Raw genomic sequence first — 72,089 nt, 5'->3', positions numbered from 1 at the left:
AAATGATAAGTAAAATGTAAAAAAATGTGTTTAAAATGATGTCCACTTACAAAAGATGAATAGATCACATACTGTGATCACATGAGCATCCAAATCGCATTTTATCTTTGTGATTAACTAATTTTTTTGTGGTTTACATAAGTAATAGCTAATAGCAAATCTCTACAATGGGATCAGTAGCTAAAAAAAGTTTATTTTGCATTGAGCTACATCCACACCACTAGGTGTCCGTATAGTTTCAGCATGGCTGCCATATCAGCCAATGCAAAAAATTGGGATCTTTATATGTATGGGATCAGTAAGATTTGTAATGTTTTTTTTTTGTTGTTGTTGTTTTTAAAGAAGTCTCTTATGATCGCCAAGGCTGCATTTATTTGATCAAAAATACAGAAAAAACACAGTGTTATTTCAAAACATTATTTCAATTTAAAATAGCCAGATTCTATTTAAAATACTACAAAATATTATTTATTCCTGTTATGCAAAGCTGAATTTTCATCAGCTATTATTCCAGTCTTTAGTGTCACATGATCCTTCAGAAATTATTCTAATATGCTGATTTGAAACAGGTGTGGTGCTTAATATTGTTTTTGGAATGCGTGATACTTTTTTCAGGATTCTTTGATGAATAAAAAGTAAAGAACTGAGTTTTGTTCCGATCAGCCCTCGTTTACCCTGTCTAACAGGTGCTCAGACTTCACTGGCTGATAGGAGCCTTGTTTTTCAAGATACATGAACGCTCTCATGGACACCCGTGGTCACCGCATGTGAACTGGACTATTGTATGCATCTTTACAGCCATTTTTTTTAACTTTTTTTATAGCACCACACAGTGGCCGAGCTCTGTGATTTCTGTCATGTGACCTCCAGAGAATTCTTCTGCACTGGTTTGGGATCGAGTGAAAGACCTAGGACTAGTTTGCAAAAGTATGTTTTTCCAAAAAGTATAAAATAGCTGAAATTTTCAACAATCGAATCCATCACTTGCGTTTTGTTCATCTTGACCCAAGGATTCCTATGATATAAGGCTACAAACGCTGTAGGAGTTATAAGTGATTTTGGATTTTTGATCACTGTAGCACCCTCGTCAGGCCGATTGGGGTAAGCATTGGTGATGTTGTCGATGGGGGTGCATACTACCATGCTTCAATGTTTCAAGTCGCTATGCCTTACGGTTTGGTCTGCCCAAAAACTTTTGTTTCAGAATGGTGATCTTTGAAAATCTTAATGATTACAATATGTTTTCAGTGCTACGAGCTTGAACCCCTGAAAACTAATTTAGAACACGTATAAACTAGTATCTCAATTATACTAAAATAGCACTAACGTTCATACACAGATGTCATACAAATTTGTGCATACAATCGGTTTATGAATAATACCCACGAGTTCACCTTTATGAATGTTAAAAAAACCTAGCATATTGTTCCCAGTTAATGTTCTTCCAACTTTTGATAGTAATTTGTTTGCAATTAACACCAGCTGAGAGTTTGGCGAATGAAATGGAGGAAACAAACAAACAAACAAACAGCAGATGACATCAAGCTCCTCATTGACCAGATTGTTTTGTTCCTGCAATGCCCATCTCAGCAGATGGAAGTCATACCTCATTGATTTTGTTTATTGTTTGTCTCTCGGCACTGGGAGGCCTTTTTTAATGCACGATGCAGGAGCGTTCCAAACTGTTCTATAAAGTGGGTCATCATTTCCTATGGTCTCCTGAAAGACAAAAGAGCTTTTGTGCATCTCTTCCTGCAAGGCAAAATCCCCATGCCCCCATTCTCCTGTTGTATGTGCATTGGAAAGTGTTTCTGGAAAACAATCTAATGTCTATGATTAATAATAGAAGATTGTTAGGGGATTTGAATACAGGGAGTGCACGTGCACCTCAGTGCTTCATGAGTCGGATGGAAATCTTGGCACGAGCCGAACGTGTCTGTATGCCACGATGAATAAAGTCACATTCTGAGTGTTTAAAATGGACATTCTTGCCCCTGGAGCTTTAGTCGGCGCCAGTGACTCAGCCCTGGAACTAATAAATGACCCAGGGTGCATGTGCTATCCAGGACACTTCTCTTTGAATATTCTCGCTTGCTTTCGAAGATACTGAAACTAGAAGATTGTTATGGCTCCTTCCAGCATGCATTAACCTGTAACAACATTCCTATTAACTAACCAGCTTTTGTGATTAGTGTTACGCTTGGGACTGGGATTACGGACTTGAACTGGATTTTTGTTTTTACCCCTAAGATTTTAGAGGTAGTTAATGTTTCTGGTTGTGGTCAGGAATGGTTCCACTAAGATGGCTTGGCTTGGCTAAGTTACAATGAGCAGTAAATGTTCATTAGCGTTCTCAGATATTTTTACACCGGAGCTTTACAAGCAAAAAGCTGTGCACAAATCACCAGGACAGTGCAGCACTAGTGCATTTTCCTTCATAATCTATTCAGGAACTACCAGAGGATTCAGTGCTATTGGTTTTCAATCTTTTTGTACAGAGCCCAGCACATGACATGCAGGAATTTTTTTTTGGCTAAATCGTGTGCACGATTTACTAATTCGTTCCCTCACTGTACTAAAATGTGCAAATCGTGCGCACAATTTATAAATCGAGGGAACAAAATAGTAAATCGAGGGAACATAATAGTAATCATGTGCACGTTTTAGTACAGTGACGGAACAAATTAGTAAATCATGCGCACAATTTATAATTTTTTTTGTGCGGGGCTCCATATTTTTGAATTTGTTCCACATATTAAATATATTTCCTTTGGTATTTTTTCTGTATAAGGTATAGCAAAAATAAGTGAGCACAGTTCATTTTATGATTCAAAATTTTGATTTAGTATCAATAAAAAAATAGTTATTGAGGGGGAAGCCACTTGATTGGAAAATGGATCAAAAGTACTGATGGTGTATTAGCAGATGAAAGACTCAAATCATGCTTTCCCCAGGTTGTGTTGGTGTCTGAAAGGGGCAGATATGAAAAATGCTGTCTTCATTTACTCACTGTAATGTCTTTCCAAACCCATAAGACTTTTGTTCACCTTTGAAATGCAATTGAAAACCTCTCAGGATTCGTTGACAAAATATGTAACTAAAACTTTGATGTTTTGATAGTTCAGAAAGAAAAGATCAAATTACTCTAAATGAAACAATCAGTTTAATCCGGTTTGCTGAAGAGATAAATTGCTATATATGTGAACAAATATCATTTTGGCTCTTATTCTCTTATAAACATTGATCAGTGCCCATGCATAGAGCACAGCAAATATGGCAAACGGAAGCTCAAAAGTGCTTGCTTGATGTTTGAGAACCAGTGAGGTTTGTTCTTGTGTGTCACCGAAGCATATTTGAGCTTCTGCAAGAAATTATAAGGTTTGTTCTTGTGTTTTATCGAAAGCATAATGGCTTCAGAATGACATGAGAGTGAGTAAAGATTACAGAATTGTCATTTCTGTGTGAACTATCCCTTTAAGGCTCTTGGCTTTTTAAAGGTCCTGTTTTTCGCGCTTTTTTGAAGCTTTGATTGTGTTACAGTGTGCAATATAACATGTGTTCATGTTTCGCGTGTAAAAAAAACACAGTATTTTTCACACAATTCACCTATCTGTATACCGCTGTTTTCACTGTCATAAAAACGGGCTGATGACTTCCTTGTTCTATGAAGTCCCTCCTTCAGAAACACATAACGAGTTCTGATTGGGCCAGCGGTTCCTGTGTTGTGATTCGACAGCAGCTGAGCGCAGGCTGCCCTCCTGGAAATGCGATTGGACTAGTTTTGAGAACCAAGTGGGCAGGAGCATGTGCTGGAGATGTACTTATAATCACAGGAGCGTTTTTACTGACGAGATGCGCATGAAATCGCATTCGTTTTTTTGCACAGCCCTAACATCTAGTTAACAAAGCTATACAGCGTTGCCCTTTGTGTAATAAGTTACAGAAACTGTTAAATGCACCAACTTAAATAATAAAATACACTTACTGGTTGTGGTCCATAAACAACATCTTCTCCAGACAAAGAGGGAACTGCTCCATCTTTCAAGAATAATCTTTGTGCGAATCCGTCATTAAACTGATTGAGATTGAGGAAGCTCACTGTCCTCAGCAAAATGTGCTGCAAATAGTTTTACATGGGGATTATAATTTTCGGGAACCGAAACAAAGATGATTGGACTCCGAGATGAAAATAACAGCGTTTCAATGACATGGCGACAAACACAAACGCAGCTCTTCCTTCTTCTCCGTCGGAGCGCAACAAGACCACGCCCCCTTTTTGCGGATTCATGTGGGCGGACGTTATGGTGTGTTCAAGTCCTCCTGGGAAGTTCGTACGCACGAGGTGGAAAGTCGTGCTTACGATGGCATGTGCGTTCAAGTCACTTTCTCTCAATTAATAACACAAAATACAGCAATTTTCTTAAACTCTTGTTCTAGAAAATGAAGAACAAAGAAATGTGCATTAGGTATATTTCGTTGTTTAATGTTTTAAATTAAATTATGAAGCCACTGCCAACTTTATTGTTTTAAGTTGCATTGTTATATTATATTATGTGTCGTTGATTAACTTACTGCACTGAAAATAGAAAAGCCTGACAATACCACAGCTAAATACCTTTAAGTATTGTATATTCCGCCATATTAATCACTGACACGCCTCCAACTCGTACAGGGGTGCGTTTCCCATACAACGACGTAACTCGCTGATTAACCACCATAGTACGAAGCATCGTTATGGAAACGAACTAACTATTCACGACTGTTTCCCGAAACCATAGTACCTGTGTCGCAGACATAGACAGTAAAATAAATGGACACAGCGACCCCATTGGAACTCAATTGAGACAAGTGAAGCCCATTTTTAGCGATTTTTAGCATTTCCGTTTCTGACGCGCAGACTCAAACTAAGCTTGATGACATCAGCAACCTGTCTGACAGATGTAAATCTTCTAGTAGCTGTGCGTGCAAACTCCCATCGTTCATCTTGCCGAGACGGCGAGCTTGAGCGGGGAGTTTTTTGGCGTGAGTGAGCAGGAGTAAGTATTCTGATTAATTATTTTGTATAGTATTTTAAAATGTAACGCCAGGGCTTGTATCTACGGGCTTCTCTCTTGACGTCTCCCCGATTGCCTGCGAGCTTCTCCTCCTGTCTGTACGGTAATTTCTCTACTGTGCGACAGAGAGTTGAGTGGTTATGACGCAACCGTTTTTATGTTTTTACAAAACTGTTTCTACGGGTCCATAATGTAACATAGAAGGTAATGGAGCCCTTTATACATTGTCGTGTATCTTTAGAAATAAATAATGGACAAATGGAGTCTTTAAACGCCTCAGATGTAAAGTTATTCGCTGTCAAAGTGACGCCAAAATGAATGGGAGTCAATGGAATGCTAACGCAAGTGAAGTTCTGCTACATATGGCGGCACGCGGCCGACTTCAACTTCCGGTCGACTTCCTTCCCGCCTGGTCGCAGATCCATGGTTCAAACATGGGTTCAAACTACGTTGGTTTGAACCGTCGTTCTTCTTCTTCTTTGATCTAATGGCTGACTGGAGCCATGAGCACATACCGCCACCTACAGTAATTTAGTTCTATTTTCTCTTTTCTTCGACTCGAATTACGCTTTTGAAATGATGTTACGTAGGAGTCGAGTAATAACGAATCATAAATTTGTTCTGCAATACATTATATACACACACGGAGTTAAAAATGTGCTCTTTTCTGATCCCAATGTCAATAATTCCACAATTTCATATAAATACTATTTCTTATTTAATATGGGTAGGCTACTCAACCACAATTTAAAAAGTGACAAAAATAAAATCTGTGAAGAAATCACAAAAAAAATAAATGATGCTGGCTATGTATATGAACAAAGCCCAGAAAAAAATCAGGAATAAGTGGAGGGACTTTGCAATTGTGACGAAATGGAGGGATGCGGCACGTATACAAGACTGATGGGGTATCAATTCAGTTCCTCCTCTCCCTACAGAGGAAGAGAAAGTTTGGCCATCCTGGAGCCTATTGTAATGGAAGGATCCTTGGAGGTATACATGTGTATCAACCAGGCCTTTGCCTTCAAACTTCAGGCCTCCAACATCAGGCCCTCTCCATTCTGGCCCTTCAACATCAGGCCATCTCCTGCCTGGTCCTCTTACATCAGGCTTCATATCTTCAGAAGGCAATAAGAAGAAACAACGCTTTAAATTCAGTTGTTAGCTACACTGCATTATTATGCTGTTGGAAATTTCTGGAGGTGGTGGGTGATGGCCTGATGGGTGGGTGATGGAAGCACACATGACTCTTTTGTGTGGGCCACTTCTGCAGTTTGCAGGTGGCTGAAGAGGGTGCATGGCTTTGGTGATAGCTGGCTGCTGGGAGACAGAGGATGTCTTCTTCACCCACCTCCTGACACCTGGGCAGCATCCAGCCACCACTGCAGTTTAAACCATTTATTTAATCTGACATAACATCTGTTAAATATTTGGTTTATTTGCTGATATGCATTAAATGAACACTAAAAAACAATTTTGCAAACAGTGTATATACTGTGTGTGTGTCTGTCTGTCTCTCTCTCTCTGTATATGTATATATATATATACATATACATTTATATACATTTACATGTATATACATATATATACATTTTCGACTATTCTGATGTTTTGCTGGACATTCTTGTCGGCGGAGCGGCTGCCCTGATCACACGCTTCAAGAGGACGCGCAGGCGGGGAAAGCGAGCGGGAGCGCTCGTGAGACTCAGAAAACGCGGATTTCGAACGCCGTTGCCTAGCATACATCTGGCAAATCTCCGCTCTCTACCCAACAAAACGGACGAACTGCTTCTGCTCTCTCGGACAAATAAAGATTTCTCTCACTCTGCTGCTCTGTGTTTCACGGAAACTTGGCTGAATGACACCATACCGGACAGCGCGCTCCATCTGCCGGACTTTCAGCTGTTTAGAGCGGATCGCGACGCAGAATCAACGGGGAAATCGCGCGGCGGCGGGACATGCTTTTACATCAATGAACGGTGGTGTACAGATGTAACTGTGTTAAAGAAGACGTGCTGCTCAAATCTCGAAACGCTCTTCATTAACTGCAAGCCGTTCTATTCGCCGCGGGAGTTTCATTCGTTCATTCTGGTTAGTGTTTACATCCCTCCTCAAGCGCACGTGAGCTCAGCTTTACAGAAACTCGCTGAGCAGATCACAGAGACAGAACAACAACACCCAGACTCTGTTTTAATCATTCTTGGGGACTTTAATAAAGCCAATCTCTCCCGTGAACTGCCAAAATACAGACAGCATGTTACTTGTCCCACAAGAGACAGAAATATATTGGATCACTGTTACACAACAATAAAGGATGCATTTCACTCTGTTCCACGAGCAGCTTTGGGACGTTCTGATCACCTTCTGGTTCATCTTATACCGACCTACAGGCAGAAACTAAAATCAGCTAAACCTGTATTAAGGACTGTAAAAAGATGGACTAATGAAGCAGAGCAGGATTTACAATCTTGTTTTGACCTCACTGATTGGAGTGTTTTTGAAGCTGCTGCCACCGATCTGGATGAACTCACAGAGACCGTAACATCATATATCAGTTTCTGTGAGGATATGTGTATTCCTACCAAGACTCAACTAAATTACAACAATGACAAACCGTGGTTCACTGCAAAACTCAGACAGCTCCGTCAGGCCAAAGAAGATGCTTACGTGAAGGGGGACAATGTCTTGTATAAACAGGCTAAATACACACTGGAAAAGGAGATCAAAGTGGCAAAGAGGAATTATTCTGAAAAAATAAGGACTCAGTTCACTTTGAACGACTCCGCATCAGTGTGGAAAAGCCTAAAGAAGATCACCAATTACAAGACACCACCCCCCAGCACTGTGGAAAATCAACGACTGGCAGACGATCTGAACGAGTTTTACTGCAGGTTTGAAAGAACACCCATCACCTGCCCTGAACACCTCTCCACACAACCGTTCACACCAATAACAACTCCTGCAACCAACCCTGAATGCCTCTCCAAACAAACGTTCACACCATTCACAGCTCCTGCAACCAACCCTGAATGCCTCTCCACACAACCATTCACACCATTAACAGCTCCTGCAACCCATCCTGATCACCTCTCCAATCAACCGCTCTCACCATTCACAACTCCTGCAACCAACCCTGAATGCCTCTCCAAACAACTGTTCACACCACTCACAACTCCTGCAACCCACCCTGAACACCTCTCCAATCAAGCGCTCTCACCATTCACACCTCCTGCATCCCCCCTCTCCCCCACACCTGCAATACAGATCAGCGAGGATGCGGTGCGCCAGGTCTTCAGGAAGCAGAAAAGGAAAAAAGCACCAGGCCCAGATTGTGTTACACCAGCCTGTCTGAAATCCTGTGCTGACCAGCTGGCCCCCATCTTCACAAAGATCTTCAACAGATCGCTGGAGCTGTGCGAAGTCCCTTCATGCTTCAAACGCTCCACCATCATCCCCATCCCAAAGAAATCCAAAATTACAGGACTAAATGACTACAGGCCTGTGGCTCTAACGTCTGTAGTCATGAAGTCATTTGAAAAACTGGTGCTGGCCCACCTGAAGGACATCACTGGACCCTTGCTGGATCCTCTTCAGTTTGCCTACAGAGCAAACAGGTCTGTGGACGATGCAGTAAACATCGGACTGCATTATGTTCTGCAACACCTAGACAGACCGGGGACCTATGTGAGGATCCTGTTTGTGGACTTCAGCTCTGCCTTCAACACGATCATCCCAAACCTCCTCCTGCCCAAACTAACTCAGCTCTCCGTGCCCACCTCCGTCTGTCAGTGGATCAACAGCTTCCTGACAGACAGGCAGCAGCTAGTGAGACTAGGAAAATACACATCCAGCACCCGTACAATCAGCACCGGAGCTCCCCAGGGCTGTGTTCTCTCCCCACTGCTCTTCTCCCTGTACACTAATGACTGCACATCTAAGGACCCCTCTGTCAAGCTCCTGAAGTTTGCAGATGACACCACACTCATCGGCCTCATTCAGGACGGTGACGAGTCTGCTTACAGACAGGAGGTTAAAGAGCTGGCTGTCTGGTGCAGTCTCAACAACCTGGAGCTTAACACGCTCAAAACAGTGGAGATGATCGTGGACTTCAGGAGAAACCCCCCTGCACTCCCCCCACTCACCATCATGAACAGCACTGTGACTGCAGTGGAGTCATTCAGGTTCCTGGGCACCACTATCTCTCAGGACCTGAAGTGGGACATTCACATTGACTCCATTGTGAAAAAGGCCCAGCAGAGGTTGTACTTCCTTCGCCAGCTGAGGAAGTTTAACCTGCCACAGGATCTGCTGAAACAGTTCTACTCCACCATCATCGAATCCATCCTCTGCACTTCAGTAACTGTCTGGTTCAGCTCAGCTTCTAAATCGGACCTCAGAAGACTACAGAGGGTAGTCCGGACTGCTGAGCGAATTATCGGTACAACCCTCCCATCTATTCAAGAACTGTACTTATCCAGAGTGAGCAAAAGGGCTGTAAAAATCACTCTGGACCCCTCACATCCAGCACACTCCCTCTTTGAACTGTTGCCATCTGGTCGACGCTACAGAGCACTGAGCGCCAGAACGACCAGACACAGGAACAGTTTCTTCCCTCAGGCAATCCATCTTATGAACAGCTGATAATAACTGTGGGACACACTACACTATTTATATTTATATACACTACACTTTTTATCCAACACACATACTTAGCGTACACGTAAATCTTTTGCACATAATATACATGTACATACATGGAACACACTATACTACTTATATTTATATTTATATACACATACACTTATTTATCCAAACACACATACTTAGCGTACAGTTACAATTTTTCCACATAATATACATGTACATACATAAATGCTCTTTTTAATATACCTGCCATACATTGTCAATTTGTATATTGTCAATCCTTACCCACCTATTTGTATTTTTTTGTATTTTTTATTCCTTATTGTGTTTTTTGTTCTGTCGCTGTTATGTTGCACTGCGGAGCTCTGTCACGAAAACAAATTCCTCGTATGTGTGAACATACCTGGCAATAAAGCTCATTCTGATTCTGATTCTGATTCTGATATACACGTACAACCCGAATTCCGGAAAAGTTGGGACGTTTTTTAAATTTTAATAAAATGAATTATTTACTTTTCATTTTCATTTTCAATGAAGACTTTCAAATCACATGAGCCAATATTTTATTCACAATAGAACATAGATAACATAGCAAATGTTTAAACTGAGAAAGTTTACAATTTTATGCACAAAATGAGCTCTTTCCATTTTGATTTCTGCTACAGGTCTCAAAATAGTTGGGACGGGGCATGTTTACCATGGTGTAGCATCTCCTTTTCTTTTCAAAACAGTTTGAAGACGTCTGGGCATTGAGGCTATGAGTTGCTGGAGTTTTGCTGTTGGAATTTGGTCCCATTCTTGCCTTATATAGATTTCCAGCTGCTGAAGAGTTCGTGGTTGTCTTTGACGTATTTTGCGTTTAATGATGCGCCAAATGTTCTCTATAGGTGAAAGATCTGGACTGCAGGCAGGCCAGGTTAGCACCCGGACTCTTCTACGACGAAGCCATGCTGTTGTTATAGCTGCAGTATGTGGTTTTGCATTGTCCTGCTGAAATAAACAAGTCCTTCCCTGAAATAGACGTTGTTTGGAGGGAAGCATATGTTGCTCTAAAACCTTTATATACCTTTCAGCATTCACAGAGCCTTCCAAAACATGCAAGCTGCCCATACCGTATGCACTTATGCACCCCCATACCATCAGAGATGCTGGCTTTTGAACTGAACGCTGATAACATGCTGGAAGGTCTCCCTCCTCTTTAGCCCGGAGGACACGGCGTCCGTGATTTCCAACAAGAATGTCAAATTTGGACTCGTCTGACCATAAAACACTATTCCACTTAGAAATAGTCCATTTTAAATGAGCCTTGGCCCACAGGACACGACGGCGCTTCTGGACCATGTTCACATATGGCTTCCTTTTTGCATGATAGAGCTTTAGTTGGCATCTGCAGATGGCACGGCGGATTGTGTTTACCGACAGTGGTTTCTGAAAGTATTCCTGGGCCCATTTAGTAATGTCATTGACACAATCATGCCGATGAGTTATGCAGTGTCGTCTGAGAGCCCGAAGACCACGGGCATCCAATAAAGGTCTCCGGCCTTGTCCCTTACGCACAGAGATTTCTCCAGTTTCTCTGAATCTTTTGAAGATATAATGCACTGTAGATGATGAGATTTGCAAAGCCTTTGCAATTTGACGTTGAGGAACATTGTTTTTAAAGTTTTCCACAATTTTTTTACGCAGTCTTTCACAGATTGGAGAGCCTCTGCCCATCTTTACTTCTGAGAGACTCTGCTTCTCTAAGACAAAGCTTTTATAGGTAATCATGTTACAGACCTGATATCAATTAACTTAATTAATCACTAGATGTTCTCCCAGCTGAATCTTTTCAAAACTGCTTGCTTTTTTAGCCATTTGTTGCCCCCGTGCCAACTTTTTTGAGACCTGTAGCAGGCATTAAATTTTAAATGAGCTAATTAAGTGGATAAAAGTGAAAAATTTCTCAGTTTAAACATTTGCTACATTATCTATGTTCTATTGTGAATAAAATATTGGCTCATGTGATTTGAAATTCCTTTAATTTTCAATTTATTAAAATTTAAAAAACGTCCCAACTTTTCCGGAATTCGGGTTGTACATTCACACACAAACACATTTGTAGAGAGTATTCTATTTTATAATTCTGTAAAAACAACACAATCACTCACTTATTTATACATTTTTGTTACTTTATTTTGGTACATTAATTTACTATAAAAATACTGTGATTTGAGTGTTAACATTTAATGTAAGTGAAAACCTCTAACACACTGTTTTACCAATATTGTTATATGACAAATATGTCTTTTGGAATGTTTTTACAAAGATAACTCACTCGATAAACTCACCGTTTCTTCGCACAAACGAAACGATGGCTGCGTTCCAATCGGCAAGATTAATGCTTTCAGAGGGCACTTCGGAGGGAGAATAATTGCGAGGGCCCCGCTGCTATATAGTTTCAAACTGCATTTGTAATAAAAAATAAAGAAGGCGAATTAGGTAATAAACTTAAACCACAACTTTAACTCTTTTAATTCACTCAGAGTGGAGTGAATTAAAAGTCATTGCGGCGTAATCAATGACGTCAACACAGCAAACTAACGATGAACTATGCCTCTAACCACAGGTGGAGAGCTGTAGTTCCAACGACACAAGTTTACGATGCAGTTTGCGAATGTTCGTTTGAACTATTGTTTCGGGAAACACAGATTCGTTGAACTACGTTGGTAACGACGGAACTTGCGACCATAGTTGGCTAGCGATGCTTTTGGGAAACGCACCCCAGATCGGGGCTTAAAGAAAATCCCGAGCTCCCCACTGGTATTTACGATATTGTGGTGGCGTTCATGTGCATTCAACTCGTAAATATGATCTATACGAGATGACTGGAATGCACCATTAGTCAAAAAACTGTTTGAGTGATGTCATTAATGCAGGAACTAGAGGGATGTAGTCCAAACGGGTCGTTTTTTGTAGGCGAATTCTGTTAAATAAAATATCTCGTTTGGCATTGAACTTTGAGCTTTAGAATTTTACAGATATTATTTATACTCTTAGAACAACATTATACACTCTAATAAAGGTTTTAAAACATGGGATCATGAAGAACGGGACCTTTAAGACCTTCATATGTCCTACAGTTCATGAAACCATTTCATGGGTCTTTAAATCAAACCCACAGTTCATTGCAATGCTCTGTGTGGCTATATGACATAGTATTTCTCCAATGTGTGTGTTAAGGATCAACTAATAATAATGCAAACCTCTGTAATAATCTGAGAGATTTGAAAGAACAAATGTATATGTCACCCTGGCCATGTAAAGCTTTTGTTATGCCTTAGTCTTCCCACATGAACTCCATGAAGTCATAAAATTTATTTGTATATTGCTTTTCACAATAAACATTGTTTCAAAACAGCTTTACAGAAAATCACAATGTTAATATTTAGAATATTTTAATATCTTCATGCCAAGCAGATTAGAGCTTGGCAATAATAATAATAAGAAAAAAAAGAAAAAACTCCTGACACAACTGTGTGGGTTGTGCTATTATATGAGGAACTGTACAATGGATTTCTTTCTATACAGCACTTATAATCGTAGAGATACACTTTAGAAAAATCTCAAATACCCAGCTGTCAGTTTCCCGTAAGGACCGGTCACTCTCTGCTAGATAACCTGATTACTTCTGTGTCCTGTGTGTTTTCAGTTGGTTTAAGCTGAGTGCACAGGCGCTCGACAGCACGCGGTGAAGAGGAGGAGCCGGGCCGGCCAGCGGGCGTGTGAGCTATGACTACAGTTAAGTCAGTGATGTGTGGTATGTGGGCATTGACACGCTGGTTCCTCCCCTCCATCTGATTAATGGCTGTGTGAGAAAGCAGCCACCCTTTCAGACCCCTCAGACTTTCCAAAATAAACAGCTCCTGCTCTCTGGATTATTATCGATTCGAGCCACCGCTGAAGACGAGAGTGCAAGGCCGAGATCTCTTTTCTTCCTTGTTCGCTTTTCCTGTAACCTGTCCTTCTCACATTTTATCTCCAATCTTTCAGTCCATCACTCAGACAATCATCTTGTCTTTCACCCTGCATTTGTGGCTCACCTGGAGTTGATGCCTTGTTTCTCTTTTTTTTTTTTTTTTTTTTTTTTGATGTAACCCTTTTGTTTATATGACGAACTACTGTAAAAGCATTTAAAACCCACTAAAAAGAAGTATGAGTGCCAGTGGAGGGATAATGTTATTAATGTCAGAGATCTACAATGGTCTTGGCATCATCTCAGCAGATTGATATGTCGTCTTCTGCTGAAGCCTGTTATTATAGTCTCCTGAGAAACAAGGAAATGTGGTGCACAGAGAGGCCTTCATGCACAGTGTAAATTTGTTTATTTTATTTTTTTTAAATACCCATTGCTTGCATATTCTCTCCCAGCCAGTGTCTGATTGGTCAGACGACCGCCATCATTTAGCTGTTTTTGACACTCTGCATAAGGTCTGGTCCACTTGTTCTGGCCAAGAACTGCTCACTTGAGAAGAAAATGAGAAATGACTGTCTATATAGCAAACCAATAATAGCTTGTTTTGGTTTTATGTTGTTTTGGGGCGTGTTAGGTTGAAGTGCACTAATAATAGTTGGTAATGGAAAAATTCAAATAATTGCACAACAGTTTAGAGAAAATAAACAAAAAAAAAAGAACATGAGAAAAAAATTATTTTTGTAACCAGGATTTTCTTTCTGTCCAAAAGCAATACTAATTATCATAGACATACAATTTCTGGACAAAACGATGCAGAATATACCAGTATACTTATTCTCTTGGATATGTATACTACCATTAAAAAAAATTGGGGTTGGTTAGATTTTCTCATGTTCATCAGGGTTGCATTTATTTGATCATAATAGACAGTTTATATATATATATATATATATATAATATTGTACAATTGTAATCATTATTTCAGTATCATTACTCCAGTCTTCAGCATCACATGATCCTTAAGAAATCATTCTAATATGGTGATTAAAGAAAAAAAGAAATGTATGTATGCGTGTGTGTGTATAATATATATACACACATAAATACATACACATACAAATATATATACCTCAGATAAGTAAAAAAAAAAAAAAGAAAAAGAAAAAATGATGCCCTTGATCTGAAAAAAGAAAGAAAACCTGGAACATAGTATATTATTTCTGAGCAAAAAGAGCATGACACAGCCAGTCAGATTACAGCTGGTGGCTTTCATCATATTTTCAGCTTTTATGATTTCAGCTCAAATTGCAGTGTTTGAGTTGTATTATTTGGTCAGGGCTGCACGATTATGAGATTATGACAAACCATAATTGCTGATTAATTCCCTTTATAATGCAATCACAATATTTTCAGTAATTAAAATAACGTTTAAAGTACATGAACACTGCATACCATATATTTTTTTTGTAGGCTGCACATCCAAAGCAACGCAAGAATCTAAGTGTTGCTGAACGACTCCATTACTGTGTTATAGATCAGTAAATCAAGACCTTTAGCCACTGAGAACAAAAGTCAAACAAAGCACATTTAAATGCATGTATAAATGACACAATAGCAGTATACAGTAAAGAATGTTTTTTATCTTAATATAGCCGTAAATAAATCAGTTTTTTGGATTATCCTATGTTATAACAGAAAATACCACTTCAGTTCACATATTTCCAAATTTCATGTTTAATTCAATGCATTACATTTCTTTGTGAAACATAATTGTGAAATTCACTAGCAGTTTCTGAGGGCAAAGTTTTTCTACACTATTTTATTTAAACGAAATCCTGCAGTTGACACCTTTATTTATTTTTTTATAACAGTTAACTGCAGCAGGCATAATCATAAATCTGACTGTTTCTTTGATTTATCACCCTGTAATTAATACTTTAACACATTCTCCACGTCTACATTAAATGTCTTCAAATCGCCCGGATCCCGACATGTTATCGGTAATGATACCTGCAGCCTCTGTTGAGCAGGGCTTCCCCCTGAGCCACAGACAATGGCATCTTTTTGTGTGCACACGATGAGCACTAGGACCCAGAGAGCGCTGCATTTTCTTCCAGGGGTTGCCTAAGCCTGAGCGCACACCCCTGCTCGGGCAAACTGAGAGAGGAAAAGCGAGAGGGTGAGTCTAGAGGAACGCGCCTCTGTTGTTGTGGTCACTCCGAGAACCCTGCGCGGCGCAGAAATGGAGGGGCTGAGGTGCAGGAACTGACCTGCTGCCACCGGGAGGTCGGGAATACATGTGGAAGGGCTTCTTCAAAGTGGTTCGGGATTAAAAGGTGACCCGAGTGTTGCGCTTTAGGGCACAGGCACACGCGCGCGCTCTTGTGAGGGTGTTTGTTGTAGAGGCTTCAACAAAAGGAGGCTGGAGTGTGTTTGGGAATGTAGGGACGGTTTTCACCTACGTCTTCAGAAGGATTGTGGAAATGAGTCATCGCTGTGCACGAGGGGAATACTTGTGCGTGTGCGTGCTTGGGGTGCTCTTCCTGTCTGGGAGGAAATACGGCACTGTTTTTATGGGGGAAAGAGCGCAAGTTTTGTTTGTCCCGTGCAAAATCGGGAGAGAATTACGTGAGGCAAAAGTTTGCCGTGGATTTGGAAGGAAACACATTAATTTCTCATCTGTTAGACCATCTGAGGACGCTCGGGAGCGTTTCTGTGGGGAAGACAGGTTTACCACAGACTGCTTGTGATCTCTGATAGCCTGGACAGATGGCGGTAGGCGTGTGTGTGTGTGTGCGTGTGTGTGTGTGTGGTATGTTGTGTCTGTCAGGCGGAAAACTAGTTGAGAGGCAGATCTGATGAGCACCACAGCAACAACAGAAAGAAGCTGATTGCACACATGAACGAGCTGCCACGTGTGTGTGTGTGTGTGTGTGTGTGTGTGTTTTAGTGTATTAATGTTTGTGCAAGTGTGTGGACTCTACTCTGTTTACACTTTTGGGATGCTGATTTGGCTTCTTGGGTGACTGTATCACAGTGACATCAGCCAGATTGTTTTTCCATATTTGGTATTAAAGCTGTTTGTGGTGCTCAGTCTGAAAAAAACCCCCAAACATATAGGCTAAGTGTATTTGCTGTTTTTAATGAATGAGTTTGTGTGAGTGTTTGGGTCAAATGTTCCCCACAGGACTGTAAAACCTGAAATCAGCTACAATGTGAGGACTACTAGGTTCCATGAGGGTTACAAAATTCTGTCATATTTCTGAGATATTTTCTAAGATATTTTGAAGATTGTTGGTAATCAAATAGTTTAGGTTTCCATTGACTTCAATTGTACGAAATGGAAAAACAAAAATCTTATGTGGAGAAACCAACGCTATCTCACGACAAATTTGTTCGTATTTTACAAGGTGTTACGAATTACGAATTTGTATGACCTCACCCGTACATTTTATAGGATTTGTCTATACCCCTGCGTCGGTTAGGTTTAGGGGCAGGTAGAGGGAGTAAAATTTAGGGCAGTAAAATACGTACGATCTGGCAAAAATCGTATGAATTTGTACGAGTGTGGTCATACGAATTTGTACGAGTGAGCCACCTCGTAAAATATGTACGAATTACCGTGAGATCGGGTTGGGAGAAACCCGGGAAAGAAGAGAAACCCCTCTCTGAGCGAACTTGATGTGAGGGAAAACACCTGCTTCTCATTTCAAGCGAAATCTCGCCTACACTTTTTACCGCTTTCATACTCTGGTCAACAGTGAAACGTTTTCAGTGCGGTGATGGACCAATAGAATTAACTGTTATGATATACAATTAAAAAAAAAATATTTACATTTTATGTCTGACAAAAATAATACACACACTATAAAAATAATTTTTCCCTAATCTGTATCAATGTATGCCACCTTAAAAAACTGTTACTTGAAACAAAATACGTTAACTGAAGAAAAGGAAAAAAACTCAAACTTTTTTTATTTCAGACATTGCCAAGGCAACTGTTGTCATTTTTGGTCAGTTTAACTTGAAGTATTAAAACAACTAAAACTAATAAATATAAGATGATTAATCATCTTCGCTGGGTAACATCTGTATAGATAAATCGCAGAAAACGAATTAAAAAGAACAAAATTACAAAAAATTTTGGATTGCTAAATTACTAAAATTAAAATCTAACCAAATTTGAATCTATTATAGTGCATAAAAATATCATTGGTCAGTATTTTTGTCTTGAGTCAAAATATCTTAAATTCAATGCATTTACTTACTAAACAAATTAGTATTTTTTTTTTTTTTGTGAGGTTGATGCAAAAGCTTGCATGCTGTAGTAATTTAATTTTAATTGAACTTTCACTGAAGAAAAAGACAAAATACTTGGAATGATTTTTCCTCTTTGTAGCAGTATTCAAAATATATGCACACTGTACAACACAGTTCAATATACTGTACTCTACAACACTGTAAATATACAACAGTGTGTAAAGTTGGTGAGGATCAGTCCTGGAATGTGAATCCGGTTCATCTAAAGATGCAGAATGTGTCGTCATTGGAAGTATTCGCCCTCATTTTTAGTGATCTGATGTAATGCTCCAAGATAATGAGTTTCAGGCCACAGAACCAGCCAGACTGATGCGAAAACAGCCAGAACTCGGTTTCCTCTGTGTCCTTGAACTTGCTTGAGAGGAGAGAGCAGAGAGAGGGGTGTTTAGTTTCAGGGGCTGATGTCATGACTCATGATGTCATGCTGTAGTCTGACTGATTGCTCTGCAGCTCTGCTTCTGATTGGTTCGACGGCCTCTTCATGTGAGTCAGTGACTGATTTTATTTTTATTGTTCATAAATATTTACTGGCTGGTTTCTGGTGAAAGATGTTGGCACTGTACTGTGTTTGTGCAGTAGGGCAGATGTATATTTTTGAAGCATATAGAGCATTGTATAAGTATGTCTTCTCGTCAAACTAGCCCTCAGTCAGCGGGAGTAATGATTAACTGTGGTTATCTTTGAGCGGAGTGTATGCAGCTATTAAAGCCCATTTCACGTGATGATGATGATGATGATGATGTCATGCCTTTGATTGATCATCTTCACCACTGGGCCATTGTGTTATTTTCTAAAATGATTTAAACAGGGTCCATTATTCTTGAAAGTTATTAGTGGGGCTTAATTAGGTTCTCGCTATTATTGCTTATTATTTCAGTATTATATTAAAGTATTATTTTTAATTAGCTTTTATAATTTCAGGATTCAGTTTAATTTTAAATGAATTTTGTAGTTTTTCCATGTTTATTAGTCATTTTAGAACTTATTTCCCTGAACTTATTTAGATAGTCTTGAGTTTTTAAATATTTAATATTTATATTTTATTTCAATTAATGATGATTATTTTTAACAAGCTTTAATAAGGGTCATTATAGTTAATTAAAACCATAAAACATTTTTGGTTAATTGAAATAAATAAATAATAATAATAATAATAATAATAAATTTATTTCAATTTCTTATTTTTATGTAGTTTAACTGATATACTAAAATAACGAAAACTGGAAAAAAATACATTAAAACTATGACAAATTCTAACAAGAACGTACTAATAAAAATAGTAATAAAATATACTAATACAAATGACAAAGATACACAAATGACTAAAACAAATTACTCAATAATTGGTTTGGTTGACCTCGAAACAGAACTCATATGCCCTATACCACCACAATAATTCATATTTCATAATTTGGATTTATGAGCTATATTGTTGTCCTAGAAACCAGAAAGCTGAAGAAATCCTTCACTGCATTCTTTCCCCCTTGTTTTTTTTTTTTTTTGGGGGGTCTCTCTCTCTCTCTCTCTCTCTCTCTCTCTCTCTCTCTCTCTCGTGGACTGTAAAAGTGAAAGTGTCAGCTCACTTACAGAATGATCTCTCAGACGCGGCACTTCAGAAGAAACCTCATGGGTCAAAGAACAGCTTGAGCTGAACATTTAAGTTTTAAGACATTTATATTATTTAATGACTCCTATGCCACATCCTAATGTTCAAAATAATCTAGACGTAAGACATTCATAGGCTGGATTTTCTGAAAAGCCATTTAAAAGTGGTTTTCTTCAGTAATTTGAGACATTTCTGAGTGACACAAGATATTTAATGTGAACAAATATCTAAATTTTACCCTTCATAACTGTATTGCATTCATTATGTATCTATGGCTAATAGTTGATGTCAAAGTGACAACTAGGGCTGCAAAGGGGTGGAAAATCCTGTAAAATTTCCAAAACTTCTGGAATATTTGCCAAATTCTTTTTGCAACCCTAGTGACAACAGTGAGTAAATGAGGTTAGATCATAAAAATTATATTAAAGTCATATTATTAGGATTTTTATCATGTATGCTGATTTGGTGATCAGTTATCTTCAATTATTATTGGTGCTCAATTATTAATAATGGTTCTTATTATTATCAATGTTAAAGCAGTTTTTTTATATTTTTTGTGGAAACGGGATACTAATTTGTGATCCTTTTGAAGAAAAAGCAAGTTTCCAGCAGGAAGAACAATCATCTGCTTTCTGAGCAAAACGGCACAAATAAAATCACACGTATGGATCTAAATGACTTTTTCCCCCTGGGAACTGAGTCCATCATTACCGATGTATTGATTACATCACTGGCTAGGTGCACAGCGTATCCAGCTTCACTAGGGTCTTGTATCTCAAGCAACAAGGGCTGTGTTTCAGATCTCTTTAAGTGGACTCAGTTCCAGTCACACGTTCATGAGCTCGTCCCTCTGCTCCTGTGCATCTCCCTTCGCTCTGTCTGGACCATGCGTGGGCCTGTTCTTTGGAAATGCAAAGGGGAAAAATACCTTCCTGTATGATGTCAGCTTAAACACCAGAGCAAAGTAGAACAGAGTCTGAAAGAGGCCCTTAGCTCACTCCCTACCAACAACAGCAGGAACGAGGATCATCGTTTTCAACACTGGCGCTTCGCTTGAGAGCAGCGCGGCATTTATACCTTAATACTCCTTTCGGCTGAGGCTGTGGCTGCTCCATTCATAGCGTTGGTCATCTGAGAACGGGCTTGAATGAACAGCTGTGACGGTCAGGAGTGAACTGCGGCTCTAGTTTCTCCAGTCTGAAGTGTTACTAATGCTTGTATGGAAAGGTCCACACACACACACATGCAGTACATAAACCTAGAATAGCCTTAGCTGACTGTTTCATGTATATTACGAATAATGAATTTGTCGACATTCTTTCTTATGTCTTAGCTGGCACAAGATGTTTTTTACAGGCATTGGCAAGGCTCTTGATCCACTGAGTGTCTGTGATTGAAAAAAGGAAAATGCTTCAGATATGCAGTTTAAATTTTTTTTTACATTTCTTTTCTTTTACATAATCCTGATACCTTCTTGATTGATAGTTTCCTGTATTCGGTACATACGTCTGCTATGTTCAGTGTTCGGGGGGGAACGAGTTACAAAGTTGGCATAGCCTACTTATCACAACATTGTCAATCGCGTCGTCAATCGCAAACGATAATTTATTAAAACGTCTCGTTACCGAACTACCTACAGTAGCTTAATTTGTGGAGGACGAAGAGAAAGCACCCATTTGGTAAATGAGCCAGTGAGAAATAATAACTTTTAAGAAGGGTCCAGTGCCTTTTCGATACTTTTATAATGGTACCTGCGCCTAAACGGTACCTGAACCGATACTTAAAAAAAAAGAACCACAAAAAAAACTATGGATAACTTTAAAGAACATTACAAATATTTAAAATAAATCCATAGCTTTCACCTTGGATGCTCTCATTTCCCAAATTGTGCTTCCCTTACTCTAAGGCTAATAAATGTATTTCACAATCTGGGTCATTATTTAATACAAAACCACATATAATATTTCTACTGTATCTCTGTCACTCACTCTGATATTTAGTTAAGATGAGTGCTGTCTGTCACTGTCTTTAATCAGTTCTGTGAATGACTGTATGGTCATTCTTTATAAAGTAGCAACAATGTAGTTTTTTAAAATACAGTACTGTGCAAAAGTCTTAGGTACATTTAGTATTTTCACCCCAAAAAAGGGTTTTAAGCCAGTTATTTATATCTTTTGCTGTAGTGTGTCAGTAGGAATTAATTGGCCATTAATTTTAATAATAATCTAGTGCGATTTTGACAACGGCAAAATGCATGTTTGGAAATGTAAACTGATATTTTATACTGACACACTACAGCAAAATATATAAATAACTGGCCGAACACCATTCTTTTAAGTGAAAGTACTAACGTGCGTAAGACTTTTGCACAGTAGTGTATGTATAAAGTACGTATGATTAAATTAAGTACATTTAAATAAGTGTAATTAAAGTATGTGTTCGTTCATATGTGTTAAGGGCTAGATTTTCGCTGGAGGAAACAGCTGTGGTGTGATGAGTGAAAACTTTACAGTAGATGGGAAACCGGCTCCCTCGTGACCTTTTGTAAACTGTATTTATGATAAAGAACTGCACAGATACAGATATTCTAACAATCTATGGATGAACACATACCTTGTGTCCTCTGTTTGTGTTTAAGTGCGCATGTGCTGCTCCGCGCGCGGTCTGCAGGTGGAAGAGCGCGCTGAAAGACGGAGAAGAGACCGGTCTGACGCCGGTTTCAGATGAAATTTTAGGTGGCGATCGGATACCGGTTCCATACCCAACCCTTCTTTTTTAAGAAATATATTTTTTGATAAAACAAACCCAAAACTGGCTATGTCCTTGCTGGAGTGTGACGTGATTTGTGTCATGTGCAGGTGCGATGGATCGCGTACAAACCAATATGGTGTCAGAATGGTAAATGTTTATACTTCTCATCCAACCACAATCAAATTCACTCCATCCAGATGGCGCGATTTATCTGGATAGGTGTTTTTTTTTTTTTGTTTTTTTTTTTTTAAATGATGACAAATGAAAACAAGCCGAAATTAAATAGCAGTAACGAAGCTATTTTTAAAATGTAAGGAGTAGAAAGTACAGATACTTGCGTGAAAATGTAAGGAGTAGAAGTAAAAAGTCGGCTAAAAAATAATTACTCAAGTAAAGTATAGATACCCAAAATTTATACTTAAGTAATGTAACAAAGTATTTGTACTTCGTTACTTGACACCTCTGGTAACCAGCTCAAACATGATCTATTTTTCTACACCTTGGATACAAGAGAGGAAACATCTTAAACATTATTTTATAAATTAACATTTTTGAATTACTGATAATAAGAATTATTATTAATAATCATTCTAGTTAATGAATCATCACTTTGCAATATTAAATAACATACTTTCCCTATAACTTAAATAATTGTTATATTGTTTTTAATTGATTTTCATTACACATTTGTAATTTTCATGAGAAAATGTATTAATATGATTAATGATACACGTCTCTATGAATTTCCTCTTGGTCCCGCCACATGACTTTGATTTTCAAATATTAATAAACAGTGAAAATATTTTTAATAAAAATGTACTTTCACTTTTTTACCCCCCCCCAAAAAAATATTTGCAAAAGCATGCTAATCATAGAAGAAATGTATTGAAGTCAGTGTGTGCGTGAATTGTTTTTTTATATATATATAAAATGGTGCTTTAATATTGATACGACAGTGAAAAGCATGCAAATTTCGAACCATTTGGCATTCGAAACATCACTGCTCCACGTGTGACATGATTTCAAGGTTGTTCATCAAAATCAACATCGCACCATGACTGTTTTGACACCATATGTTTAATTTCTGATTCATCTTTGTTGTAGTGTTAAAAAAAGTCCACTCCCCGGCCAGTGTAGGTATTGGATAGTGTTGTCAAAAGACCTCGTACTTCGGTACCAAGTCGGTACTAAAAAAATGAAAATGTGACCGAGGACCCGGTCAACCCGGTTCTTGACGCATACAGCGCTATGATTTCCGCGAAGCAGAAAACGCGGACGGAATCTCAAAATCCAGTCATGAAAATGAAACTAACATTTTAATATGGACAGTCATGGAATTTGTCAAAGTTAGCATAAATTAATCAAATCAAATCTCCGAATGGACCAGTAGCTGTGAATGTTATAGAAATAAAATCACACAATATTTCTTCCATGTTTAAATTTTAATAGAAAATCCCCTTTATTTATAAAAACAAAGTTTACATTTCATTAAGACAAATTTATCAAAAAAAAAAAAAACTTTAAACATAATTGTACATAAGTATAAAGAATGGCATTGGTTTTATTTTTAGTGATAAAAAGTTTTTTTTTTTTTAATTAGAATATTTTTGTGTTTTGCTTTGGTACCGAAATTGGTACCGAGAACCGTGGATTTTCACTGGTATCGGTACCGAATACTGAAATTTTGGTACCGTGACAACACTAGTAGTGGACTAAGAAGTGGACTGAAACTGCTGGAGGATGCGAACAGGATTGTTTGAACAGGGGCGAAAGCGGCCGAGTTTGATTAGCTGCAGAAGTGTGTGGTGTCTCGAGTTTGACAGATCACAAAGGGCACGTTTGATGAATATGTATCTGCCGCTGGTCCTTCTCATCTTCCTCTTCCACTCCTCCTCCTGTCCTTTGTGCTCAGATCTGTGGATGCATGGCTTCTCCCTTGAGCTTCTGTCTAATCATGGTACCATCATCCCTCAGTCACGTTACCCTGGCAGGACCTGTCAAGCAGCATACGCTGGAGGACGTGTTGACTTTGAAATGCTGCTAATGACTAGAGGATGTTCTTTTTTTTCTCTCTCCTGATGGTCAAGAGCCAGGAAAGAGTTGGGTAGCAATGCTGGGTTGCTTTGAGAACGAACTTCAGGCTGTCCTCCTGTTTGCCGGAGATAAGTGTTGATGCCACCGGGCCGAAGTCTTTGTGGTTGTGTCTTTAAACACTGGCTGTTTGTGTTTTCCAACCACCTCAACTCAAAACCTCAAGCTTGGAGTGAGAAGGTTATGTAAACACTTTTAAGACTTGAATAAATGGACATTTGAGTGTCCTTTAATTGACCTTTGTGTGGGGTGAATCTTTTAAGGGACTATTTTAGGTTCAATAACAACTCTATCGACAGCATCTGTGGCCTTCTGATGTTTACTGCTGAAAATCATTTCCACATGTGCCTCGGTTTCTAAAAATGAACTGTAATGAACTTACGAGAGAAGTATGCGGCAGTTGTAGAGCACTGGAAATAAACAATAAAAATATACAGTTATTGCACTGTTTCCAAAGTGGACTTTATTATGTGTTATCAGAAGACTAGTTTAAAGCGGTCACTTTTTTGTGCACCACATACAGTCTTTCAATTCTTGTCATAATCGTGCAAATCTATTAAATTATCAGAAGTCTGACCATCTAAAAAAGTACACGCATCAAAATAACAGATTAGACCATTTGCTGTTTTTGCTGAATAATTTATTTAGCTTTAACCAAAATAAAAGCTTCACGATTTAACTTTTAAACACTAGCATTATTGGTCTATAGGTGTCAACATTAGTTTTTCCCACAAGCTGAGTGTCAAGTCAAAATAGTAACTCTGTGTTTGAATTTTTATTTTTTTCGACTAGTAATATTTTTATATATGCTGTTCCAAGGGATTTATTTGGTATTTTATTTTAACGTATATATTTATGTAATTATATTTAAAAAATCTTAAAAAGTTTGGCGTTTCATTAAATTTTTTATTTTGATTTATTTAATGTTTTATTAAATTTTTTATTTAATTGAATTTAATTTGCATCAAAGAATCCTAAAAAAGAAATCACAGTTTCCACAAAAACATTAAGCAGCACAACAACAGAAAACAATAATGATTGTTTATTGAGCAGCAAATCAGTATGTTCAAATGATTTTTGAAGAATCATGTGACACTGATGCTGAAAAATTTGCTTTGCATCAAAGGAATAAATTGCATTTTTATAATATATTAATCATATTTCATACTATTACTGTTTTTTTTTCTATATTTTGACAAATGGAGCTTTGGCAAGCATAAAATACTTCATAAAAAGAAAACATCTAGGAAACATGTATATAATGTACTAATCTATATAAATGTATTTAGACCAAGTAATATACCTCATGTATTTGGTTAATACACTACCAGGAATGACTCATCCCTTTTCACTACAGTGCAGTATCTCCACAGAAATGATCTACACAAGCTTTGATATAATGATGAAATTACGTGTTGTGCAGATACGGTCACGCAGGATATAAAAGCATAGAGGGGAGTCTTTTTGGCTCCCTGCTCTTTCCCGATTACTGCCATCAGTTACAGTTCAGGTCAAAAGCAAAAACTGTGTAATCGAGAGAAAAACAGAGTCAGAAGTAGGGGGGGACCCTCTGCATCTCTGCATAAGCGTCTCTTAGCATGCTGCCAGTGAATGCAGGGGCCCGGGGCCAGTGCTGTTTTAAGCCCGACTTCTGAGAGTAGAGGTCTACTCTCTGCACCAAACTTCACTCGCAGACCCTCGGGCTGAGAGCGGTCAGGTCACCTTCACTAAGCTCAGATCAGACAAGGGAGCGAGGGAACAGGAGCAGGGGAATAAAGCAAATGAGCACTGTAATGGTAAGAGCCTGTGTGGAAGCAGCAGTTCATACGGAACGGAGAAACTTCTTGCCCCGAGTCTATTGCATTGCGACCCCGCAAGGGACTGTGTGCTCCGGCCCTTTTGGACAGTGAACCTTCACCTTGACGCCACTGCTTATGGACTTTTCTGATGTTGCTGGCTGAAAGGATGGACCGTATACTTTGATCTGCGCACGGCTTGGCTTATTGGTTGGCCGTATGTACATGCCCTGGTGTGCCCTGACACTGTTGTCATGGGAACTGAGGAAATGGAAACTAAACAAGTCTGTTTTTTTTCAATGCTGGAAAGGAGGGGAGTCTCCCATCTCTTTCAGTGCTGGTGTTGATATTGAGACAAAGGTCTATTATTTGTACCCTACGCACCAGAACTGAAATCTCATAAGCGAGATGCAACCCCAGGGTTATGTGAATGCGCTTTATTGTTGGTCTTTGTGAAGGATTTGTTTAGCAGGTTTTAAATATTTTGAATGAACTCAAGTCCATTGAGATGTTTGCTTTTGCTTGTTTTGACTTAACTCGTGAGAAAACCGGGCAATAACTGCTGCGATTAATGGCATATTATTTGCCATCTGTAATGCATTAAACAAAGAATTTTTATGTCTCATGGTGCTTTCATTAATAGGGAAAGTCTCTTGTCCCCTTCGTTTGGTAAATCACCACTTTGATGTTTTTTTTCTTTGCTTTTATTGTTTTGTTTTGCCTTTCATTTTATTTTGTTTTGGTTTTATTTATATATTTGTTCATATATCGGTAAACAGGATAAACTGGTAGAGATTCAATCTCAGTTACGCTCGCGTGATGTTTCCATGCTGCGGCATCACAAAAGATTGTCATTTGAATGCATTTTTAAGTGCTGTAGTTTTAAAACAAGTGATTTTAACATTTTTAAAGTGCAGTAAGCAGCGAATTTTTTGGTATATCCTCACACTGTCTTAGAGGAGGTTTGAGCACACACACCTAAAACCCACGCACACACAGCCCCTTCTCACTCAGCGTGCGAGTAATTCATGTCTTAAGTGAATTTAAACTGTTGGGAAAGAAAATGCATGTATCACTATATTAGATCTGTTCATGTGGTCTTAAAGTGACAGCATCCTAATAAACCTGCTGCTGTCTGTGTAATTAATGGTAATCAAACAACAGAAGAAAGAAAATCTCTCACTCCTCTTGACTTAATCACTTTTGTAATTTTGTCACTTTACATTACATTAAATTAAATTTCCATGACATAACATTAAATTTACACTGTGAATACATATATATATTTAACATACATATCATACAATTTAGGTCGTATTTCGTATTTCTTATGTTTTCATGTAGGTCTGTTCCATGTTTCTTTTTTTTTTTTTTTTGTGATATCCAAATTGATGAATCATTGAAACGGTTTCAACAATTTTGATATCATATCCTTACTTCAAATAAAAATATTTTAGTTATCATGAAATAAAATCTGATTTTAGATTTTGGTCATGTTTACCAACCATATTTTTGTTTTGCTTTGCTTTTTGTGTAATTTGTGCAAAGTCTTAACAGGTGTACAAGAAAGCTAAACAAAACTAATTGTATATAAATATAATTAATAATATAATCATTTTAGTTATCTAAATAATATAGTGATTTTATCTGGTCAGTGATGCTTTTTTTAATGCTAGTTGCATCATCTTACAGTCTTCCATCATTTTTGACCGGTGTTATGGCCCTTGTTCCATTTGTGAAGTAAAATAAAACTAAATAAAAAAACAAAAGCCTTTGTTTTATTTGCAGTTATCCCTATATAATTAGATGAGCTTTTATATAGGCGAAAGCTTAACTGAACATATTCAATTGGATTTCAATTTAATCCATGGTTATAATATCCATATTCCATAGTATATACATAGTTATCCAAGGTACATCAAAGAACATCATAATAATAATACCATGCAAATGCAGCACGCCTGAGCTCTCTGCAAAAGAGTTTTGAAGTTTCTTTTGTTCTGAGCTGTTGTCTATTAGATTTGAGTCACTAATGTGCCGTCGGGCGAGCTGATGTTTACAGTTTACAGATCGCTTTGGTCATGTGTCACAACTCTCACCTGAAATATCTCGCCCTCGTCACTCGTCAAGGGCTTAAACAAAACTGGTTTCAAACTTTCTGTTTGTAAATGGTAAAATGTAATTGATTCTTGAGCGTAAGAAAAGTTTACTGACAGCCCCAATGGTACCCTTTTTGAGTAGTTTGTTGTCATAGCAACAGTAAAACTAGCTGGCCCTTTTCTGTCAGATGTTATGTTTTGTGGCACCGCCGCCATCAATACACAAAAAGCAAAACTGCGTATTAGGTGTATATATATTTATAAATGCGTTGATATGTTCCTAGAGAACAACCTTCAACCCTTTGAAGTGTCAGTCCACTACGTTTACAAATGTTTTGTTATATCCCTGCTGGAAAAAACCCTAGGCTGGTTGGCTGGTCTTCGCTAGTTTAATCTGAATGTAGATGGTTGTAAAGAAGTTTGTTTTCCTCGCTCGTGATGTGGATGTGATGTCGTCCACATTGGAAACGATCTGCCTTCTAAGCGCAGCCGTGCCTCGACTGACCTCAGGAGTCTCTGCTCCAGATTGGGAGGATGGATAATGTTCTCGCTCTGTTGCTGTGGATACAGACGCTGGATTAGCCATGCAGAGCAAGCCGTCAGCTGTCAATCAGCGCGAGTGAAGAGAGCTGCTGCTTTGACATGTGAGAGCCAGTGTCAAAAGCAGCCCTGAGGCGTGACTGTGCAGTTTCCAAGGAGCGCTCCGCTGCATGTGCTGTTATTGACTGACTGAATCGTGTTATCGGGGGGGTGCTGCCCCCGGCACGTCGCTCCACATGCATGTACGGCATGTGTTTAATTGTGTGTGGGTACATGTTGCCATGGGTGTCAGAGAGAGAGTTAAAAGTGATGGGGAATGCTGTAGGGAGAGACTAACTGGATTTCCTACTGTGACTTTGGCAGTGTGAGATAAGTTCATATTTAGATTTTATGCATCTTCCGATAGCATTAGGATTACTTCCTCTAAAATCCAACCTCCTGCTAACCTTACACCCAAGAAACTTCAAACACACACACACACTGCTGCAAGAGAACGGTTCATCAGATTTTCCCTTGTAAAAAGTTTGCATCATTTCTAACATACTTTTTCTATGGAAGCTTTAAAAGAAATGTGATTGTGGCTTTACATTTCACAACTTCTTATAATTATGGGAAAATTAAGTCACATTTTTTATGTCTCACAATTGTGACTTTATATCCCACGGATGTGACTTTATTTCCCGTAACTTTGTTTCTCATAATTGCGACTTTATAAGTGCAATTCCTATTTCTCATAATGACTTTATAGCTCATAATGTGGCTTTAAGCTGCACATTTGCGGCCTTATTTCTTTTATCTCACGATGATCTGTTTTATTTTTTACTCTGAAACAGAAAGTTGCCTTATCGTTGTTTCAATTTGACTCGTCGCTATGAATCTTTTGGTTTTCCACGGTTCTGAACTTGATTTTCTTCTTTAATAAAGTCTGAATGATTGGATCAAGTTCACTTAAAGTTTTAACTTTGGCTCGTAATTCTAACCCAGCAATTAAAATTAAGCTTGAATTAACTGCATTTTTAAAATGCATTTGTTGAGTGTCTCAACTCTGTCGTCTTTTTCCTCTTTGCTGATCTCACCTCTGAAATCTGGAAGTGGATTCCCGTTCTCACACTGATTTTTCAGTCTCATTTCTCTCTAGGAGTTCACAGAGTACACATTTGTTTCATGGGAACAAACATCTACAAATATAAGAGATTAACTGAACATGCAGTGATTTAAGCCTGGTGTATTTGTTGATCCTACAAAATACACAAACCAGACAAACTTTTACTAAGCGTATGTTTACTGGAGTTTTATTTATTTTTTATAATGGCAAAGGCTGTGTTTTGATTAATTAAATATATACGTGCTGCATTTTTCAGTGTTCTTTTAAACACAAGCAGCTGATGGTCGGGTGTTTTCTGTGTCTAAGAGCGACTTGATTCAAGTGAAAAGCTTCACAAACTTGTAATGAGAAGCTTATGAACTATTGTTTAAAAAAAAAAAGAAGAGATTGAAGGGCTCCTTGCAGGTTCCTGCCAGCTTGATGATTTAATCGAAAAAAGAAAGTAATTAAGATTTAAATAATATAAATATTAGTATTGTAATTTTACATTTATACTGTAAAAATATAATGAATATTATTATGAAATGCTATTATTTATTTTAGAGTGAAATATTCCAATTATACATACATTGTTTAATATTTTAGTTAAAAAAATTAAATGTATTATATTTTTCTTAAATGTAATTTAAATTATTAAATATAATTTAAATTATTTATATTATTATACAATTTTGAGTAAAAGTATTAGTGAAATCAAAGTTTAATTAGAAATAGCACTTTTAATATTTATTTAATAAGAATAATTATTATAATTCTATTTTTCTTAAATACTTATTTTAAATACTTTACTCATTTACAGTGAAATTACAATTTTTGTTACTTTTGTACTATTACAATTTAAATATTTTTTTAAACTATTTTTAACATTTTATAATGATATATGATATTGCTATATAATCAATATAAAACCTGGGAGCCTTTTTAAATGCAGTTTTCAATCATTTTAAATAATTTAAATTATTATAATTATATAATTTTCTTAAATATCTCTATTTCATGGTGAAATATTGCCGTTGTAATTTCTTATATTGTTTAATAGTTTTTATTCAATAAACTTAATCATAAGTCGTATTGATGTAATTGTGCAGACCTATAAACAAGCTTTTTTAAATGCCATCACAGTTTTTATTACAGAAATCGCAATTGCGTGTGAACTGCTTGTCCACAGATGCAAACAGATTCAACTTGTATAAAAGCTCCAATCAAGCGTTTTAAATGTTTTCCTCATGAAAACTAGCATCCACCTTACAGAGTGTTGTCTTGTGTCTCTGAAGGAGCCGAGGGCTGCATGGGTCCAGTGGTCATGCCCCCAGGGAAGAAGGCGGAGGGCCCCAGCAGCGGAAGCGTGGCGCGGGGTCTGAGTCAGCTGTACCAGGACACCGAGGCAGCTGACCTCTCTCTGGCCCTGTCTGCCTCCCTCAGCCGGGCCGAGGACGAGGAGCTGACCAGCCTCAGCTGGCTGCACGAGAGCACAGATCTTCTGACCAGTCTGGGTCACTCGGGCCTGCGCAGCGTCAGCCCCCTGCAGGACGCTAACGGAGGCCACGGGCCCTCTTCCTCGCCGTCGTCCTCCCCTGAGCCCAGCGAGCCACCGTACCACCTGTCCACGGGTCCCAGCCGCAAACCGCCCTACTCCTTCAGCTGCCTCATCTTCATGGCAATAGAGGACGCTCCCTCCAAGCGACTTCCTGTCAAAGACATCTACGGCTGGATACTTGAGCACTTCCCCTACTTCGCTAGCGCCCCCACTGGCTGGAAGAACTCAGTGCGTCATAATCTGTCGCTAAACAAATGCTTCAAAAAAGTGGATAAGGATCGCAGTCAGGTGAGGCTTGTGTTGGACTGAGGTTAACTGAGGCTTAAGATCTAACACATGCAGTTGTTTTATAGGAACGCACACTTTCATCTTCCTGAGGGATTTTCCCTCAATAGTTTATCGTCCTGATGGCTTTTAAAAACGTTTTACCCAGAGGCGTTCACATGTTCTTGAATGCTTTTCCTTTTCAGCTGCAGTCTATTGGGCTCATAATGAAAGAAAAATCTATTATTATTTACAACTTAGAAATCTATTATTCGTACTCGCGCTGGTTTTGTACAAACTTTTATACCAATTTCAGTAAATGTTCCAATTTAATTATTTTGAAAATGTCAAGTTGCATGATGTTAATAACGCTTATGCACATTGAATATATAATCAAAATTAATTCCAAGAATGTTTTTAAATATATATATTTTTAAGTTTATTTTCAAATTTATGAATTATAAGAAATTAATGAATTATAAATTTATAATTAGCATTACCACAGAACATTTTTACAAACTGAACTATACTGGTCATAAAAGGTCTATGTGATATTTTTGATATTTCAAGAGATATATTGACTTTGATGGACAGCCGAGAGAGTCTGCAGTGGTCATTTCTATGATATCATATCCGGTTTCATGTTTAGTTTTTTAGTTTTTTTCTGCATGTTGGTTGAACCTGATGAAATTTGTAGGACGCATCACATGTACCTTGCAGACAAAGGTTTTTAAAATCTTAATAGCAGTAAAGCAGTTTTGTTCAAATATTTTTTATCTATTATTTATTTATTATTTTATCTTATGTTTTATATTAAGAGATTACTCCAAACTACTTAATAATTGTGTTCTTGTTAATTTTTTTCCATTACATTTTTTACATTGTCTCCCACCAAAAAAAAAACAAAAAAAAACTGAAATTAAAATTCTCTATTTATGAATTTTTTTTTTTTTTTTAGCATTTTTTAAAATAAACTTATAAATAGGACTGAACAAATGAGCGACCTATCAAAGCAGTATTAACCTTAAATCAAAGTCCAAACTGAGTTTATGACAGATAAGTTCTAAGTGCCAGCTTATTCAACAGAGGCCTATTATTATGGTTTGTTTTTAAGAGATTTTATGAATGTGGGCTGTGGACATGTAAACAAGTCCATGATTATAATCACAATATAGTACAACAGTAATCAATGCGTGACTATAATCAAAATGCAATCATGCTCTTTGTTTATATATGGCAGTAATTGATCAAATCATCCGCTGACATCAAATCAGATGAAAAGATTAACAAATCGCACCATTTGCTCTGGCAGAGTGTGTTTGCATTATTATGTGTGTGTGTGTGTGTGTGTGTGTGTGTGTGTGTGCGCATAAGAGTGTGTTTGTACCTGTCTAAGCTATCATCCTGTCATTTGGTTCTTAACTACGACCAAAAGAGTTTTCCATGTATATGTATTCCCATAACAACCGAGCTGTAGTTGACATGAAAAGCATGCTGTTTCTGTAGCAACAGCAAAACTGATTGGCTGCGTTGCTATGTGTGTGAGAAGATCTGTGTGTGTGTGGGTAAAATGTGGGAAGTGGTATGAAGCACAGTGATCTGTCTCGGTGGGTAAAGCTTTAGGTTTCTTGACCAGTTATATTACATTTCACTGAGTACAAAATCAAGTAAATCTCTGGCAGAAGACCAAACTAATCTTCTGAAATTGACATGTTTATACAACCCTTCTAATATAGACTGTGATATAAAGGCAATATAAGCTAGGATATATATATAGGTTGTGTTATGTAGGGAATTAACTGAATTACATTTGAATGTATATGTGTTTAATTTTGTTTCATTTTCCACTCTGATTGGAAAAGGGAACTGATTTTTCTTTTTGCTATTCTCAAAGATTTTCTACTTAAGATATGTTTGCCTCTGAATATAGTTAATTCATTAAAAGCCTCTTTTGATTTGTTTAAAAATGGAATTCAATCCCACACACAGCTCAGAAGGATTTTTAAAGGAGAAGGGTAAACTAGTGAGTTAACTGCAGACTATGTGTAATGATTCACAGTGTGTTACTCAATAGCAGATGTTTAGACACTAAATGCTGTGGCAGATCAGTCCCAGCTTTCTCACAAGCCTCAGTCTTCAAAGTTCCAGCCAAACCCCACAAGTTAAAGATATCAAATGTGTCTGCACTCCACTCCAATTGAATTGTGCTTGAGTTCTAATCAAATGCAACACAGTGTGTGTCTTGTGTTTTAGAGGGAATGATATTTTACACTAGTCAACACTATGTTAAGTCCACTTCCAATGTTAGTCAAAGTTGCTTAAGCCAAAATCTAATTTAACATGACTGTTTTTACCCTCTGGGGCAACCTAAATACAGAATAAGCATTTTGTAAACGTTCCCAATCATCTTAAATTAGTTGGCACTTGACCCTCCAAAAACAGGCTCATGGAAACTCATTCTTCATCCAGGACTTTTTGAGCCAATCACGTGAGCCGTAAAAAGCCATGTGGCTAAACACGCCGAAGTTGCAAAATTGTGTTGTGAGAAGAACACTGTTTGGCTGATGGCACAAAAATAATGCACACAGTCCCAAACCCTTGAAGGGGCGACTGTCTGTTATATACTTTTAAAGATATTGGCAAAAACATCTGCTATCATGTAATTAATGATTAGCTTTTTTCTATTTTGTAACAATGCATAGCAAATTTTGAATCATCGTAGATGGATATGCTTGACTCCTCTCTTTGTGCAGGTGTACTTCACGCTAGCAGTAATCTGGGGCAACCTAAATACAGAATAAGCATTAATATATGTTAGGTGTCATATATAAATGAAGTTGAGTCAATGGAACCATCAAGATTTCCAAATAAACAATCATTTCGGCTTCATTTCCAAATGAGAGTGGAAAATCCAGTTTTCCATGATATGACCCCTTTAACATCCATGAAAATGTGTGTATATTTTATAAGCCAAGAGTAGAAACCTTCTCTTGACAGAAATCTGCTTTCCTCATTTACTACGGTTTGGAAAGATTAGCACATAGGTCTGTGCTAATTGTCTCCATGTAGACTGAGATATTCGTGCCAAACCAGACAACCAGCCGTCCCTCTCTTCTACTTGTTGCCTTGGAGACCAGTGAAACCACAGGTGCATGTCTGCTCCTCCTCTGACTCCTGTAGAGAAGGGTCTTGCGGTTCTGGCAGGCAGGTGAGCCAGAGCTGTACCCGGATGCCGTACCGGAGCCGGTGAATGATGCACATCAGTCTGTGAGGTTGTTTTGCAGGCGTGTTGATAGCTAATTGAGGGCAGATGGAAGACTGGTGGGGAAGTTATGAATGAAGTCATGGGGAGTGTATTTTAATTACCCTGCACCCCGAGTGGAGATGGCACACTGGGCCAATGGCTCCTCTAGCAGTAGGAAACACACATACACAGAAATATAAACACACACAGAAATGTGAAATAAAGTTGCTTCCCCCAACCATTTGGCAATTGCTAGTTTGTCGGCACGTCTAATCAAACCTTTCCCTTAATTGCCTTGTGTGGTGTGTCAGTAAACACTGTTGATCATTACTATAGCGACTGTTCTGTAACTACGATAATATCAGAGTGCTTTCATCATCCCGTCTCACTTATTTTTGTCCTTAATACGAGGGCCGAGATCAAAGCTGCACGAGTTGAATTTCATGCCTTGTGTGAGTTGTGTTTTTTTGGTAAAGTGAAATGTGGCTCTGGAAGCCCCTGATGGTGGGCAGACAGCTTAATTAGGTGGAGAACGGCTCCTTTGATCTAACAATATATGTCAGTGCTGCATGTTGAGGCAGTTTTAAAGGTGTCTCTGTGTTCACTAGACAACAAGGGTCTCGAGTGCTAGGTCTAATCCTCCACCCCGCTTTTTGGTTTCCTCAATACTTCGCAAATATGTACTCTTAGATAATGTACAATTTATTTCAAAATACATGCCATTACTTTGAAGGTTCTTGAGAACATCAGGCTAATCTGATTTCCATTTTAAATCTACGTTTAGAGTAGGGCTCTTTAACACCAGTGCTGGAGGGCCAGTGTCCTGCAGACTTAAGTCTGAAAAGCCCTGATTTAGAAGTATGATTCTTTCTAGGGCTGCATGAGGTCCCGTGTTCCTATCCTGGATGAGACCCAAGTTTGTCTGCGTTTAGAGTGGCTGTTATCAATTTTGTTTGTCTCTCTCATGTTTCAGATAGGTAATAGCTTTGTGAACTGAAGTGAGTGTGTCAGGGAAGAGAGACATGCAAAATGTGCAGTGCTGTGGGTCCTGGATTAAGTGAAAGTGTAGCCAAGTAAAGTGTATCGTGCTTTGCATTTAACCCATCCAAGTGCGCGCACACACAGCAGTGAGTAGTGAACAAACACACACCCGGAGCAGTGGGCAGTGCCCGGGGAGCAGTTGGGGTTTTGGTGGCTTGCTCAAGGGGCTCGCCACAGTAGTGGTATTGAGAGTGGCAGAGAGTGCTGTACATTCACTTCCCCCCACCTACTATCCCTGTGACCTTTGGGTTTGGGTTAAAAGTCCAACTCCCTAACCATTAGGCCACGACTGCCCCCAACACAGAGCAAGCCAACCAGGAGGGCTTTTATACATCAGGTTAACACTGACATATAATACCTGTGGTTTAGAGCAGGGGTTGCCAATTCTGATAGTGAAGGGATACTTTTCTGCAGACTTCAGGTCCAACCTGTTACTTGTTGTGTTTAGGTGACCCTGAGTCCCTTGATTAGCTGGTTCAGGTGTGTTTGATTGGGGTTGGAGCTAAACTCAGCAGCATGTTAGCCCTCGAGGAGCAGTGGTTGGATACCCTCGGTTTAGAACAGTGGTTTTTTTACCACGTTCTTGGATCCCTAACACTGCACGTTTTACACGTCTCCTTAATCAAACACACCTGATTCAGCACATCAGCTCATTAGTAGCTGCTGCAAGACCTGAAATTGGTGTGTCAGATAAAGGAGAGGTATTCAGTGTGCTGTTGGTTGAGATCCACTGGTTTAGAGCACATCTGTCAGACTCCGGTCCTGGAAGGCCAGTGTCCTGTAGAATGTAGATCCAACCAGCTCCAAAATATACCTGCCTAGAAGTTTTTAATAATTCTGAAGGTCTTGGTTTATTTGTGTTTGATTAGGGTTGTAGCTAAACTCTGCAGGACAGTGGTCCTCCAGGAACTAAATTCGGCAGACCCGGTTTAGCGGTATGATTCTTTCTTGGGCTCTGTGAGGTCCCTGGTTCCTATCCTGGATGAGCCCCTGATTTATTATGTTTTTACAGTAGGGCTTGGCAACTCTGGCCCTTGAGGTCCACTTCACCCTAGTTGGGTGGTCCTTAGCTCCAATCCAGATCAAACTCACCTGCCTATAGCTTTCTAGTTATCCTATGTTTGATTAGGGTTGGAACTAAACTATGCTGGAAAGTGGATCTGGAGGGACCATGTCGCCCACCTTTGCTGCACAGAACCTCGCAATATTATTAATCTTAATAAAGATGCCGAAAGATTGAAGATGTGACATGACAGTAATTTGTCTTTTTTTGTATTTTAGAGTATAGGAAAGGGTTCACTCTGGTCTATTGATCCTGACTACAGACACAATCTGATTCAGGCACTAAAGAAGACTCCATATCATCCGTATTCCCCTCGGCTTCCAAAACCTTCTACCTCCCCATCTGCCTCTCCTCAGCAATACCACAGGTAATGCCTGAATTTCTCACTTTTTTGGCCGTCCATTTCTTTTACTTTTTCCTCTTTTCTTTTCTTCCGCACCTACCAGTTATTGCTTTTTTCCTCTTCATCAAGTTGTTTTCTCCTGGTACTTTGATTCACACTTTCCATTTTGTGTGGCCCTGAAAATCATAGTCCAGCCTTTTCCATTTCTAAAGAGAGAGCATGTGCACAAAACCCTTTCTTGGTGTGGAATAACAAAATGTGACTGAGAGGACGTTCACTATAACTTCACTATGCTATGAATAATTTTGCCAGTAAAAGAGTCTTGGATTAAACAAATCTTCTTTTTGCCTTTAAGACAGAGAAAGATAGGAAGACCGAATGGAGCAGAGATCATAGATACGCCTTTCTTTGGTGGACTCTCTTATGACCTTCCTGTGAAGGACGCATTGATCCAGTGTGTGAGGGTTTTGGGTCAGTTCCTCACTCATTCTTGAACACTCTGTCAGCCACTGGACATGGTCCTTTGGGGAATCTGTGGGATGTGAAGAAATGGCACCAGCTTGCCCTTCCTGAGTTGTTTCTTCTCTGCTGTTGCTGTGACGACCAGAGTACCTCCATGGCAACACATGCATAAGACAGGTGGAACAGTAGCACAAAGCTATTTGTCTGGCAAAAGAAGAAAAAAAACAGAGATAGGACAGACAGTTAGTGCTAAGAAATACAATATACGTAGGTTGGCAACACTAAACTCCATAGCAACAGAAGATGTCGGGAGCCTGTCTTCTTGCTTTCTCCCTGATTTGTTTCTCCACTTCCTCTTGTGGGATGAAGGAACTCCTCTCAGTAGTTTGTGGTCTCCAGTTCTCTTTTAGGAAATGAAGGTCACTTACAGTCAATTATACAGTTGTTCTGTTTACAAACCCAAAGTTTTTTCAGAAAGATTCTTTGTCCTTTGTTTAAAAAAAGTGCCTTTTTTAACCAATTGCAGTCTTGGAGCCAAAAAAGTGGACATTGATCAAACCTTATACTCCAAACGTATTCTCTGTTGCTGTTATAAATTATATTATCAGTAAGTTTTGACAGCTTAAGGTTTTAGGTGAACTCATCAAAATAATTAATTTCAGCTTGATTTTTTTATTTTATTTTTTAGTCAGTTTAATGTAATTTAAGTTGAAATGACTTCTACAACCAAGTTGATTACACTTAAACATTTAAGGCAGCAACTAAAGTGTTTGTTGAAATAGGTGGATTGATAGCTTAAATGTTTTTAGGTGGACTTCGGATGGTCCAGGCTAGTTTAGAAAGTTGATTTAATAAAAGTTACGATGTAACATATAGTGACAGATCCTTTCTCCATATTGTGGAGAACAAAATATATATATATATATATATATATATATATATATATATATATATATATATATATATATATATATATATATATATATATTAGGGGTGTAACGGGACGTGTATACCGGACCATTTCGGTACAGGGCTTTTGTTACGGTGCACCTGTGTACCGAATGACCGAATGCAATATTTTGTTTTGCGGAACATAGGTACATTTTCGTGTTTCCAAACGAACATATGAAGTGGCGGAAGTCTCCGCGTTCAACGGAAATTCCCGCCCTGAAACTGATTCTAAGGCCGGTGACACACTGGCTGCGTGGCGTGAGCGTGGCGTTTCTGCTGCGTGTCAGTTGCGTGACGGCTGCTTCATGTTTTCTGTGTCTTTACACACCAGAATCGTGCCTGACGTGGCGCTGGCGCGCTGCTGCTACTGTAGGTGACATAGAGGGAGACCGCTGACAGACCAGGATCTTGTCTTCACGACAACAATATCTATACTTCATGTTGAGCATTAATATAAAGCCTACTGGTAAAAGACACCGTCAACAGTATTGACGGCACAATAGACTATGTTTGACAGGTGCAATATGCCAGTGTGTCACCGGCCTAAGGTTTTCAAAAGGCATCACGCGAGTGTGAACATCACTACAACTAGGAAAAAAACGATTGTAATTCAAACGCAGCTCCCGTCGGCATTTAAACAGACCTTTGCTCTTACTTCCGATCGGTCCAACGCAATAACGAAATATGAGCAGGCCTACAAGCTGGGATTGGTAATGCTGCACTGTAATCATAGTTATTTATTTATATTTTTCATTATATTTTATTATATGATATTGGTTTGAGACTGAGAGTATTTTATTTAGTGGAGAACTTTGCAGTATTTTATTTCTTATTCTTTTTTTATTTTATATATACTTTATTAAAAAGTATTAAAAAAACTAATTGTAAACTAATTGTAAAAAAAAGTAATAAACAACCTGCAGTTTAATGTTTGCATTTCTTTCCCTTACTGTACCGAAAATGAACAGAACCGTGACTTTAAAACCGAGGTACGTACTGAACCGTGATTTTTGCGTACTGTTACACCCCTAATATATATATATATATATATATATATATAATTAAACCTGTGCATGGATTATTCAAAATAAGATCAATAACGTGCATTTAGAAAATCGATTGGGTAAATTTCCATTTTATGCTGAATTTAATGTGTATGAGTGGCAATACTTTAATTATTGTATGGTTGTTGAAATTGCTTTAATCTGTCCATTGGCACTGCAAAAAGAACCACGCACACTCAACACACAAATATTACAACTAGTCTAATTTGCGCTTATTATTAATTTGCTGATCTATGCATATCAGACCTACAAAACCCCAGGATCGACAGTGGGGTAATGAGATAAGATATGTATGTGATGTTAGACTACCTGTCTGTGAACCCCAACACCCTCAACTGTTCCTATCACTTAAAAAAGTTATGCCCATGGTCCAATGAGCCAGGATCTGATTTCAGGACTAAAGGAGCGAGTCGATCTAAGTTAAAGGATAATATGGACTGTTATTGGAAGTACAAGCCATTTGGATCCATTGCTTTGTGCGGTCTATAACGAGTAATCATGGTAAATAATGGGATTTACAAACCTCGCCAGAAAGTCTGTACTTGTTCAATTAGATTCTTGCTCTACCTCTCAGTCTCCAGTTTGCATTCCACACCATCATATCTCATATATATATTTAGATTTTCCTCCCCTGCTTCTATCTGACTTTGAATAGGATTTCAGAAGTTGATTATACAAAAGTGTTTTTCATTATGTGATTTTATCACTCAATGCTTTTCACAGTATCTGGATTTCCGCTCTAACATTCTCGCTCTGTGTATATGTTCTTCAGTCCTCCACTATGGCCAGGAAGTCCACTCTTCAGAAAGAATGGTGGAGTGCTCTTACAAGGTAAAAGCCCTGTTTTTTGTCATTTCTCCATACTCCATTATATCAACAGTTTTTTGGGTTTTAGTGCATTTATTGGCTTTGAAATCATGTATATGCTAGTGTATTCCTCTAATATATTTTTACATAAGTTTTCTATTTTAAAATGCAATTTATTCCTGTAATTTTAAAGCTGAATTTTCAGCACATTACTCCAGTCTTCAGTGTCTCCAAAACTTCCAGTTTTAATAGGAACTGTCTAAACTGTGCCTGTCAGAAGTGATTTCATGTACTTTGCAAGAGATCCTTGATTTTGATTTATAAAAAACCTTCTTTATCTCACAAATAGCTGCTGTGCGCCTACGGATTACCTTTGTAATATCTTGGGAATCACTCTTTTTTTTTTATTATCACGTATTCTTTCATTTCCCACAACTGCTCTTTCATCTCTCTCTCTCGGTCCATCTGTTTGTCTCTCTCTCTCTCTCTCTCTCTCTCTCTCTCTCTCTCTCTCTTTCTCTCCCTCTGGGTGTCCCGGCCGTTTAAATGTCCATTTGATTCCAATCAGGGCGCTCTCCTTCCACTCCACCGCGAGCAGTTCAATGGAAGGAAATGGATACATTATCTGTCTGTAGTGGCTCCTCTCTCCTTCTCGTCTGCTCTTGATAATGGAATAATGGAGGCAGAGCTGCTTGTGAAAAGTGTCTGAGCAGGGCTATTGACGTTTGAGTGATGTGAATGTCTTGATGTTCTTCTACATAAAAGCAAAGAGCTCCGAGTGTATGTGTGTCTAGTGCTTGACTGGACAGTCTTAGCTCAAGGCCGCTTCACTTAAGCTTGCTACCTGCCAGAGTCGTAGTGCTTACAGTTCGAGAGTGGCTGGACGACTGTGAAGGCTGTCTAGTGTCCTTTTGCCGTGTCTCTTAAAGCGATAGTTCACACAAAATGTGCTCACAGTGAGGGGGTTAGCTGGAGAATCGCAGTTTTGCCTGCCGTGAAACGGATAGCTTCAGCAGTGGATTAAATATAGCCTTGTTTGAAGAACACAAGGCTCATTTTTTCCTGTAAGGTGGTCAAGATGTTCTTCAGGGTGATGTTCTTCAGATATTTGAGGGCAGTGGTTCTCAACCTCAGTTTTTTAAGTTAAACTGAGTTGGACTCGGACTACATTCTTTAGATAATTAAAATGTTCTTCACACTAAGAATGAAAAGTGATTTTAAGAACTTTTCAGTGGAAGGTTCTTTGGGGAAGCAAAAATGGTTCTTCATCAGCATAATGATAAAAACCTTTATTTTTAGGAGAGCAGGGAGCTGTAATCGATCCATAAGGGGGTCTTAGCACAATTCCAAGGCAGCTACAAGATGGAAAAAATTACATAGGATATGCTAAAAGCTCATTTTTAGCTAAAAATCTTACGACATCATATTTCCTCATTTAGCCACGTTTCCGTGGAGTTGATGTGATTGAAAAATGTGATTTCTAGACCTCAGAAAATCATGGAAATTAAGTAGTCATGGACATTTTATGATGAATGTTTTTTTTTTTAAGCTTTAGGCAGAAATTGCTGAGAAATTGCATTCTCATATGTAATTATAAATAATAATAATAATACACAAAACCCTTTAAAAACACCCCCACACTACTGGATTATTGAATTATTTTAATAATGGTTAAAAATAAGGAATTTAATTATTAATATATACATTATATTAATTATTTTAATAGAACCACTCTATTAAAGAAATGAAAGCAAGCAGCTTTGTCATTACAGCAGAAATGTCTTAGCCCACATGTGTAGGGTATTGTCTTGGACAGTTTGGAGGATTGAAATCAAAAAGCTTGAGCACGACTGTTTTAGGGCTTGTTGTCTCTTGTTCTCCTCTTGTTCTCCTAGTTAACCCAAAAATGAGAATTCTGTCATTAGTTACTCCCCCTTATCTTTGAAAGACAAATAAAGATATTTCGGATGAAATCCAAGAGCTTTCTGACCCTCCATAGACAGCGAGGGAACCATCACGTTCAAGGTCCAGAAAGTTAGTAAGGACATCATTGGGGCGAACTACCCCTTTAAGCATTTCTTTAAGAGATATTTTCCTGTTACCTTAGGAGATTTAATGTAGATATTGTATGAGCTACACAAATGCCCAGAGAGGAGAATAGAAGTCGAAGAGAAGCAGTGGAAGTAATTTCTTTGTGTATTTTATGCCATGAATTGTAATTGGGGGTCTGTTTTTTCACAGTTCCACAGAGAGTGATACAGCATGGCTCACGTGTTGCCGCTCAGGGGCTCTTTCCAGTTATCAGACCCCTTCCTTTGAGTCCTGTGAGCAAGAGGACCACAGCCGTGAGGTTAGTATGCTCTTCTACATCTGTGTTGTTATCGTTAACTCAACTATTGAACTATTTCAAAAAAATGTTGGTCATTGAAGTAAAGCTGAAATAAAATAATAAATAAATAAAGTGAAAATTGGAAATGTTGTGTTGGCAAATAACTGAAGTGAAGTGAACCGATTTAAGCTGAAGTAAAAATAAATAAAAAATAAACTCAAGAAAACTAAAACTCAAATACGAATTAAAGATAAATAATAATAAAATGCCAAAGCACTTGAAACTTAAACTAAAAGTAAAAATGAGAATATAAAAATAACAGCTAATTCAAAATATTAATTAACAACTATAGTATATAACTTATACTAAAATAATACTGGTCTCAAACTTCTTTAATTCATATAAATGGAGCTGAGCTGACAGAGGAAAAATGATAAACTGACTCCTTTTTCTACTTTCTTATGATAAAAAGCCCAAATCCAAAGCGTTTGTAAAAGAGTTGATGTATTCATTGCATTTTGTCTTGTTTTATGCAATTAAAATATTGTATTTTTTTTTACATCAACCTTACAATTTGTTGTTCGATTTGTACTGAAAACAAGAACAATTTAATGATGTAAAATAAATATTTACGTTTAAATTTAATATTTGCCGTCATCTAATATTCACTTAAAATTAATCTTTAAAAACACTAATAATTGAATATCACTGTTAAATGTAACCTTTAGCAAATATCAAAATGATTACCGGTATTTTGCAATTATATTATTCGTATATATTTGATTGTAGTTTCTAGTATTTAGTTTTGAATTATAATATCAGCCGTTTATTGCTCATCGGCCATGACATAACAAGTCATATTGGATAATAGTGTCTGTGTAACTGTAATATTTTAATAATGATTTGCCTCTGTCGTCTGTCTTAACAGATCAGCTCTGGGCGATTATCTGACACGGGGTAAAAACAGCCTGCGCAGTGACTCTCCTCCACCCAGCGATGATCAGCAGGAGGACCACACATACAGCAGCTCGCAGTCCCTAAATACACAGGGGGACATTTCTTCCTCGCTGTCCTCCTGCTCCACTCAGGGTTCCCTCTCTGCCTACAGCCCCGGTCAGGAGGTGATGCACACTGAGGTCAAAGAGGAGCAAAAAGACTTCCCGCTGGACGCCACACCACCTCCTTCCCAGCTGCTCCAGCACAGAAGACTGCTGTGGACCAAAGGTCACCTGCGGACCCCCGGCGACACGCTTCCCCTGAAGAAGAGACGGGCTGAAAAGCTCCTGGTCAAAGAGGAGGAAGACGAGGAGATGAAGGAAGCGGCGGGGTCGTTGCTTCACCTGGCGGGCATGCGCACCGGTGTGAATAAAAACACTCAGCGTACGTGTAAAAAGGAGGTGAAAGAGGAAGCCAGTGATTAGCAATGAACGAGAATCCCATTAACACAGATCTAAATACTTCTGTTCCAGGATATCAGGTGAATTCTAGTCAGTTGTTGCAATATCAATAAAATCACTGTTGTCCCTTGTTAAATTTGATTTTTCCCCCGGGTGAAAGATTCTCATGTTCATGTTGTTTTGTGTGTGTGCGAAAGTGTGCATGTGTGTGTGAAGAGGGAAAAAAGCCATAGTAGAATTTGGGTCATTTGAGTGTGTAATAACATATTAATGTTTCTCTCTTTTAATTCATCAAGCCTACCGAACAATTTAAGAGAATTACGTTGTAGCAATCCTTCTAGTTCACATCGGAGAGATTTTATATGCTGCTCTCAAGTGTGCCAAAGATATGATATCTGTTGATGAACGTGCAGCGAATCCATGCACACTTAGTAAGATCAAGAATAGTTTCAAAAATAGTGATACCAACCTGTATTACAAAAAAAACATCTGGTGAATATCTGGGTCAGTGACATGATGCTCTGTTGTCTTGGTCTGGATTTATTGGTTTATTAAAAAAATAGATTAAAAATGCAATTCAGATATACAATCAGTTGAATACACCTTCTAGGATGGGCATGTTTTTAATTTCTGAATTCATTTTGATAGATTTTGGGGCATGAAGTTGAAAATGTCATTGTGATACAACTGTCCCCAATACAGTAGTAGTAGTATGGCATTACCTTTTATTATTTATTTTAAAAAGTAATAACTTTACATTATTTGATATAATATTTTAACAAAAATGCTAAATCGAATTGCCATTAAATGACATTTCAAAATTCTTGTAGACCTTTATGTAAGTCCGATAATTTGACAACTCTGATATTAGGAAAACTTTTTAACTTGAAAAATGTATTTCATTTTTATGATTAAGATACGTGGACACCGCGAGTATTTAATGTGTAAAGAAAATATATTCTTTTTATGAATTATAGTTTGCACCACATGATCTTTTTAGAGTTATTACATTGAAATGGTGTAAACGAACACAAAAAGTACTTAGCATGTTTTATTATATGTCATCGACTCATTTATTTAATGAGCAGCACATGTTTTGTTTCAAATGGCCTGTGTCCAGTGGATAGCAAACGTAAAGGTCGAATGCAACATGCCAATTCTCTCTTAGATGCCTGGTGTTTAAAACATTTCTTATTTGAAGCACACTAAAACTAATCTTTTATGAAGCAATGTGTCACAAAGGCCTATTGTGTTGCAAAATGTTCGTGTTTTTTTTTTTTAAATACATTTGTATTATTATTTTTAATCTTCATCACAATCAAAGCAATTTGTCCTGTCAGGATAACCTTGTAAAAAAGTTACTCCCTTTTTTCCACAAAAGGCAATTTTTGCCCGTTTTTCAGTTATATTGCATGGGTGCTTGTACATAAGAAAGAAGTATTTCCTTTTCTAAATGAAAGATCATGTAAGATATTTAGCATGAGGCATGGCTTATTTTCTTACGAGAAAACAGAGAGAGGCATCTCTTAAAGCGTAGGTTTCTTTCTTTACTCCTTTTTAAAAAAATTGTATCTCTCTTCTGCGGCAGACAGCTCTTCCAAAGGAAGAGACTTCACAAAAACCCATTAATGAACAGATCTGCCTTGTATTGAATATCAGGTGAAACTGATTTTGCCTTTTTTGTGGTCCTGGGTTCGGTTTCGTGGTCCGTTTTCAATTCATTGATGTAAGTGTTCAAATGTTGTTAATAATCAGTGTTGGATGACCTATCGATCTGTACACCCTTTAAGGTTGTGCCTGCCTTTAGTTTGTGTGCTTGGATGTCTGTTCTGTTCATTTGTAACGGTTCGATACTCTGTCATTTTCATTGTGCAATCTGCAGCATTGATATCATAAATTGTACTGAAATAGTTTGACAAGGAATTAGAACTGGCTTTAGGATAATCCCTTATTAGCAGTCGACCTTGGCTTGTCGGTTTCCTTTATATTTTGCTTCCAGCCCTCATGAACTTGAACTTCATCTGTGAATCTGAATGTCCAAGTGTGCGAGGGTGTCCTACAGTAGTCTTAAAAGCAATAGTTCGCCCCAAAACTAAATGTAGATGAGCTTGTTTCCTAGAAAGATTTAGCGCAAGTAATCCACATGACTCCAGTCCATCAATTCATATATGGTGAAGTGAAAAGCTGCTTGTTTGGAAGAAACTAATTCATCATTTAAGGCACTTCAACTTTAAACCATTTTGTAAGCTGTGGTCGATGTGTATATTTCTCTCCTGATTCAGATGAGACGACTTCTTCACTGGTGAACGCAATATTATTTATGGTGATTATTAAAAAAATGCCCGTAATGAAGGATTTATTTCTTACGAACACACAGATGGAGTCAAGTGGATTACTTGTGAATTATTGTGTTTGTATCAGCTGTGTGGACTCCCATTCTGACGGCACCCATTCACTGCAAGAGGATCCAATGGTGGTGAGCAAGTGATTACTGCTAAATTTCCCCAAATCTTTTCTGATGAACAAACAAACTCATCTAAATCTTGGATGGCTTGACGGTGAGCAAATTGTCAACAAATTGTCATTTTTGGGTGAACTATTCCTTTAATGTTGTTCTGCAGTGTTTTGCTGGACATCTGTCAGGGTCATGCATATATTTGCTACACAAAATCGATCACAATGTTTACACTCCACTTCCGCTTTATGTATGAATCGCTTTCCGAATGTTATGTGTTCCTAGCGGGGCATAGCACAGATAATAACATTTGAAAACGCTTCAGCTCGATATTTCAGCACTTTTAAAATAGGACTATTTGGTCTAGTGATGGTGCAGCACTGTAAGTGTGAGTACAATGTAAAATAAGAGACGTACGGTGGGAAGGCCCTACTTTATTTGATCTGCATATAGACAATAAGCTGCTGCTATACTGTTTTTGCTTTAAATTTATGCCAGTCCCATGATATGCCATTTGTTTTATGATTTGTTTTTAATTGACCTAATGGCTAAGATTCATACAAATCCATGTAAGACAAAAGGGGGAGAAAAATATGCATGAATTATTTATTGGAAAACTCTCACTGCCTCTGAAATTATGTGTGAAATAATATAAAGGTTTTGTCAATGTTGTTTGTTTTTGCCAAATATGTTTTGGTCCTTGTACTTGTGTAAGCCACCAGCGGTCTGGGATGATTTTTAGAGCACAGTGGAATCATAATGAATATGTTTTTGACCAGGTCTATTTTCAATACACTCAGATGCCAATGCTGTATGAGTATAAAGCTGTCTATTTCCTTGGTGTGCAATTATATTGCCAAAGAACACGATCAAACTATTTCATCAATACATGTAAATAACCACACTGTCTATATGAGAATAAATGTCACATCATATTGTTACTTTTCCACATATTTCTCCTGAAACTTCAAATAATGTTTATGTAATGTATTGTCTTCCAGTTGCAATAATAAAAAATATCAGAGTTTTAAATGTTGTTTTCAATTTATTTATTTTCTGTAGTAATTCAGTTATCAAAATTATATTCAACGTTCTAGCAAGGTTCTGTCAAAGTTGTGAACAAATGTTTGCAGTAATATTAATAGATTATTTGTTCAAAGCTGTCTGGTCTTTAATAATGTTCTCAAAACATTATTGTGCATAGTAACATTCCAATAATATTTGCAAAATGAAAAAAAATGCATTTAACATTTCTCAAATAAGAAGATTGAAAAATTATATTTTTAACCTAATGGGAATATTAGCACGTTTTGATAACATGTTTTGTGAGCTGAGATTTTATATCATCACCTTTACAGAATCCATTTTGTTAATGAGATGTCGTGTGTGTGTTTGTGTGATTTTGTCTGCTTTAACTGCAGTCTTGACTGATTTATCCCATGGTTAAGGTGACTTGATTGCTCTGAGTTTGGGTGTGGCTAATGGGACTGAATGATGGCTGTATGCAACTGGAGCTTTATTCATAATTAAAGGCAATGCATGGCTTAATCAGCAGCCACCAGCTCGCTGTGCTCACATGAGCCCATCTCTGTTGCTATGCAACTCCATGAGCCATAAGCAAGCAATATGTGCTTGATACATTTTATTAGTCTTTGTGTTGAGAAAAACACTACAGGTGTATTTTATACCTTTAAATCATTTCAAATTTGAGTGATTTTTCTTCCTTTAAAGACAAGCCAAAAATGTACAGGACAAAATGCAAATGCATAGAGAGAGTGTTTCATTTTAGATCAAGTAAAACGAAAGTGAGTGAAATGAATTTAAAGAGAATTTAGCATTACATCACTTGCTCACCAATGAATCCTCTGGAGTGAATGGGTGCCGTCAGAATGAGAGTCCAAACTGCTGATAAAAACATCACAGCAATCCACAAGACTCCAGTCCATCAATTAATGTCTTGTGAATTGCAGATATGTGTAAGAAACAAACTTAGACAGCTGATTCCTCTATCCATATAGCTTCCTCCAGTGAAATAGTCTTGTCTGAATCAGGAGAGAAATATGCATTGATCAAGCACTGCATAAAAGCAAAAAAAAAAAATATATATATACACACACACATACACATATATTTTGACTGGATTTAAGGATTTTACTTCCTTGCTCTCAGTTGTTGAAACCCTAAGACTGGCAAGAGCAGAATCCAAATCTTCAATATTTATCCTGCTTGATCTGTCCAGTGCTTTTGACACGGTTAACCACCAGGTCCTCCTATCAACCCTACTGGCAAAGGGCATCTCAGGAACCACACTCCAGTGGTTTGAGTCTTACCTATCAAATAGGTCCTTTAAAGTATCTTGGAGAGGTGAGTTATCCAAGTCACAACATCTAACTACTGGGGTGCCTCAGGGCTCAGTTCTTGGACCACTTCTCTTCTCTTTCTACATGGCATCATTAGGTTCTGTCATTCAGAAACATGGCTTTTCATACCACTGCTATGCTGATGACACTGAACTCTACCTCTCATTCTATCCTGATGATCCGACGGTAGCTGCTCGCATCTCAGTTTGTCTAACAGACATTTCTTGCTGGATTATGAACCATAACCTTCGACTCAACCTTGCAAAGACAGAAGTGCTTATGATTCCAGCAAACCCATTGTTTCATCATAATTTCACCATCAAGTTAGGCACATCAACCATAACTCCTTCAAAAACAGCCAGAAACCCTGGAGTTATGATTGATGATCAGATGACTCTCTCAGACCACATTGCTAAAACTGTCCGATCCTGCAGATTTGCTTTATTCAACATCAAGAAGATCAAGCCCTTTCTTTTGAAACATGCTGCACAACTCCTTGTTCAAGCTCTTGTTCTGTCCAGGCTGGACTATTGCAATGCTCTCTTGGCAGGTCTTCCAGCTAGTTCTATCAAACATTTACAATTAATCCAGATCGCAGCAGCAAGATTCATTTGTAATGAGCCAAAAAGAATACACGTAACACCTCTGTTTATCAATTTGCACTGGCTACCAATAGCTGCTCGCATAAATATCAAAACATTGATTTTTGCATACAAAACCACCACTGGCTCTGCACCCATTTACCTAAATGTATTACTTCAGACTTATGTGCCCTCTAGAAGCTTGCGTTCTGCAAGTGAAATTTTTTAAAGACTTTTAAATGAAATGTTCCCTCCTGGTGGAATGACCTGCCCAACTCAATCCGAGCAGCTGAGTCCTTAGCCATCTTCAAGAATCGGCTAAAAACACATCTCTTCCATCTTTATTTGACCCTCTAACTTTAGCACTCACTAATCTAATTCTATTCTTAAAAAAAATAAAATAATTCTAACTAGCTTTCTAATCTTTTTGTATTCTATCTATTTTCTTTTCATTTATTATACAATTGTTTTGATTGCTTCCATTGTCCTCATTTGTAAGTCACTTTAGGTCACAAAGCGTCTGCTAAATGACTAAATGTAATGTAATATATATATATATATATATATATATATATATATATATATACACACTTATTTTTTAATCTGCAATAGTTCAATATCAGTTATTTATACATAAATACATACAGTTTGGGTGTCATCTGTTTATATGAATTTGATTCACTTTCATTTCACTTAAATTAAAATAGAACTACATTTTCTGCAAATTTTCATTTCTGGGTGAACAATTCCTTTAATAAACTTCATGGCACAGAAGCTGCACCTGATATGGCATTACATTTACTTGAGCTCTTTGTAGAGGCACCTTCGATCTGAATTAAGATCTGAATGTGGACAATCCTCTTCCTAGTAAGGCAGTAAAAAATACTCTCCAAAGATTTATCTCCATAAACGTTAACAATGTTAGTTATTCCTACTTATGTAAAAGTGCTCAGAAGTAAGCCTAAATCAAAAACACATGAATAAGAATGATTTAAATTAATTTCAGGATATGAACCAGTAGCTCATGGAGTGGTACATATTGCCCTCGTGTGGTGAAAACTAATTTGGGCTTTTTGGAGTAGGCCTATACGTTTCTCCATAACTAGTTTTATTAATTTACCTTTTGCTTATATTGTGCAATTTAAGCACAACTAGAAAATTGAATGCAAATATTAATGTTCTGACTAAAGCATTTTCTTAAAGTTTAAAACTGTTTTAACAGCATAAAGGTTGACGTTTTCATATTGTTAGGCATGCAGATGGGCAGAAAGACTAATAAATAAATTTGGTTTCAATAATAATGATGATAATAATAATAATAATAATAATAATAATAATAATAATACACACACAGCTTAGCAATTAACAATTGTACAAGCGGTCTTTTTTCATGTTTATAAACAACGTGAATATACCGGTTGCTTGTTTTTAGCGAAGGGCTGATCCAGGATCTGCTGACTAACCGTGTCACGTCTGCGGCGAGACCGCGTTGAAATCTCGCGATATCTCGCTCAGTGCCCGCTTGACCCTGCCCTGTGTCTCGCGCAGCTCCGTATATAAAGGCGGAGGACCGGAGAAGACGGACGGCTGGGGAGCAACAGCCCTGGGACTGTGAATAAGACCGTAAACCGCTGTGTTTTTATTTCCAATAACTTTAATCGGCAACTTTTAAAAGCGTTTTAGATGTTTCCGTTCTTTTTTTAAATGCTTTTTGGGGTTCTTGCTTGATACTCGCGGTGTGTTTTTCCGCTCATAATGGCGAGCTCGGCTAACTCGAACCAAGTGGTAAGGATCAGACAAACGGCACTCATGCTCTAGATCATACACGTGTCCAAGCACTGCAGTTAGACTCAGTGCATTTAAACCAAACCCACACTTGGCATTTTCAATAATAAAACAGATTAGTCACTCCTACACATCAAATCTGGTCCATTTGAGCTCTGTGTAGGGAGTTGTGTGAGTGTTTGCTCTCGGAGAAACACAGGCTCTGCTCCGTTGCAGTAAAGCTTCACGCTGTCTTAGAAAACGCATTTCTGTTCAACTAACACGGGCTTTGTTATATATATATATTTTTTTTTAATTGGAAAATAATCCTGTTGGCTCGCATTCTTCGTGTAACTCGATACTACAGTTTGTCTCTTAAGCACCCTTTGAGTCAAAACGGATTCAGTATGTGTGCGTGTGTACTAATGGAGAGCAGAGTTGTGTTGTTTGGTGTCCTGCGTGTTAAAAACGAAAATGTACATCACAATCTTATTTTAACGAGGTGAACATGCCCCCCTATATTACCGAATCCCATGCATATAAACAAAATATGAGCCGGTTTTGACAATAAACATGTTAACGGAAGCCCCTCCGCTTAGTGCGGTTTCATCATGGCTACCGTCGCTCTTCTCCGTCTGCGTCTCTCTCCGCCTCTGACCCTCCTTCTTTCAGACGCCCGTTTTTATACAGCCATACCGGGGCTCTAATATAGTCTGCCTGGGATGGGAAGGTGCTACTCGGCGCTACGTCACCGGCTCTGCATATAAACACCAGGCCGCGCTTTAAATAGTGAACTGACGGGACGCGCGCCACAGACACGGACCGCGAGACTGCTGCTTATTTTCCGTTTGAGCAAAAACATGTATTAGTGGCGCCATAGCGGTAGTGGTTTCTGGGTAACGTTAGAGAAAGACATTTGCTTTCTCGTTCCGGATTAGCCTTGCATCCGGAATTGCATGCATTTTGAAGATCTTTTTTCAGTTTCGTCGTGTGCAGTTAACCGTGGCACGGATGCGTCGCGGTCTGATAACGAGCGGCCGTGACGGACGCGTTCCCTGAACGATATGCATGTGTTTATAGTGTTTCGACTCCGGTCCGATTGCCTTTAAGTGATTAGGGGAGTCAGGCTGAAATCCGCGGATCGGTTTTTTTTCTTTTGAACAATTAATTTCAAATAACTTTAAAAAAAATAAAATAAAAAAATATTGAACACAGAACAAATAACATACTGCGTACAGCATACGAGAGTCAGTGTTAGCTAAAATGTGACATTATTAACGGGGGATCTAAAAATAATTTAATAATATTTTAAACATGTTAATGACTTTGTTTTTTATCAATTTCAATGAAGATATAAAACAATCAAATTCAACTAAAAATTCTTTAAATGAGTTTTAAATGAGGGGATGAGTTTAAACATTTTTATGTATATAAAATCTTGCCAGCAATATGAATAAATTAACAATGTATTCAAGACCTTTGTTAATATTATTTTTATAATACACAATGTCCGTTAAAGAAAAACCGGTATTTATCTTTTACAAGAGAAAAAATGAAATCTGCCAATTCCTTCCAAAACTTCTGGGTAATTTTACAATCAAAAAACTACCGAGCCCCTCTGGTCCCACTTTGTAAAAAAAAAAATATATATATATAACACTCGTGGCCTTAAGATAAGTAACTCGTGGCCTCAAGATAAGTAACTCATGGCCTCAAGATAAGTAACTCATTGCCGAGTCAGTATCTTGAGGCCACGAGTAAGTTATAATGTTTTTTTTTGACAAAGTGGGACTAGAGGGGCTTTGTAAAAAAACAAATGTTAACACCTCTTTCTCATTTTTACAAAAAGAACATAAATTATCAATATCAAAGTATCTTGAAATTGATTTAACAGGGTAGATGGTATGCAAAATTTTTAAATGTATTTCTTTAGTTTTGTTATTGATGCAATATTTAAGGGGGATTAACTAAGCAGTCTTCCAGTTAATATTATCAATAATGGAGTTCCAAAATTTTTTTCCTCTAGGTGTTTATTTTGTATTTTTTTTTGAAAACTGTATAAATGTTTATTGCATTTTTTTTTTTTTACCAATCATTACAAGACAGTTTAAAATTTATTTTGGTTTTGTCATTACTATAGAGTTGTAGTGAATATGACTTTTAACCAGATGAACAAGAGTAGGAGGAATAGTTTTAATGACCAAATTAAATTGTGGATTCGCATGAATTGTTCATAAGTTAAAAGATTCCCAAAATTATCAAACGTATTCATAAGATGCTTGATATCCCCGTTAAACCAATTCCTTAAAAATGAAGATCTATTGGCAATCGTTCTATTGATATTATTCCAAATGAATGCAGTGTGAGGAGAGAAATTGTGAGTAGCAAATTTTCCAGGATAAAAGCACTTGCTGGTGGAATTTTGATAATTTAAGAGGTAGTTTAGAAATATTAAAGTCACAAGTTAACAGAAATTCTAAGCCACCTATTTGGTTCCAAAGGGAGTAATGATTAAACAAACACTTTTTTTTAATCCAATTGATTTTAAAAGTTCTATTAACATCTTCAAAATAAAGTATTTCCAGACCCCCTTCAGCTTTCTTATTAGTAAGAACCTTTTTTTTCCAAATAAAAGAATAAAACCGATTATTGATATCTTTAGAATAAGAGTCTTTAACATATAAAGACAGGGAGGGATAGACAAATTGAGATAAGCCATCTGCTTTACATAGTAGGACGTGACCATAAATGGAGAGATCACGTTGTAACCAACAGTTTAATAACGCTTTGGTCTTTTTAATTTCAAAGAACTGGTGTTACGTATTTTACGTAATTACGTCATCCCCATTGTTCCTTCAAACCCTGAAGACAAGCTTTACAATAAAGCCACATCTAGGCACGAGTTTCATATATTTATTGCTTTGTTGCTTTTTTGTCCTTTGACCCAGTTCAGTTTGTTGCATGAACGTGAAAAGTATTTTAGAAACCAAAAAATATATACATTTAAAAAATCTATTTTAAGTATTTAAAATACTTTTTTAATAAGAATTTAATATTTTTTTTTTAATAAACCGTTCAATGAATTGAAATAAATGATTAAAATAAACCAATGTTTTTGATATATGTCATAAAGCCAAATTGTAAACCTATTCCTTATGTCTTTTAATAGTCTAAGAGCAGAAATGTAAAAAATAAAATACATTTTTCCTCATCATTCAAATTCTCATTTCACTCCAAATCATTAGTTCTTGGCTCATCATGAATCACTTTGATAAGAGATTCTTGGTTCATTGTTGATTCATTGTAGTCCAGTCCAGTTCGTGAACAAATGGTTTGTGAACCAATTCAACCAAACCACTTAAAAACCACTCAAGATCACTCAAAACCAACACCAACCCTACCAAATCACTCAAAAACCGCTCAAAACCAACACCAACCCTACCAAAACCTAACCAAATCACTCAAAACCAACACCAACCCTACCAAAACCTAACCAAATCACTCAAAACCAACACCAACCCTACCAAAACCTAACCAAATCACTCAAAACCAACACCAACCCTACCAAAACCTAACCAAATCACTCAAAAACCGCTCAAAACCAACACCAACCCTACCAAAACCTAACCAAATCATTCAAAACCAACACCAACCCTACCAAAACCTAACCAAATCACTCAAAACAAACACCAACCCTACCAAAACCTAACCAAATCACTCAAAACCAACACCAACCCTACCAAAACCTAACCAAATCACTCAAAAACCGCTCAAAACCAACACCAACCCTACCAAAACGCAAACAAACCACTCAAACACTCCTTGACTCATTGATACTATTGATTTGTTAAGAATATTTTGTAATTCAGTAGTAAGAGGTGATTTGATTTGTTTGCATTGTAGCCTAAACTGTATCAGACAGTGATGGATGACGTCATCAGTGAAGTCCGAGAGCTTTTCCTGGACGAGGGAGTGGATGAACAGGTGCTGATGGAGCTGAAAACGGTAAGATGTTTGTTATGATGAATATTAAAGTGCTGCACTGATAGATGGTTTATTAACCTTCTGTTACTGAGCAGCTGTGGGAGAACAAGCTGATGCAGTCCAAGGCAGTGGAGGGTTTTCATACGGAGGAGCAGCAGGCTCTGCAAGCTCAACAGCAGCAAGCCCAACCAGCTCAGCAGACGCAAACACAGTCCCAACCACAGCAAATCCTCCTGCCTCCAGCCCAGCAGGGTGAGGCCCGATCTGAACATGCACATGTATTTAGAATTGAAATATGATCCCGTGTATATTTAATAAGCTGTTTGTGTGTTTCTTCGCAGGTACTCAGCAGCAGGTCATTGTTCAGGATCCTAAGGTTCTCCACCACATGAATGCTACAGGAATGGTGAGCGTGTGCGCCGCATTTGAGCTCTTCTCATTCACATGTTTGTGTTTGGGATATTGAAATGTATAGACCTTAAGCTAGTGCCATATTTGACGGCAATGAAAACAAGGCTGTGAGGGATAGAAGTACAGTGTGTTTAGTGGATTGTACTTTTAACCACCAGCTCACTGTCCAGCTGATGAAATGTCTTCTTGAAAGGCTTTTAGTAGACAAAAACTGCATAAAACAGTTTGATAGTTGTGAGTTGCATGATGTGAAAAATGCATGATATAGGAGCTTTATACATTGCATGTCATTGTAAGGACTTGAGTCTATCTCTCACAGCTTTTTATTTATTTTTATTTTTTTTTTTCAACTAATTTTGGTGCTAACCTGATTTAAGGTCTATAGAGGGCAACAGTTGGGTGCTGTTAGTTTTCTCCAAATGAGAATAGATTTATAAACCTTTAAAGACAGACTTGCTTTTAGAGGGTTTTTTTTAACAATAGTACAATAGTTTTTTTTTTTTTTTTTTAGAGCCATCAACCTGCATTTTCAATTTATAAATGGTTCAAACAATGGAATTCCTGGTGGGAAAAATGCATTACCCGTAATTCTGTAGTGAAATCTGTGTATCGGAGTCATAAGCAGCCTTCTCGCTCTCTCATTCAAATACTTCTTGATGGTTTTTGGTTTGTCAATGGGTTATACTTTTTAATGTAAAAAAAAGAGAAAATAAATACTTCCTGAGCCAAGGCTGCTGAAAAATGGTTGGTTATTGTTGCACTGTATTGACTTAATTTTTTAAAGGTAGGGTAGGTGATTTCGAAGAGGCTAAGAAGAGCAAGCTAGCTTTGAAATAAGATCCCACCTTCTCCCTCCAAAGCCACACCTCCTCCAGAAAACATGAACGCACTCAAGTCCGACCAGAGGCTTACCAGCCACTTGATGAGAGCTTTCAGATTATTTCATGTCTCATTCACCAGTGAAAAAACATTACAGTATAAAGCGCATAATATTATAATAACACCTTTTGATTCTCACTCTGTCTGCTATAGCGTACTGGAAACGCACTGATGTATAATGTCTGCGTGAACAGCCTATCGTAGCCCACAGACCAACGGATATGATTACTCAAATATTTTATGGACCTACACTTTTCACACACAATGCAAAGACATTTTAGTCCACTTAAAGGGATAGTTTACCCAAAAATGAAAATTTGATGTTTATCTGCTTGTTATGGGCATCCAAGATGTAGGTGACTTTGTTTCTTCAGTAGAACACAAACCAAGATGAACTCAAACCGTTGCATTCTGTCAGTCATATAATGGAAGTGAATGGGAATCATGGCTTTGAGAGTCAAAAAACCAAAACAAAACCAAATTAAACCCTGCGGCTCGTGACGATACTCTGATGTGTAAAGACAAAACGATCGGTCTGTGCAAGAAACGGTATTTATTTAATTTCTTATCTCTGATTCACTGTAATGTCTGAACTGACCTGAGCACGTTCTCAACAGCTGGCGCTTGACACATCTTTTTGCTTTACGGCAGATCACAGACTTATAAGTGCGTACCTGCCACCTATCTCTCAAGTGGACCATTGGCACTCCACCTACAATTTCAGTTAGGAGTGTCAATGGTCCAAGGTTTTTTTTTTTTGACTCCAAGCCATGATTCCCATTCACTTCCATTATGACTGACAGACTGCAATGGTTTGTTAAAGATCTTTGTGTTCTACTGAAGAAACAAAGTCACCTACATCTTGAATGCCCTGGGGGTAAGCAAATAAACATACATTTTAATTTTGGGGTGAACTATCCCTTTGACTTATCGTATTGGGGTGTGTAGAGACTTTCAGCCAGCAAAACTAAAAATGTTTTGAATCAAATCACCTACCTGTAGTTCAGAGTGCACACAAACTGCAAATTATGAGCTCCAGTTTCTGTTGGCTTGGGTTAAGGCCCATTATGTCACTCGCCGCTTTAAATGTTCAAGCTCTTTAAAGCAGGATTGAATCTATTTGGCTGTCTGTCATGTTTTCATCATTAATGAGCTTAAAGTTGTTCTAAAAAGTGATTCTGATGGAGTTTCTCTGTGCTGTTGTAGTTGTTTTGGATTCTGCTGTTCTTTTAAATGTAGAACAGTTCTGAAGAACTATGTCTTTTATTGTTATCATCCTTGATGTGAACAGTCCTTTAGAGTTACATCACAACTTTAATGCGGTCTGAACATGCCAACATCACCTCACCATTACTCACAATCCAGAAAACTCCTGCTGACACTGAATGACTTGAGTGTTTTGTCACTGTAGTTCAAGTGATGTTGAACCCCCTGTAGGATCAGCATTAATGCTAGCAGGAGAACAGATGGGCGGAGTCTTCCTGGAAAGCGGTTTAGACCGAGCTGGGCACTTCAAATTAGATTACACAGCAGATTCCAACAAGACTATTGTTCTCTCACTCTCTCTACCTGATCTTTAATGTATGCATGTCCTCTGTGGATTCAATTCTTGTTTCTTTCTCTTGTTCCATTAGAGTGCAGCAGCCACAGCAGCAACTTTGGCTTTACCCACAGGTGTAGCACCGTTTTCGCAGTTTATCACCCATCAAGGTAAGACATTACACTCTTGACATGTTCCATAGCACAGAAGTTCTCAACCAGGGGGCCTCAAGATGACTGAAATGCATATCACATTATCATTTTCACTGCTTTACTTTGACTTCATTTATATAAAGGAGTTCATTTTTCATCATTCTTAAAGCACACAATCCCTTTATAACGCTAAAGTTGTATTACTCTTTGTGAGGTTGCTTTGGATAAGTCTCAGCACAAATGTATTAATAAAGTAGTTACAATCAGGAAAATCATGACATCTCAGTTAGCCAATCAGCAGTGAGTTTTACTTCAGTTTCTGGTCATTTTTACAAACATTGGCCCTTTTTGGTGCCAAAAAAACTGTGCAAACTTTATCAACTCAACTAGAGAACCAGTATTAAAATCTGGAGCTGCATTTCATGACCCCTTTAAAAGTTTTTCTCAAAACAATATTTCATGTCTTCATTATTATATGGTAAAAAGTTTCGTAAGTGACTGTAAATTATCCCTTAGATGTCTACGTAGATGTTTTCTTTTTTAATTTTTTTTTGTCTTCACGGTTTGAGTTTCATGACTACGTTGTGCATGTTAACACGAGTGTGAATGCCTTTAAAAGAGCCCATCTCTCTCATGTGTTCAGGTCAGCTCCTGCAGGTGTACAGAGCTGCCAATGGAGCTCAATACCTCATTCAGCCCCAGCAGCAGATGGTGCTGCAGCAGCAGGTCCTGCCACACATGCAGCCTGGAGGCGTGCAGGCCCCCGTCATACAGCAGGTCTGTGCTTCATACTTCACAACACTGCACACTCTTTCTGTGCACCAACAGAGACAAGTCTGTTCTAGTTCGGTCACTGGATGCTGCTGCTGCTGCTGGGTGTGTTGTGATGGCATCTACGCACTTGAGTTTGATTTGTTTCCCTGAGTCAGCAGAGGTCCTCATCATAGCTAGCTAATGCAAGATGTCTGTCAGATCTCGTGTTTGTAAGAAAGGCAAATATGAAAACAGTTTACAGAAAGAAGTAGAGCAGGTTAGACTGTTACAGGGTTACTTCATTGGTTTATAGTTGATGGGCACTAAAAATAGTGTCTGAAATTTATGGTAAATAAAAAGAAATGGCAGCTGTGGTTGCTGGAGCTGTACAATAAAAGAAAAGAAATTAAGGCAGCAACACAAAGTTTATGGATTTAACGTAAATTTACATGGTTTTGTGAGCTCATGTAATCTCAATCTACCCAAGTACAAAAATATTTTGTTCCTTTTGTAATATTTAACTTTAACTTGGGTTTAGTGAGTTTTTTTTGTTGTTGTTGTTTACTTATTTACCACACGTTAAGAAATAGTACTTTTTTTTTTGTCTTGATTATTTTACATATTAACTTAGCATTCAATTAGATACAATTTTACTAAAGTGATTGTATTTAACGCATTATACTTAATTTTGTTTTATTTACTATTTTTATTTACTTTATTTTCTTGCATGGTAAAGAGAGCCACATAACAGTTTGTCACAAGTAGTTTTCCACAAACTGAGGTAAATGCTGCTATTTAGGAGGATGATATCATTTTTTAAAAAAAAATGGTAACATGACACTAATGCAGTAAACCTTAATTTATCCACGAAAAGTAAAATGCCTTTAATGTAGAATAAACCCTTTTAAATGGAAAAAAATCATCAAATTTTAAGTGTCACATGGAATTGTTAATTTAAATTCATGGTAGAATGTATAATCTTTAGTCTTTTACTGTTAAAATGACTTTTCGAAGTCTGGCGAAGAGTCCCATTGATCTGTGTTTAAGAGCCAGTGTGCAGTGAATGTGTCTCCATGTAGGTGTTGACTCCACTTCAGGGAGGTCTTCCCCAGCAGACCGGAGTCATCATCCAGCCGCAGCAGATTGTCCTCACAGGAAATAAAGTACAGCAGAACACTCAGGTCAGCACAACCTCTGACCTCAGGCATAAAGTTTAGATGTCTCTGAGGTGATCTTGATAACTGTGTGAGGCATGTGTGTATTGAGCGGAGCTGCGTGTCTTTAGGTCATGCAGGCAACAGCGATGACTGTGCAGCCGGAGCAGGGAGCTGCGCATGTGCAGGCTCAACCGCAGCCACAGCCTCAACCACAGGCACCACAGCAACAGCCACCGCAGACACAGGCCTCACAGCAACCTCCCATGGTGCTCCAGGTGGACGGTGCAGGAGACACGTCCTCGGAGGAGGATGAGGAGGAGGAGGACGAGTATGATGAAGATGAGGATGAAGACAAAGAGAAAGATGGTGGGGAGGATGGCCAAGTGGAGGAGGTACGTTCTGGACAGTGTTATCATTACCTAAAACCCATTAAAAACATGATGTATGAAGAAAGACAAATGGAGTATATTAAAATATAAACAATAATAAAACTTAAAACTAATAATATAAATGATACTGAAACTGTGCTGGTGCTGGACAGAAGCCAGTCTGGTTTGGTCCAGTCATAGTGTGTCTATTTGGCAAGTCTTTAAATCTTTATTTCAGGAGCCGTTAAACAGTGGCGATGACGTCAGTGATGAGGAAGATCAGGAGCTGTTCGACACGGAGAACGTGGTGGTCTGCCAGTATGACAAGGTGAGTCTTTTTATTTTTATATACATGCAGTAAGTTTCCTCTTCTGAATTGAAATTTTAAAACTATGAATAAAGGCTCCAAAAATAAATAGGGATGCAGCTACATTATTATTATTTTTTTATAATGATAACTGGGTCAACAATGTCAGTAGATTTCCACAGTTTTATATATAAATGTTATGCAAAGATATGATAAACAATATTATGACGGTCAATGGCATATTACATACCTAGAAATTTTATGCAAAACTAAACATTTACAAGTGAGATTTGACATTGCATAGAGAAAGAGCTCTCTATCATAATGTGAATTATTTATTGCTAATGTAATATTTAGTGTTTAATTTATTTGGACGATTTAAAATATGTATAATAAGCAATATACAGTGCAGGGAAAGGCAGTAAAGCCATATGGGCTTATTTCAATCGTTTAAAAGGTTTTCGCATGCAAACTTTATTGCAATATGGATTAATTAAACTACTAAAGAGTAAGACAGTCTGTAATAAGACTCCTAACCCTCATTTTTCTGCATATTGTTCTATTTTTATGCAGTTTTCCTGCCTAGAAATTAAATGAAGCATGTTAAAATTGAAGCATGTTTTTACAAATTGAATTTGACATTTGCTTAGAAAAGTGAATTTCATCTAATGACCAATACCAATAAATCGTATTATGATGGTTGTATGGATGTATTGTATGGGGGAAAAATAATTATCATAGTACAGTTTATTTGATAATTTAATTTGACATACTACATAGCTAAAAAATTAATGCAAAATACAGTTCAATTTGACATTGGGGAAAAATGAATTAGAAATTAAAAAAATAAATAAAAACACCAATATATTAAAATGGTATTATGATGGTATTGTCACTGGTATATTAAATGCTTAGAAATCTAATGGAAAAATCTTTTGGTAATGCTTTACAAGGTAAATTAGATGATAGTTAATGTACTAACGAACATGAATGAACAATGAATAATTTTTTTTTTTTTAAATCAAAATCAGACCATATCTTTTGCTTTAGATTCACAGAAGTAAGAACAAATGGAAATTTCACCTGAAAGATGGGATAATGAATCTGAACGGGCGGGATTACGTGTTCTCCAAAGCCATTGGAGATGCAGAGTGGTAAATGGTGAAGAAAACCCAAAACTGTCCACTCTTGAGGCAAGACCCATCAAGACCTGAAACTGAACATGTCAGGAGATTCCCAGTTTGGGGGCTGAAGAGTAACGTCCCAGTGCTACTGTGCTGTTTGAGTGATATCGGCACGAAGATAACGTGCCATCCAAGAGATTTGTTTCTATTTTCCCCTCCTTTTAAAATGGCCCTTTTACCTGTAGAGTTCCACAGGAGTCCATAACTGCTCTTTTAGAATAATTTTCTTGCCCCTCAGATGTATGAAAAAAATATTAAGCACAGGGAGCCCATTTTAGCGCCTGGCGCTAACTTAAGTTGACTCTGGTGTGTTGAGATGGCCTTTTTACTGCAACCGCGCGTGTTTGTTGGTGATTTCCGTAGCTAGGTCAGTCATCATAATCCTGTGTAAAGCGAATCGTCCGACACGAGGACTTTCATCACCATTTGCCACCTCATACAAACACTAAAACAAGCAACCAAGAACTGTTCCAATAAATTCCTTTCATATTTATGTTTTTAGGACTTTGTATGTTCAACAGCAGAGATGCCAATGAAAACAGGCAAGTTAAGTGTAACATTGTCGATCTCACTAAATTGTTAAAGTGGATTTTTTCTAACTGTACTCTAGCTAAAGATCTGCTCTGTCGGTATGATGCATGTTTTTGGGCAGTGCATCACAGAGCTTGCGTCGTCTTGCGTGTGTTTGTGTGCAATTATTGCGTTAGGTGTCAATGAAGTGCTCTGTCAGGCCACCCTTCATACTTTACTTGCTGTCAGACTCATTTTACACCTTTCTAGTAGTTCGTATTTATTCCTGAGGCTCAGGCAGCTTCGAATTTCGTGGGGGATGAAACTGATCTGTGCTCTTAATGATAGAAGTGCTCCTTTCAGAGGAACCTGATTCTGTGTGTTGTGGAGCTTTATTTTTATTTTATATTGTTTAGTCTGGTTTTTTAAGCAGGCCCTCATACAGTCTGGGAAATGTTCTGTCTGTTCAGCAGTTGAAAATATTGTCATGCCGTTTTATTTTGTTCATTCTAAAATTGTTCAACGAAATGGCTAAGACTAGTGTTGGGCTTTTTTTTTTTTTTTTTTTTTTTTTTTTTTTTTTTTTTTTTTTTTAGTAGTCAATTGCGCTCCTTGTTTGTGCCTTTCAGATTTAGTTTAGATATCAGGTGTTTTTGTCTAGAGGGGAGAGCCTTTAACAAATCCTTCAAACTGTACATTTCGCTTTGCTTTTCTTATGGTAAGTAAAGAATACTTCAGAACTACTGTCTGGGATTTGTGATTATCAATCAAACTGCTCTGTCTCTGATTCTCATCTCTATGAAGGTTATGTAAGTAGAGATCTTTAGTATTTTGTTGAATCATTGAGTTTTATTTTTCCTTTGAACTTTATTAAAGCACTATTAAAATTGACTCTTCTTGAGATGCATTTGGCTTTTGCAATTTGTCTTCTGATCAATGCTGTTTTGAACCTCAGTAAAAATACGTATTCATATGTAAAAAAAAAAAAAAACTTTTGGCGGGGGTGGATGCTTGGTCAACTAATTTTTTTTTTTTTTTTATTGACTTTACTGACGATCTATTGTTAATTATTCATTGCTGCACGTTATAAGTCTTGTATGTTTTTCGTACAAATGTCATAAATTGTTCTGTCTATGAAACTACTTATTGTCATACGTTGTGGGTTATTAAAAATAAGTCAAATAGCTTTAGACATGATTTTAGCAAACTAAGCTCAGCAAAAATGTCACTTATGGTTTCAGCAAGTTTCTTAACCTGTAAATGTTTTAACATGAGTTCAACAACTGCGACGTAAAGTCAACAAGTTGAACGGAAAGGGAATAAAGAGTTCCTGAACAAAGAAGGCGATTGTTGTCAAAAGTCATGGTGAGTATCTTGTCCACCAGCTGTTTTAAAGGGATAGTTCACCCAAAAATGAAAAATAAAATTTACTTTGTCTCAAGCCATCTTCGGTGTATATGACTTTATTCTTTCAGGCGAATGCAATCTGATGTGTATTTAAAAATGTCCTGGAATTAGAAGGATTTCAAAATAAGCCAAGAGTAGACTTACTCTACACCTGCATCCTACGTCATCCGCTGGATGCCACTCTCTCGTTCTTGCTTTGATCTTTCATCAAGGCACTTGCAAATTCTTGAACGCGTCTGAGGGGAAACTCGTTACGTGGTTTGCCACTGCAAGGACGATTCCCTGTCCTCCCTGTAGCACTGTCTTAGGCATCTTATATTGCAGACATTGCAGTTTATTTCTCTAGACACAGCTGCAGTCAGGTCAAGAATGCTGGACATCTTTCTCCTGGTGTTTGTCTGAGTCAGTAAAGGTCTTCAGTCTGCAGTTATAATAACAGTGACCTTAATTGCCTGCCTCCTGTAAGCCATAAGTGTCTTAAGGACTGTTTCAGGGCAATAATTTGTTTATGGTTCACTGAACAAATATGAACAAATATAGTTTAAACCAGTTCCAATAAAGATCTGTAAAGTTTTTGATTTGACAAAATTATCAGTGCCCTAAAAAGAGAAGTTTATTATTTTATTTTATTTTTGGCTAAACTTATTTTTAAGGTTTGCCTTTATCCTGGTATGGCTTTCTAAATGCTGCTCAACTAAGAGTCATAACAAAACAAAAAAAAATTATACACTACCCTTCAATATTCTGGAGTCAGTAAGATATTTTAATATGTTTGTGTATGTTTTTTTTTTCTTTCAAGAATTATCTTATGCTTGGCAAGGTGCCATTTATTTGATTAGAAATACAGTGAAGCAGTGATATTACATGTCATATGATCCTGCTTATCTTTTCCATACTTTGAAATGCAAAAGTGTTTTATGTACGAATCAGTTGGGTTTTAAAATACCAAAACTATTGTCATAATAGAGGTTCATCTATAAAAATGTAAAATCATTGAAAAGGTTTTTTTTTTTTTTTTTTTTTTGTAATTAAAAAAATCAAACTTTCTTATATTCTAGTTTAATTGCAGACAAACCAAAATATTTTGAGTTTTTTGTTTTAATTCTGATGGTTATGACTTACAACTTTAGTAGTACAGTATTTAGTATCAGTTCTGGGAATGTGACAGCTTTAGCCCTTTTCCTGAAGACGTCTGAGTTTGTCGACTCTTGATCTACTGACTCCAGCTTCAGTCCACTCCTTGTGAAGTTATCCCAAGTTCTTGAATTGGCTTTTCCTGACAATCTTCCCAAGGCTGTGTTCATCCCGGTTGCTCGTGCACCTTTTCCTACAACACTTTTTCCTTCCAGTCAACTTTCTATGAGTATTATTTTGATACAGCACTCTGTGAACAGTCAGCCCTTTCAGCAATGACCTTCTGTGGCTTACCCTCCTTGTGGAGGGTGTCAATGATCATCTTCTAGATAACTGTCAAGTCAGCGGTCTTTCCCATAATTGTGGATGCATGTTATAAACTAGTCAAAGAGGTACCCAGTATTTATACTCAAAATTAATCAAACTAATCAAGCTCTAAATGGAATATTCTAATTTTTTAAATTTCCCTAAGCTGTAAATCTTAACCATCAGAATTAAAACCAAAAACTCTTGAAATATTTAAATCTGTGTGCAATGAATCTACAATATAAGAAAGTTATTTTTTTTTTTATTAAATTACAAAAAATAAAGACCTTTTCCATGATATTCAATTTTTTCAGATGCACCTGTATATCAAGGAGTTAAACTTTTTCCCGTAGACTGCAGTTGGTTTCAGCGGAGTTTGCTTTTCTGCAGCAGATGATCTGCCTGAGGTGGTGTTGTTTCTTACTACAATGGTCCACTAGGCGGCGATATTCCCTGTAAAAGTAATTGTTGACCATGTATGAAATCATAAATATATTGGAACTGCTTGACAGACTGCAGCTTTGTGTGTGTTCTGGAATAAAATCCATGATTTTACAAATAATTTGTCTATTTTCACTTTATAATTTTTTTTCTTGTCATACCTACATTAACTTCTTCCTCAGTCACAAGTTCACAATATAATGCTTCATCTGCAGTAAAACCTCAGTCCATTGCCATCCCACACCTTCTCGTGAATCAGCAATTTTCTGCTGCAGGTCGATAACATTGCCCACTGAGGTTGACTGAGCACCATATGTCTCTCACTCTCCCATGGGTCCTCTTTCCTCCATTTTTTCTATACGACATTGCTCTAAAATTTTATCACAATCCATGTCCTAATACCTATTACTTCTTATATCCCATACTTTCCTTTCGTCTGAGGTCACAATGCCACAAAAGTGAACATCTATTCTCCATCTGGGTTTATGTGCCTTATCAATCTTCACATACACTCCATTAGGCTTGTAATGGAGAGCACAGCTGTGATGATGCCTCGGTTTCATATCAATTTTACACCTACAGCAATATCATCAGACTATAATGTCTTTCACTCTCTTTAAAATCGGTATGTTATGGTGTGATTGAGGGAAAGTTCAGCAGTAGCCCTGAGCTTTTATATTTATCACCATCTACACCCACTTCACAGCTCTTCTGTGTCCTCTGACACCCCGGGAGGTTGTTCACATGTAGAGAGTGCTGTGTGTTTTTCCCCGTGGACATCCTGACAGTTCAAACATAGTGTACATTATTGAAATACTCACAAATCACAATGGTATTGGTTACATTAAGGAGGAAACCGATGGTTCGAGCAGTAGAAAGACAACAGTCAAGAAAAATTATTTAGGATTCTATACTTCAATGTTAGTGTTTTGGATCAGAGCTAAAGATCTTTACACTTGACCAAAAAAGGGTGCTAAAATAGTCGCAGGTATTAGGGGTGCTTGGTTAAGGATGTTGGGGATTTGCATTTTTCTCAGTGACTCAAATCTTTTAAATCGATTCATGGGAAGGATTGTTCTCCGAATCATTTATTGGCCCTTGAAGCCATTAGATGTCACAAACTGAATTCCACAGTACAGCCCACAGATGCTCAATTGGATTGAGATCTGGGGATTTGGAGGCCAAGGAAACACCTTGAACTCTGTTGTGTTCCTCAAAGCATGCTGAATGAGGCCACTGCCATCAGAGAACATCATTGCCATGGAAGATGGTCTGCAACGATCTTTAGGTAGGTGATACGTGTCAAAGTAACATAGACGTGAATGCCAGGAATCAAGGTTTCATAGCAGAACATTGCCCAGAACACAACACTGCCTTCTTTCCAGAGTGCATCATGCAGCCATCTCCTCCCCAGGTAAATGATGCACTTGCATCCAGCCATCCACCTGATTTAAGAGAGCATGATTCATCAGACCAGGTAACTTTCTACCATTGCTCCACGGTCCAGTTCTGATGCTCGTGTGCCCACTGTACGTGTTCTGCAGCTGCGCAGCACCATAGACAGCAACTGAGATGCACTGTGTGCTCTGACAACTTTCCATCATGGACAGCGTTACTTTTTTCAGCAGTTTGAACTACATTAGCTCTTCTGTGTGATCGTACCAGACGGACTAACTTTCTTTTCCCATGTGCATCAGTGAGCCTTAGGAGCCCATGACCCTGATGACGGATCACCGGTTGTCCTTTCATGCATTATTTTGGTAGGAACTCACCACTGCATACTGGGATCACCCCACAAGACTTGACTTCTTGGAGATGCTCTGACCCAGTCATCCAGCCATCATTAGTTGGCCCTTGTCTAAGTTATTTTTCTCTTGCCCTATTGTCCTGCTTCCGACTTACTGTCCAGTAGATCCCAACCCTCGGCAGCTGTTATTCACTTCATCTGTCAGTGGTTTTAATGTTGTGGCTGATCAGATTATACAGCAACAATAAACGTCCAGCTGATGTACAGGATGGAAAAAAAAGTCTTGCCTTGGAGAAATCTCTTTGTGAAGAGTGATGTGACCAGAAGCAGCTGAATGTTACAGCTGAGGTGGAGTGTACAGTTTGATGAGAGATTGAAGATAGCACCCCTGGCAGTATCGCAGGCCAGAAACTGTCCTGAATTTCATCTAAAGTGCACTGACTGTTCTTGAACACTCTCTTGTTTCTTCTGAGAGGACATCAATACTGGTAGTGGAATAAAAGGACTGGAAGAAGCGTCTCTATCTGCGGTGTAACGGAAAGATCAGACTTGGCTCACACGCTGGTCAGTGGCCTTTTGGGTTTAATGGCCTTAGAGGCCATGACCCGGTGCAGGGTTCAGTAAAGCTAAGCTGATGCAGAAACTGATTCGTTACTTCAGACCAGGACAGACAAGACGAGGAGAAATTGACATCATACAGTCCTACCAATACGATATGGGCAGGGGCCTGTGGTCAGACTGTTAAAAATACACATTTACACACATGAATGTATGCATGCATCCCAGGCTCGTCTGACACATTTGAGACCGAGAAAAGCAAGGTGATATGTTGTAACATGCACATCTGATTTAAAAAAAACTAACAACTAACACCCACAACCTTATTTAGTAAGGACACTGCCATCACAACAAAGACTCCACCACTTTATACACAACGAAGCAATGTGTAACTACTGACCATGTATACATACATTTAAAGAGAGTTTACCAAAAAGTGCAAATCATTTACTCACTCTCATAACATTCCCAATAATCAATCAAGATCAAATTTGTCGCATAGCCTACATAAATACATACTATGTAGTACAATGCTTTTTACAACCACTCCTTAACATATAAAATAACTAAAAATAAAGGTAAGAAATTTAAAAGTTAAAAGAATAAATCTAGAATGTAGGAATATAAGTATTTACAAATAACCTGACTTACTTTCTTTTGTGAACATAGAAGATATTTAAAAAAAAGATGGAAACTAAACATGACCGGAAGACTTTGTATGGACAATTTTTTTTTCTTGTTTAATGTTCATGAACATGAATCAACAGAAGAAACAATGTTATAGAGTTTAATATCAGAATTTTCATTTTATTTATTTATTTATTTATTGGTGAACTATGCCTCTAAAATACGGTTTGTTCTTAGGTTTTGCTGAAAACAGCGTTCTTAAGCGTAATTTAAACGCGAACGCTGTTTTCTTGTGTTTCAGGGTCTTTGTAGAACGCAGTTCAGCGCACAATGGCGCCCGGGAACGCGCCGTGTGCACGTGGCGTTCTAACAGGTGATGGAAGAGTGCGCATGCGCGAGCATTAATACAGAGAACGGAGAACTGAACAAAGAGTAAATTAACATTTGAGAACCACAGGGGTTAATAATCATATCTAGAACATGATTTAGTTGTAATCCTAATATCTTGAAAGCTCAAGACAGAAAAAATGCTATTGTCGTCAAAGTAGTTGTGAATTACATGAATAATGTAAACGACAGTCCAGCTTTCGATAGGGGTGAAATTTGAAGAAGAAAAGTAAAAAAGAATCGAGAAGTTTGCTTCACTGTATAATCCAGAATCTATGAGAATACTAAAATAAAACTGAAAGTAGGCCTAATCTTTTTGTAATTCTTATTGGGTGAGGAAGACTATCATTAATGTGGGTTCGTGTACTGTGTTGTCTAATGTAATTCAGATAAAAAAAAGAATATCAGTTTTCTCTTAAACACATAATTTTGTTGTTCTTCTCTAATTTTCACCAATGTAGGAAGCCCCGCCTTTCGGCAGGGCATCAAAAAATTACTTTATACTCATAGTGTTCTTCCCCACGGAAATCTTTAGTAAAAGGCGAAAGATTTATACGATCTGAGGAAAAACAAGAGTGTACTGCCTCTCTGTTCACACCAGGAGCTGACAGACCAAACACAGCACGCTTCAGAACGACGGTCACACAAATCATTATTAGCGCACATTCTTAAACTCAACTAAACATGAGCAATATCACTGAAGAGTCTTATCCATATGACTACCGATCCAGTATAATCAAATATAATGAAAAAAAAGCAAACGTGTATGAAATAACGTGTCGTGTTGCATTGTGGGTAGATCGTGTCGTGCTCTTCCTGATACGTCACGCCTCATGTCATTTCCTCCAGTTCCGCGTTCCGTGACTCGGTGAGGTCTGACCGTAGACTGCAGGGGCTGACCTGCAGCAGCTCGATGTTCAGAAGAAATAATCTCATATTAATTGTCGGTTAATTATCAAAACACTGGAACAATCTCAGGTCATTCCAGCAAAATCCTGCTGCTGCTCGGAGCAAATAAACTCGTTTGAACAGTTTTACAGTCTATGGTTTGAGCGCAGGCACACATTCAGAGGAGCGTGGAGAGAGAAACATTATGAATCGGTTATCACGGCTGCACGCCGTAATAATCTCTGCCCCAGGTTGTGTGTTGCCCTCTACATCAAAACTCGCGATATACCTAACGTTTAAAAAGCGAGTTAAGCGACCTCATATCACGTCATACTCCTCTGAACAATTTATAAAATATGCACAGGTCATCATCACCGCATTTTATCAAAATATATTTTTTCCCCATATATAAAAGCAAACATGGCAAATCTAAACCATGTTTTAATTTTTATAACGTCTGGTTGTTATGTTAGAGTTTGTGGTTATAAAGTTTAGACTTTATACACTGTAAAATAATAATAATAATAATAATAAAAGGATCACTGAAGTAAAAATATATTTAATTCTTTCTACTTCAAAATGTCATGTGAAGGTGTTGCTTTCTGTTTCTTTGTAATTATTTGTGAAATGTAGCAATTTATGAGTGAAAGTTTATTATTATTTTAAACTGTAACCTTGTGATATATGTGGTCTGTATTTACTGTAAGAACTACAATATGCACAGGTCATCGCAATGAAGTAAATTAAAGGTGAGAAATGGAAATAAAACCTTAAAATTTCAAATGAGAAACTATGACATGACTTTGCAGAAAAATAGATTTAACATATATACAGTAATACACATGTACAACTGTTTTATTATTTGCTATGATTTTGCAGTTTAGTGTCAGAGTGAGAGACCTGGATTTGTATATCAGAAAAACCTGCATATGGCTGTGTTGAAAGGCCATTTTATTCATGTACTGTATGCACAGACGCCTGTGTTTGTGTGTAATTGAGATCTACTGCGCAAATGCACAGCTACACATGGTTTGCTGACTTTGCTTAAAACAAAACACAGAAAAGAGCACAAAGACACAAAATGTTCAATTTTATCTTTCTCAGGTGGCACATAAAATCAAACTATCAGCGTTTTTTTTATTCCATTAAGATCTCTTTAATATCTCAATTGCTTCTCCTATATTATAAAAAGATAGCTCTCAATCAAAATATACTGCATTCACTTTTTCTGATGGCATGTTGTTCTCAATCTCCCAGTTTCTCCATGGTCTGTGCCATGCATCAGAGCCTCTGATAGATGACCCACCCATTAAATAGTAACAAAGTCTCCCTCCTCAACTTCACCTGACACTGCGTCGTCTGCAAACTGACACGCTGGAGACGATCCAGGGATGAAAGATACACTAATGAGCTCAATCGTTCGGTTTACTTTGGCACTTACCCCAGAACACGAGCTTACCTTTCAGGGCAACATCATGCCACCGACAACTGCCCTATATACTAAACCCACCCGGCTCTTTATCCCCTCACATCTGTCTGACTCACTTAAGGCTTCCTCATGCCTGGAGATAGACCTTTGATCACTTTCGGCTTTTAAGATCAAAGATAAATGTTTCTGCTGAAAAATATGGGGCATTTTATTTAAAGAACAAAGAACAGATGAACAAACCAGCTAAAGAGCTGGTTTAATGAGCTCTTTAGTTAGATAAATATATATATATATATA

The 72,089-nt window shown here is 37.8% G+C and overlaps 2 protein-coding genes and 1 non-coding gene across 4 annotated transcripts; 2 read left to right on the top strand and 1 right to left on the bottom strand.

The window, feature by feature from the left end:
- The first annotated feature begins 15,783 nt into the window (after positions 1–15,783).
- On the top strand, positions 15,784–44,599 carry LOC132092658 (forkhead box protein N3-like). 2 transcript variants are annotated; one of them, XM_059498993.1, is made up of 6 exons: positions 15,784–15,989; positions 31,236–31,786; positions 37,329–37,477; positions 40,703–40,761; positions 42,979–43,087; positions 43,995–44,599. In XM_059498993.1, the coding sequence occupies exons 2-6, from the start codon at positions 31,250–31,252 to the stop codon at positions 44,485–44,487; spliced, it is 1,347 nt and encodes a 448-aa protein (XP_059354976.1). In that variant the 5' UTR covers positions 15,784–15,989; positions 31,236–31,249; the 3' UTR covers positions 44,488–44,599. The 2 variants fall into 2 exon arrangements, with proteins under 2 accessions (XP_059354976.1, XP_059354977.1); XM_059498994.1 differs by lacking the exon at positions 15,784–15,989 and adding an exon at positions 16,016–16,428.
- A 6,803-nt stretch (positions 44,600–51,402) lies between these two features.
- On the top strand, positions 51,403–63,061 carry LOC132092657 (transcription initiation factor IIA subunit 1-like). The gene is made up of 10 exons (XM_059498992.1): positions 51,403–51,644; positions 55,527–55,628; positions 55,703–55,859; positions 55,949–56,013; positions 58,532–58,607; positions 59,233–59,366; positions 60,422–60,523; positions 60,628–60,891; positions 61,106–61,195; positions 62,225–63,061. The coding sequence occupies exons 1-10, from the start codon at positions 51,615–51,617 to the stop codon at positions 62,330–62,332; spliced, it is 1,128 nt and encodes a 375-aa protein (XP_059354975.1). The 5' UTR covers positions 51,403–51,614; the 3' UTR covers positions 62,333–63,061.
- Positions 63,062–69,938: 6,877 nt separating this feature from the next.
- LOC132092951 (U5 spliceosomal RNA) lies at positions 69,939–70,054 on the bottom strand. Its single transcript, XR_009422328.1, has one exon. It is a non-coding gene; the product is annotated as a U5 spliceosomal RNA (small nuclear RNA).
- Between the last annotated feature and the right edge of the window lie 2,035 nt (positions 70,055–72,089).

This window comes from Carassius carassius, chromosome 18 (assembly GCF_963082965.1).
Source record: "Carassius carassius chromosome 18, fCarCar2.1, whole genome shotgun sequence".
In the NCBI taxonomy this organism is placed as follows: Eukaryota; Metazoa; Chordata; class Actinopteri; order Cypriniformes; family Cyprinidae; genus Carassius; species Carassius carassius.
This window is presented reverse-complemented; position numbering and strand designations above follow the sequence as displayed.

Bases quoted from the DNA above. Each gene is read 5' to 3' on its own strand.
- LOC132092657 (XM_059498992.1), top strand. From the start codon at position 51,615: ATGGCGAGCTCGGCTAACTCGAACCAAGTG. The intron at 55,860-55,948 runs GTGAGGCCCGAT...GTTTCTTCGCAG, and splicing joins CCTGCCTCCAGCCCAGCAGG to GTACTCAGCAGCAGGTCATT. The intron at 56,014-58,531 runs GTGAGCGTGTGC...TTGTTCCATTAG, and splicing joins ACATGAATGCTACAGGAATG to AGTGCAGCAGCCACAGCAGC.
- LOC132092658 (XM_059498993.1), top strand. From the start codon at position 31,250: ATGGGTCCAGTGGTCATGCCCCCAGGGAAGAAGGCGGAGGGCCCCAGC. The intron at 31,787-37,328 runs GTGAGGCTTGTG...TTTGTATTTTAG, and splicing joins TGGATAAGGATCGCAGTCAG to AGTATAGGAAAGGGTTCACT. The intron at 40,762-42,978 runs GTAAAAGCCCTG...GTTTTTTCACAG, and splicing joins TGGTGGAGTGCTCTTACAAG to TTCCACAGAGAGTGATACAG.